Source organism: Salvelinus fontinalis, chromosome 5 (genome assembly GCF_029448725.1).
Source record: "Salvelinus fontinalis isolate EN_2023a chromosome 5, ASM2944872v1, whole genome shotgun sequence".
In the NCBI taxonomy this organism is placed as follows: domain Eukaryota; kingdom Metazoa; phylum Chordata; class Actinopteri; order Salmoniformes; family Salmonidae; genus Salvelinus; species Salvelinus fontinalis.
This window is the reverse complement of record NC_074669.1, coordinates 49,595,790-49,667,878: the sequence shown is the minus strand read 5'-3', so window position 1 is coordinate 49,667,878 and position 72,089 is coordinate 49,595,790. Positions and strand designations below refer to the sequence as shown.

The 72,089-nt window shown below is 41.3% G+C and overlaps 2 protein-coding genes and 1 long non-coding RNA gene across 8 annotated transcripts in view; 1 reads left to right on the top strand and 2 right to left on the bottom strand.

Moving 5' to 3' along the window:
- Window positions 1-23,313, bottom strand: part of LOC129855779 (FH2 domain-containing protein 1-like) — a 61,508-nt gene extending 38,195 nt beyond the window's left edge. Inside the window, exons 1-2 of the mRNA XM_055923793.1 lie at window positions 23,097-23,313; window positions 233-1,149 (exon numbers count right to left, since the gene is read on the bottom strand). Coding sequence (XP_055779768.1) covers window positions 233-766 — 534 coding nt within the window. The 5' untranslated portion in view covers window positions 767-1,149; window positions 23,097-23,313. The remainder of the gene's footprint in view (window positions 1-232; window positions 1,150-23,096) is intronic.
- Window positions 23,314-23,355: 42 nt separating this feature from the next.
- Window positions 23,356-24,211, top strand: LOC129855780 (uncharacterized). The gene is made up of 2 exons (XR_008759560.1): window positions 23,356-23,729; window positions 23,908-24,211. It is a non-coding gene; the product is annotated as an uncharacterized LOC129855780 (long non-coding RNA).
- A 6,587-nt stretch (window positions 24,212-30,798) lies between these two features.
- On the bottom strand, window positions 30,799-69,950 carry LOC129855778 (arfaptin-1-like). 6 transcript variants are annotated; one of them, XM_055923786.1, is made up of 10 exons: window positions 69,795-69,950; window positions 67,000-67,418; window positions 62,894-62,992; window positions 55,132-55,231; window positions 41,365-41,472; window positions 40,422-40,534; window positions 37,818-38,039; window positions 34,886-35,043; window positions 34,357-34,531; window positions 30,799-33,012 (listed from the first exon to the last, which is right to left on the bottom strand). In XM_055923786.1, the coding sequence occupies exons 2-10, from the start codon at window positions 67,414-67,416 to the stop codon at window positions 32,857-32,859; spliced, it is 1,548 nt and encodes a 515-aa protein (XP_055779761.1). In that variant the 5' UTR covers window positions 67,417-67,418; window positions 69,795-69,950; the 3' UTR covers window positions 30,799-32,856. The 6 variants fall into 6 exon arrangements, with proteins under 6 accessions (XP_055779761.1, XP_055779762.1, XP_055779763.1 ...); XM_055923787.1 differs by lacking the exon at window positions 69,795-69,950 and adding an exon at window positions 69,398-69,766; XM_055923788.1 differs by lacking the exon at window positions 41,365-41,472.
- Window positions 69,951-72,089: the final 2,139 nt, after the last annotated feature.

Below are 72,089 nucleotides of genomic sequence, written 5' to 3'. Positions count from 1 at the left end.
TATGTTTTGTTATATTGTTTTTACTATAGAGCAAACTGCCATACCAACCAGTCAATCTTAGTCATGTTAACGCAAACCCAAAACTCATTGTTAAGCACATTATACTGCTAACGTCTTTTTCTAGTGAAGTGGACCTACCAGCACTCTTATGTCCTGTAATTCCACCAGTAAAACATTAACAGGTCAGGGCGTATACCCATCCGCCATTCACAATCTACCCAGTCAGACTCACCTCGTCCTTGTTCTCCTTGAAGGACCTGGAACGGGTGATGCGGGCTGAGGAGCATCCACCGATGGCGGGCACACCCTCCTGGCCCTGCGCCTCCTCCTGCTGGCCGAACAGCTCCTCCACGGAGCGCACGTCGATCTGGTACTGCTGCTGGCAGCGCACGGCCATGGTCCAGATGTTGGGCTGGCCCCGCACCTTCTCCTCCGGGATGGGCTTCCAGAAAAAGCTCCGCACCCTCCGCTTCTTCCGCACACCATGGCTGGAGAGGGAGGTTGGTGGTGGGGGAGGGGGAGGAGGGGCGTTCGGGGGCAGGGGTGGTGGTGACGGTGGGGCGTAGTGGTGGGGTAGTGTGGTAGGGTGCAGGGGGGGTTCGTTGGGGAAGAGAGAGGGGAGATTAGAAGGTGAGGGGGTGTGGCCCGACATTGGGGAGAGGTCGGAGGTGGTGCTGGTGGTGCTGGCTGTGGTGGCGGCGCTGCTGCACTCACTGCTGCAGCTCTCGGTCTCATTAGCCAGCGACGGGCTGCTTATAACATGCATCACACTAGCGCACCATTAGGGTGGGGCCTAGTTCTGAGAGTCCACTGCGTCAGATTCTCTCTGCCCTCAATTTCGCTCTCAAGAGTTTGAAGTAGCCCAATCAACTAACAACCTTTCACGCAACTTAAACTCAAGTTATTCAGGTATGTCGAAGAAATTATAAACTGTCTGTGGTTTTAAAAACTAATAAAATCACGGGTCAAGGGTTAAATGTCAAAATAGCTCGAGCACAATAGACGTTCTGTCTAGTCACGGCGAGGTTAACATGCTCTCTGATTCCGTCTGTCTCCATCTTGCTGCCCGTATACCATCACTTCAAACTGGGCCTTGGTAGGGTTCTGGCGCGTTCTGTGGAGGTCGTCGTTGGGGGAACCACCATGGACCTATAGGGAGGTACAAAAACAACACAAGAAAGGATTATTTTGGGGGCAGCCATGCGTGTTGTCCCCAGGATAATCTAAATTAGGGGAAATTGAGGGGTGCGACACATCAAAAGAGAGAAGGGGGAACCACCCCGGTCGAGGGGAAACCACAATAGGGATATGACAGACTCCATTATTCTTTTGAAGCCCTTGAAGTCAACCTGCTGGGTGTAAAATGTCTGGTGACACTAGTCTACACATACTTACGCCCAGGGTTACTGGAAGGTATCCAAAGCACAACATGGATTTGCCAGGAGCGTATTTAGTTTTCCACAGGTTAGCGAACATGCCATTTCTTTACACTTTCCCTTTGTGGATTTTAATATAGTTTTAGAGTATTAAACCATTGAATTGGATTGATTTACATTTGTACTAAAATTCCCAGTCCACTTCTCTGTGGAAGTTTTCTCATGTAGGAGTTAAATATCATAAATTGTATGATAGGTTGTTCTACTGACCTACCTTTATGACTGGGAGTGGACTGACCAATCTACTACAAGAGTGACATCATCTTAGACCTTTGCATAAAATGAGTAATACTCCATCGACGTTCACACAATAACCCACATTTCAATATGCAAAGCACCTGATATCACAAAGACAGCTGTTGCCACAGGAGCGGCACAAAACATAAAGGTCAACTTTGAGAGAAAAGTACCTCAAACCATAACGAACCACCTTAAACGACCAAAACAACTGCTGCACTCCCGAGTGGCGCAGCGGCCTGAGGCACTGTGTCTCGGTGCAAGAGGCGTCACTCCAGTCTCTGGTTTGAATCCAGGCTGCATCACATACGGCCATGATTAGGAGTCTTATAGTGCGGTGCACAATTGGCTCAGCGTTGCTGGGGTAGGCCGTCATTGTAAATAAGAATTTGTTCTTAATTGACTTGCCTAGTTAAATAAATAAAGGACCTTAGTTTCTACTGAATATGATATATTATTCTTGTAAGGAAGCATTTGAACCAGTCCTGGCACAATGATCATATTGCCAACTGACATTTACTCCTGAGGTGCTGACCTGTTGCACCCTCGACAACCACTGTGATTATTATTATTTGACCCTGCTGGTCATCTATGAACATTTGAACATCTTGGCCATGTTCTGTTATAATCTCCACCCGGCACAGCCAGAAGAGGACTGGCCACCCCTCATAGCCTGGTTCCTCTCTAGGTTTCTTCCTAGCTTTTGGCCTTTCTAGGGAGTTTTTCCTAGCCACCGTGCTTCTACACCTGCATTGCTTGCTGTTTGGGGTTTTAGGCTGGGTTTCTGTACAGCACTTTGTGACATCGGCTGATGTAAAAAGGGCTTTATAAATACATTTGATTGATATTTCATGCAAAGCCTGATTGCTTAAATGTTGTTTTGTGTTACATGCCAAAATCATCTTAAAGTTACTATATTGAGCTACACAGTCAATTTCAATTCAGGATGATTTGTACATTGAATGCAAAGCATGTTAAACCTGTCTAGGATCAGCGTGCCGCTAGCGGCACACCCCCCCCCCCCCCCCCCCACTGAAAAACCAGTGCCGCGAAATTCAAAAAAAATATTTTTTTAAAATATTTAACTTTCACACATTAAAGTCCAATACAGCTAATGAAAGACACAGATCTTGTGAATCCAGTCAACATGTCCGATTTTTAAAATGTTTTACAGGGAAGACACAATATGTAAAGATGTACATCTATTACCTAAAAACACATTAGCATAATCCACCATCTTTTATTTGTCCACCAACACCAGTAGCCATCACCAATTCGGCTAAACTAAGATATTTATAGCCCCTAACCAAGAAAAAAACTCATTAGATGACAGTCTGATAACATATTTATGGTATGGGATAGGTTTTGTTAGAAAAAAGTGCATATTTCAGGTAGATGGCATAGGTTACAATTGCACCCACCGTCACATGGACTAGAAAAACTACATTGAGCAACGTGTTTACCTACTTACTAATCATCAAACATTTCGTAAAAATACACAGCATACACGAATCGAAAGACACAGATCCTGTGAATACAGACAATATTTCAGATTTTCTAAGTGTCTTACAGCGAAAACACAATAAATCGTTATATTAGCATAGCACATAGCACATAGCAGCCCAGCATTGATTCTAGCCAAAGTGGGCGATAACGTCAACATCGCCAAAAATGTATTAATTTTTTCACTAACCTTCTCAGAATTCTTCAGATGACACTCCTGTAACATCATATTACACAATCCATATAGAGTTTGATCGAAAATGTTTATATTTAGCCACCAAAATCATGGTTAGACAATGTGAAATGTAGCTCAGCTGGTCAGAAAATGTCCTTGCGCCACTTAGACAGTGATCTACTCTTATACATAAATACTCATAAACGTGACTAAAAAATATAGGGTGGACAGGGATTGATAGACAATTTAATTCTTAATACAATTGCGGAATTACATTTTTTTATTTATCCTTACTTTTCAATACAGTTTGCGCCAAGCGAAGCTACGTCAAAAAACATGGCGTCCTAAGCCACTAAAATGTTTCGACAGAAACACAATTTATCATAATAAAAATGTCCTACTTTGAGCTGTTCTTCCATCAGTATCTTGGGCAAAGGATCCTTTCTTGGGAGTAATCGTCTTTTGGTGGAAAGCTGTCCTCTTGCCATGTGGAAATGCCAACTGCGTTCGGGATGAACTGAAAGCGTGCCCAGCTATTCACAGCGTTAAAGAAATAAATGTCCCAAAATCGCACTAAACGGATATAAATTGCTATAAAACGCTTTAAATTAACTACCTTATGATGTTTTTAACTCCCATAACGAGTAGAAACATGACCCGAGTAATATTACCCCCTTCACTAATGCTTGGAACAGGTGCGGGCCGGTGTCCTCTAGGCGCATGACGCAGCTCCAAAAGAATGACTAGCCTCAGGGTTTTTTCATTTGTAGTGCCTGTGAACGCGCAATCGACCCCATTGAAATCGTCATCACGTAAAGGCATCCAGGGGAAGACGTAAGCAGTGTCTGTATAGTCATAGCAATAACAGTGCCCTTTTAACTGACTTCAGAACAGTGGCCAACATTTCTGAAATCTGACTCCATGTCAGGGAAATTGCTGTAGAATGGGCTCTGTTCCACTTAGAGACAAAATTTCAACTCCTATAGAAACTATAGACTGTTTTCTATCCAATAATAATAATAATATGCATATTGTACGATCAAGGATTTTGTGGGAAGCCGTTTCAAAAATTACCCAATTAGCATAAATAGTCTCAACAGCGCCCCCATCCTCAACAGGTTATTAATATCGGGGATATTGACTTGCATTGGTTTTTGGAGAAAAATTATAAAAAGTTTGGAGAAAGTGGCAAGGTAAAGTAAACCAAAGCATGGATTGCTATCTTTTCTGCTTACAGGGTAAGGAAACCAATGTATAATTTTGCCATTTGGGTGAGCCATCTCTTTAAGTTCCGCTTTAACAATACCTTCTGTTGTACAGTACTTTCAGGTTTTGTCTGATAATAAGAATGCAAGGAGTAGCCTCCGGAAAACGGATATAAAGACAGAAGACTCGATCACATTTCTCTCATCCTAATCCCTTTGTCTGTTTGATAAAAGACCACGACCATAAGGAAGGCAAATAGGGTCTTCCTCCCTTTTCAAATCAACCCCCATAGTTCTGTGATGGTGACTAACTCTCTTTCAGAACAACACATCACTCACAACCCAAGCTGACATGGCCTTGGTCATGTGATAGCCACTCATTTCCAAACAAGGAAAGGGATAGCTGACCTGACAAAACAAGGAACTGGATATGAGGCATAATAATGGTACAGTGGAAACATCAGTCAGGAAACATCAGTGCTCCAGTATGCCCCTAAGGACTGACTTAAGATCAGCCTATCATTAACCATTTGAGCCAAAACAAAATCAAACTGACCCTGGGTCAGGGATTTAAGACGTTTATGCTAACCCTTTAGTCTATTTTAACCAAAGAAAGGCCTGCTGTTTTCTGGATCTTTCCATGTCATGGCAACGGCACTACATCCGTTAGCGCCCTGTCCACCGGATCCCAGGGGTCTTTTACTAATTCATACGGCTGACGTCACGGCCGGCCTCGTGTTGCTGGCTCGTAGTGCAACTTCAGCTGTCCTGTCCTCGCCCGTCGCTCATGCTTTATTCATGGGGCCTGTGAGGAGCAGTTGACCCCATGGTGAATCATCTTCTAAAAGGATGCTGCTAGATATGTGGTGATTAGGTAGGCTAGGCTAGGCTAGGCTAGGCTAGGCTATGTTATGCTAGGAGATGCTATTGGGAAAACAGGCAGTTGGAGGGAGGGGGTTAAAGCTGCTATAGCCGCCTTCTCTGGCTCACTCGACTATCTGGTTGTTGTCATAATGTATTTGCTGCGAAGTCAGCTGCTCCGGAGTCGCATGGTGTACACACACGCACACGCACACGCACACACACACAAACACGCTGGAGGGGATAGGGCTAGAGGGAATAGAGGCAGTTTTACGGGTTCCTGACCAATTGTGCTATTTGTGTATTTTTTTTTTTTTTTTTTGTACATAATGTTTTCGCAATCGTTTCCTATGGCAGATAAGAGCTTCTGGGCATAAAAACAGCTATCACTAACCTCGACTTGGACGAGGACTTCTACTTCAACGAGTCGGAAGTGAAATATATATTGATTATGTCAGATCAGGCCCAGATCACGAACAATCGAAGAAGGAGGGGACAGTGCTGTAGAGGCCGGCGTGTGGGATACCGGACGAGACTACAACGGAGAGTGGACAAATCGCCTCTACCCTCCGTTCTATTGGCGAACATGCAATCACTGGAGAATAAACCGGATGAGCTCTAGAGTTTTGGACGACTATGTGATCACGCTCTCCGTAGCTGATGTGAGTAAGACCTTTGAACAGGTCAACATTCACAAGGCCGCAGGGCCAGACGGATTGCCAGGACGTGTACTCCGAGCATGCGCTGACCAACTGGCAAGTGTCTTCACTGACATTTTCAACCTGTCCCTGACTAAGTCTGTAATACCAACATGTTTCAAGCAGACCACCATATTCCCTGTGCTCAAGAACACTAAGGTAACCTAACTAAATGACTTTGAAAGGTTGGTCATGGCTCACATCAACACCATTATCCCAGAAACCCTAGACCCACCCCAATTTGCATACTGCCCCAACAGATCCACAGATGATGCAATCTCTATTGCACTCCACACTGCCCTTTCCCACCTGGACAAAAGGAGCACCAATGTGAGAATGCTATTCATTGACTACAGCTCAGCGTTCAACACCATAGTGCCCTCAAAGCTCATCACGAAGCTAAGGACCCTGGGACTAAACACCTCCCTCTGCAACTGGATCCTGGTCTTCCTTGACGGGCCGCCCCCAGGTGGTAAGGGCAGGTAACACGTCTGCCACGCTGATCGTCAACACAGGGGCCCCTCAGGAGTGCATGCTCAGTACCCTCCTGTGCTCCCTGTTCACTCATGACTGCATGGCCAGGGACGACTCCAACACCATCACCAACAAACTATCATGGTCCAAACACACCAAGACAGTTGTGAAGAGGGCACGACAAAGCCTATTCCCCTCAGGAGACTGAAAAGATATGGCATGGGTCCTCAGATCCTCAAAAGGTTCTACAGCCGCACCATCGAGAGCACCCTGACTGGTTGCACTACAGAGGGTAGTGCGTACGGCCCAATACATCACCGGGGCAAGCTAACTGCCATCCAGGACCTCCATACCAGGAGGTGTCAGAGGAAGGTCCTAAACATTTTCAAAGACTCCAGTCACCCAAGTCATAGACTGTTCTCTCTGCTACCGCATGGCAAGCGGTACCAGAACGCTAAGTCTAGGTCCAAAAGGCTTCTTAACAGCTTCTACCCCCAAGCAGTAAGACTCCTGAACAGTTAATCAAAGGGCTACCCAGACCACTCTTTTACACTGCTGCTACTCTCTGTTTATTATCTATGCATAGTCCCTTTAACTCCACCTACATGTACATATTACCTCAATTACCTCGACTAACCGGTGTCCCAGCACATTGATTCTGTATCGGTGCCCCCTGTATATAGCCTCGCTATTGTTATTTTACTGCTGCTGTTAAATTATTTGTTACTTTTATTTGTATTTTTTTACTTATTTTTCTTAACTGCATTGTTGGTTAAGGGCTTGTAAGTAAGCATTTCACTGTAAGTGGTGGTGGAAGATGCAGTTTTTGGAGTGGAGGATGAAGTGAAAGAAGATGAAGACGTTTTTGGTTGTATTCGGCGCCTTTGACAAATAAAATTTGATTTGAAAACATTAAGAACACCTGCTCTTTCCATGACATATACTGACCAGGTGAATACAGATGAAAGCTATGATCGCTCACTTGTTAAATCCACTTTAATCAATGTAGATGAAGGGGAAGAAACAGGTTAAAGAAGGATTTTTAAGCCTTAAGACAATTGAGACATGGATTGTGTATGTATGCCATTCAGAGGGGTGAATAGGAAAGCCAAAAGATTTAAGTGCCTTTGAACGGGGTATGGTAGTATGTTCCAGGTGCACCGGTTTGTGTCAAGAACTGCAACTCTGCTGGGTTTTTCACGCTCAACAGTTTCCCGTGTGTATCAAAAATGGTCAACCACCCAAAGGACATCCAGTCAACTTGACACAACTGCGATAAGCATTGGAGTCAACATGGGCCAGCATAACTGTGAAACGCTTTCGACACTTTGTAGAATCCTTTGAGGCTGTTTGAGGGCAAAAGGGAGGGGGGTGGGGGGTGCAACTCAACATTAAGAAGTTGTACTTAATGTTTTGTACACTCAGTGTATATAATTTTAAAGTCAGAGCATTCCCACAGATGTTCAAATAATGCTAACTGTCAACGACAGCTTAAAACAGCAGTGCTAGTTTGGGGCATCTTGAGACAAAAGAGAAGACAGGACTCCAAGAAGACAACAACAAGAGTGTCTGCTCCCTTTTAAAAAGACAGTAAACTATTTGTAACTCTGTAAAATGCCCTGAAGGCAACAGACAGAATTGGAATGAGTGTCTAGCTACAATACATCCACCTGCTGTACTGAGAGTGAGTGAGCCCAGACAGACTGTTGAGAATTTCATTGTGGTAGTCCACCTGTTCTCAGCCCTGCAGCGTTCCCACTCCCATCAGTCTTTATCAGTGACAGGGATACCCCACCCAGCCTCATTAACCACTGGGCACGATGTGCCCCCCACCACAGAGAGAAAGGGTTAAGATGGACGCACAAAGGCTCCTTTAAAGTTTATCTTTAAAGGAGAGGTAGTGTGGATTGTTGAAGCTGGCTTTTAAGCCCTGAGGACAGTGTGGCCAAATTCTACACAATAGGGGGAAAGGGGTGTGGCAGAGACATGATATTGGATGTGTGTGTGTGTGTGGTTCCCCAACTCTCGGGTGACATTCTTTATCTAGACCGTGTGGCATATTACTTTCCCCCTAGCCCACCACCATCTTCTCATTCACTACTCCAATATTGGTGGCTAAGGAGACAAATCCTCCTCCAGATCAGAGGGTGAGTTGTAATCTGGCGTCCCCAAGAGAGGTTACTTCCTGTGGCTGTTTGAGCTCTTGTTAACCCCAGCACAAACACACAGTCACACACACACACACGCACAAACAGTCTGAGTGCTCGTTAACACCCGCAGCGCCGGGGCCTTTCACTCGCACAGTCGGGGCAGAGAGGGTCCGCCTCTCTGGGATTAAGCCAATCCTGCATCCGCCATCATCGCAGCGGAAACGCTTATTAGAGGAGAGCAGCTTTGCGGAGAGCTCAGTGGGGAATGGCTCCCGTGCTTTAGAACTTCTCTGTTTTAGATCCCTCAAAAGGTTCTTGATCTGGACTTGTCTACGTGTGTAAGGTAGTCAAATTGCCTATGGCCTTCTTTCGTGTCTTCGTCATATCTCTTTGCCCTATTTTACTAGTGTTTACCTCAGTAGGACTGCTTGTTGACCTTGTAACAGTGAATCTTGTCCACATCTGTCTCTTTTCACTGTTCACCATCATGGAATGAATGTGTCATACCGGGATCAGTGTTTTCTGTTCAGGCTCCTTTTCGAGATACTATAGTAAAATCAGCACACTATGCCATTGAAACAGTCCTCTGCCTGGGCTGTCTAGTCGTATCTACACTGTATATTTATATTATCTTTCAAACCAAACTTGCTAGGAAAACAAGCCAGCTTAGGCTTTGTTCAGTTTAGTACAGCATACCGGCTTCCTCACTTCCCCCTTCTCTGACACATCAGATGGGGAGGTGAGTGACACACTCAAGCACGCACACGCACATAGAAACAGTAAGGGGGGGCGGAGTGTGAGTGAGTGAGGCAGAGCAAACGATGGGGCGAGCAGGTGGATATATCAACTGTGTGAGATTAAACACACGCAGGCATTTACACAGACATACATAAACACAGTTACCCAGATACCCAGACAAAAGAGCCTCTCAGCCAAACAATCTCCTTTAATAAAAAGGATATGAAATGACGCCTTATGGGTGCGTGTGGCAAACAGGGACAGATGCTTCCAGTACACGCTGTACAACAGTCACTGGCAACAGCAGCAGAGACACCCAGGGCGGCAGGTAGCCTAGTGGTTAGAGTGTTGGGCCAGTAACCTAAAGGTTGCAGGATTGAATCCCAGAGCTGACAAAAAGCTGTCGTTCTGCCCCTGAGCAAGGCAGTTAACCCACTGTTCCCCAGGCGCCGAAGATGTGGATGTCAATTATAGCAGCCCCCCACACCTCTCTGATTTAGTGGGTTAAATGTGGAACACACATTTCAGATGTACAACTGACTGTCATTCAGATAGGGCAGGAGATGACAGATTGCAGCAATAATGTACCCTAGGGTGATCACAATACTGCTTTCAGTCTTCTCTGCTCGTGGTCTTGTCTACTCTGGTCTATCCACTTTCATACGTCACTGAATCCACCGCAACTCCTGTCGTGCAATATGTGTTATTCAGAGCAAAATGTGTCACTGTACCGGACGAGTCGAGGATTGAAATGTTTTGAGTGTAGACCAAAACCTCATCCATCTACTGTTATGAATTTTGACAACAACTAGCACAAACAACAGATGAATAAATCTGCCATTCACTGTCTGGAGGGGATGTTAGGCAACGGTGTGAACAACGGGGGCTTTTATTAGACAAATCCTGATCGGATTCAGGAAAGAAAAGGGATTAATCAAATACTTTGAAAGATTGAGATTAAGACTGAGATTAGTGCTCGGATGGAGCCTGTATTTTCTGATTGAACATTATAGGCCAGTGTAAGTAGCTCTAGTAACTGAAAATGCACATGTCCCTTATGAAAATTAATCTATCTTCCAGAATGAACGACAAAAAAATCCAAGTTGCAGTCCTAAACAGGTACTGACCTCTAGGTTCCCTGGCACCCTCTTCCCTATAGTGCACTACTTTCGACCAGAGCTTTTGACCAGAGAACTATAGACCCTGGTCAAAAGTAGTGCACTATTCAGGGAATATGGTGCCATTTGGGATACAACCAGACAGACAGCTTACATAAGCTTCTAAGTCGATGCAATATTCAACACAGCGAAAGCAACATGTACTTGCTCCTATGCAAATATATTATGAATTCATGCTTCTCAAAAGAGCTCTTCCTTTTGAAAGTTTGAGCCATTTCTACCAAGATACTTCATAAGAAGTCACTGCGCATTTCATAGGGCATCTTCTATCATAAATCTTCTATTATGAATCAAATGAATTAAAACAAATAAATCATTATAGAAATCCAGTTGGATCATGCTACACACAGATACGCCTAGATGCACTGGGAATCAAACATGCAAACTTGACATGTTAATGGACCTTGAAGGAGGGGAAGTTGATTCCCTATTGTCTTTAGACTTTCTACTAATATTAAAACATGAAAGAACTGTACACATCTAACCAAATCCTTTCCCTGGGTTAAATGCTCCCAGCTTAGAACATCATCCCTAGAGACAAATAACTCACCATTTAGACTCTTGTCCCTACCATCTGTCAAATGAGAAACTGATAAAGTGAAAGCCCTCTCCCTAAACACACACATACTTTCCCTCCCGCTTTCCCTCCTTCCCCCTATCTCATCTCTTGACTGAGGTGTTCAAACACCACATTGTTTTATGGCACGATTATGTCCCTCGCTATTGGAATGGCTGTGATAACTTGGGGCCAATAAAATATATCCAATGGAGGATACTAGCGTCTAAATTTTAAGATAAGGGAGAACTACTGCTTGACCTCTATTTCATAGCATCCCAAATAATCAAATGCAACCAGTACATTATCAGACGATAATGCTGCTGGTTCTGCTGCTGGTTCAAGGTGGACTCAGGGGTAGACATAATATAGTAAATGTAAATCTGGGACATTCCAATTAGAATGATATGTTACGTTTCATATGGTATGTATCAATTTGTGGATGTCTATCATCCATTTCGTATGATATGTTACGAATTGAAATTCGTACATGTTACGAAATTTGCAAAACATATGATATGTTACAAATTACAATTTGTCTAGGAAGCTAACTCTAACGTTAGCTCGGTGGCTAACGTTAGCTAGGCTAGGGGCTATGGTTAGCGGTTAAGGTTAGGGTTAAGGTTAAGGTTAGGGCTAGGAGTTAGGTTAAAGGGTTAACGTTAGGGGAAGGATTAGCTAACATGCTAAGTAATTGCAAAGTAGCTAAAACATAGTAATAGTTGCTAAGTTGCTAATTAGCAAAAACGCTAAAGTTGTCCATGATGAGATTCGAACACGCAACATTTGGGTTGCTAGACGTTTGTGTCATACGCCCGACCAGTCACCCTACTTCTATTTTTGCCTAAAGTAACCTTCTAACCTTATGTAACAATACCAAAGGTAACATATGCTACTAATTTGAGTATCCCGGATTTACGGTTATTATGTTACGTATGAGACAAGGCTGGCTGGTTAAGCATATTCTGCAGGATCAAGGATACAAACAAACAACCAAAGTTGTGTATGGGACAGGTCATTATACTGGGTGTAAGGGTGTAACAGAACTCAATAGCTCATTACAAATCTCCCGGCTGTTAATGAGCTTTCAGCAAATTATCAGTTTGTTGTTGGTCTACTAGTAATTATGGACACTGAAATAATGGACACGGATGATAAGGCCACGGTGAACTTTGCAATGAGTGAAGTAGTTACACTAATCAAATACATTATTTGTGAATAATATAGAGGTTCACCTCACAATATTCAGACAAAACATTTATCCAGACTAAATATTATGTTGTAATCAATTAAGCTACATAACAATTTTAGATGTGCAATGGATACACTTTATGGTTTGGAGAGCAGTCATAACAAATGGCAATCAAAAGCATGAAAATATAGTTATTTTCAAATCTCCTTGGTTTTTAGAGTCTATCTGGGATCACCAAAATGATCATCATTCTTCCTCCAAACTGTCCCGATCTGCCTCCCTGCTCTGACTCAACAGTGGCCTACAGACTACATTTTTCTCTCAAAACGTTGCTATTAATACACTTCTATTCATTTTCTCCGCATCATAAACTCGTTCCCGGTGCGAGAGGGGCCGGGTGAAGGTGACAGTAATTACAGTGGCAAGAAAAAGTATGTGAACCCTTTGGAATTACCTGGAATTCTGCCTAAATTGATCATAAAATTTGATCTGATCTTCATCTAGGTCACAACAATAGACAAACACAGTCTGCTTAAACTAATAACACACAAACAATTATACGTTTTCATGTCTTTATTGAACACACCGTGTAAACATTCACAGTGCAGGGTGGGAAAAGTATGTGAACCCTTGGTTCTAATAACTGGTTAACCGTACTTTGGCAGTAATAACCTCAACCAAACGTGTTCTGTAGTTACGGATCAGAACTGCACAACGGCCAGGAGGAATTTTGGACCATTCCCCTTTACAAAACACTTTCAGTTCAGCAATATTCTTGGGATGTCTGGTGTGAACCGCTCTCTTGAGGTCATGCCACAGCATCTCAATCGGATTAAGGTCAGGACTCTGACTGGGCCACTCCAGAAGGCATATTTTCTTCTGTTGAAGCCATTGTGTTGTTGATTTACTTCTGTGTTTTGGGTCGTTGTCCTGTTGCATCATTCAACTTCTGTTGAGCTTCAATGTGCACTTTTGCAAACTTCAGACGTGCAGCAATGTTTTTTTTGGACAGCAGTGGCTTCTTCCGTCGTGTCCTCCCATAAACACCATTCTTGTTTAGTGTTTCACGTATCGTAGACTCGTCAACAGAGATGTTAGCATGTTCCAGAGATGTCTTTAAGTCTTTAGCTGACACTGTAAGATTCTTCTTAACCTCAATGAGCATTTATGCAAGTCAACAATTCTTAATCTTGGGTCTTCTGAGATCTCTTTTGTTCGAGGGCATGGTTCACATCAGGAAATGCTTCTTGTGAATAGCAAACTCAAATTTTGTGAGTGTTTTTTATAGGGCAGGGCAGCTCTAACCAACATCTCCAATCTCGTCTCAATGATTGTACTCCAGGTTAGCTGACTCCTGACTCCAATTAGCTTTTGGAGAAGTCATTAGAGGTTCACATACTTTTTCCAACCTACACTGTAAATGTTTAAATGTATTCAATATAGACAAGAAAAACACAATAGTGTGTGTGTTACTAGTTTAAGCAGACTGTGTTTGTCTGTTGTTGTGACTTAGATGAAGATCAGATCTAATTGTATGACCAATTTATGGAGAAATCCAGATAATTCCTAAAGGTTCACAATACTTTTTCTTGCCACTGTACACTTAATTCATATCTCTATTCAATTTTCTCTGCGGCTCCAATTATTTATTCCTCCTCCAGTTGTTTTGCAATTGAGTAAAGGACATTAGGGGTATGGATGACACGGATGGCCGCATATTTGTCACACTGTGGAAATATTCAAATGAGTTGTGGTGTGATGGAAGTCAAACATACAGACAGATTCATCAATAAAAAGTAAACCTACACAATCTTACTGTAAACATTAGTAAGACATATACAGTTGAAGTTGGAAGTTTACATACACCTTAGCCAAATACATTTAAACTCAGTTTTTCACAATACCTGACATTTAATCCTCGTAAAAATTCCCTGTCTTAGGTCAGTTAGGATCATCACTTTATTTTAAGAATGTGAAATGTCAGAATAATAGTTGAGAGAATTATTTATTTCAGCTTTTATTTCTTTCATCACATTCCCAGTGGGTTAGAAGTTGACATTTACTCAACTAGTATTTGGTAGCATTGCCTTTAAATGTTTTCACTTGTGTCAAACGCATTGGGGAGCCATCCACAAGCTTCCCACAATAAGTTGGGTGAATTTTGGCCCATTCCTCCTGACAGAGCTGGTGTAACTGAGTCAGGTTTGTAGGCCTCCTTGCTCGCACACACTTTTTCAGTTCTGCCCACAAATGTTCTATAGGATTGAGGTCAGGGCTTTGTGATGGACACTCCAATACCTTGACTTTGTTGTCCTTGAGCCCTTTTGCCACAACTTTGGAAGTATGCTTGGGGTCATTGTCTATTTGGAAAGCCCATTTGCGACCAAGCTTTTACTTCCTGACTGATGTCTTGAGATGTTGCTTCAATATATCCACATAATTTCCCTCGCTCATGATGCTATCTAGTTTGTGAAGTGCACCAGTCCCTCCTGCAGCAAAGCACCCCCACAACATGCTGCTGTCACCCCCGTGCTTCACGGTTGGGATGGTGTTCTTTGGCTTGCAAGCCTCCCCCTTTTTCCTCCAAACATAACGATGTTCATTATTTTCCCATGATGTCAAGCAAAGAGGCACTGAGTTTGAAGATAGGCCTTGAAATACATCCACACGTACACCTCCAATTGACTCAAACGAGGTCAATTAGCCTATCAGATGCTGCTAAAGCCATGACACAATTTTTGGAATTTTCCAAGCTGTTTAAAGGCGCAGTCAACTTAGTGTATGTAAACTTCTGACCCACTGGAATTGTGATACAGTGAATTATAAGTGAAATAATCTGTATGTAAACAATTGTTGGAAAAATTACTTGCGTCAAACACAAAGTAGATATCCTAACCGACTTCCCAAAACTTTTGTTTGTTCACAAGAAATTTGTGGAGTGGTTGAAAAACGAGTTTTAATGACTCCAACCTAAGTGTATGTAAACTTCCGACTTCAACTGTAAGGAGAGATAAGTAAGAGAAGGCCATTCAATTTCATGTTTCAACCATGCAAATGTCTCTCCAACTTTGACATGCCTTCAGAATTCATGACTGATAGCCCTCATTTATCTGTACAACATCCAGTCTTACAGTTTTTGTCAGTATAGGAGCATCATGGCAAAAACTAAGACTGGCCAATAGGTTCTACCCCTTGACCCCCTCCACAATGAACATTTTAATTATATTTTTTGGGGCATGCTTATTTCTTACAGAAATAAACAATTCCACAAATCTGCCCAAACCAGCTTCTATCCTTTCACTTTCTTGTTTAAACAGAGGCACACACACATACTCACACAGACACACACATAATGGCATCACTACAACAACAAACCCTCCAAAACATAAAGGGCCTCCATTTCTACTATAGCTTTTCTACATTTTGCTAACAATTTTGCTAACTTCTTCTCATCCATCTGTTGCTTATATGATGTAGTGCAAAAACACCTCTAATGCCAGACACAGACCATTGGACTTCAGTGGAAACCAGCCAGTGAGTGTGTGGGAGCTAATCACTACCCCATATTTTCTGTCTGGTTTTCACCATTGATCCTCTGAGTCATTAGAGAAGGTACATCTAGGGAAACAAAGTGTGTGTTTGAGATTTATTTGCAGCCCGACTGCGCATGCAGTGCCCAGAATCACGGGATCTACAAATCACATTGCATCCCAAGGAATTACTCATTATGTGATCAAGATCAAACTGATCTCTTCAAACACGTTAAAAGGGAGGCCTACAGTTGGCTATCCATTCCCAGGAGTGGCTGGACAGATGATTAAACCCATAAGGCACAGAAAGTGGGTTTCTGGGTTAGGTAGTCCACGTTGTAAAACCAATCCTCTGTCTATTTGGGGCGTTGTCTTAGACTACAATTCAGATGAAAAAGGATTACGTATGAAACTCTTCGAACTACAAAGTAGAAGTCTTTCTCTGTTGTCGGATATGTAACTTTAGGCAGCATCTTGTCACCTGTCTTGTCCAAAATCTTCAGCATCCACTTTGAACACGTTGCTATACTGTACTTTGTGTACTATAGTCACTATTGAAAATGTTGATATGAAAATGTAGCAATAAAGGCTGGTCTGGGGCTCAACAGTAATATCAAGTAATTTGTGTTTTTGCTCCGAGACCGAGTGAAGGCCGAGTACAACGTTATCCAAGTCCAAGAACGAAAATATAAAAAAGCAGTCTCAAGACCGGATTTGTGACTGAGTCCAGTCTCGAGTACTACTGCTATAGTGCATATAATACAATATCTAGTGAGGTACATGAAAGCATCTCTCTGATCTCACAATCAGTAAGAGTGTCACTTTCAAATCCACTTCATGAAAGTGTCATTAGTGTCTTCTCATCATGTTAAGTCTATCAAAACATATATAAAACCCAGAAAATCTATTAACTATGGAGCTCAAAGACATACTGTATCTTGCAAATGATCCTGAGGCAGACAGAATCTGAGTTCTCCTTTATGCAACTTGGTCATTCATGTACTTTCCTATAGAGTGGACAACCTGACAGTATGAATAAGTTATTAATAAAATAGGATAATTTATTGAGGGTCCCTAGAACATACTGTAATTGTACACGAGGAAGGATTGATTGCCTAACTCGTTCACAAATCATACACATGGACAGCATACATAAATGCTGTCATGGAAATGTAGATAGAAAGACACAAGGCATTGCCAATGAAATAGGACTTCAGATCTCAGTGCGAATAGTTGAATCACATATCTCTCTATGGAACCTGCAGTACTGTACCAATGTACTCTAGTCCATAGCCCCAATAGCAGCACAAACACCTGCAGTCTCATTTTTCTTCCAGGCTTTTCGTGCTATAGACTTCCAACACGGCAGCACATAACAAATCCCAGAGCTTAGGATCAATCCATTAATCACAGCCTGGGAGTCTGAGACAAAGGGTTTCAGAATGGAGAGATTCAAGTCTGGAAGTTTTGCTCTGTCATTTTGCGTTCAAAAGGCCTAATATACAGCAGACATTTATATAGAAGCTAAAACGTATAAACTGCATCCCAAATGGCATCCTATTCCTTACGTTTAATCAGGGCCAAAAGGGGCTATAGGGAATTTTATAGGGACCTATATAGGGAATAGGGTGCCATTTGGGACATTCAGTACATTCAGAAAGTATTCACACCCCTCTACATTTTTCCACTTTTTGTTGTGTTACAGCCTGAATTTCAAATGTATTCAATTTAGATTTTTTGTCACTGGCCTACACACAATAGCCCATAATGTCAAAGACACATCATAAATATCGATTTTTTTTAACAAACTAATTCAAATTGAAAAGCTGAAATGTCTTGAGTCAACAAGTATTTGTTAAGACAAGCCTAAATCATTTCAGGCGTAAATATTTGCTTAACAAGTCATATAATAAGTTGCATGGCCTTACTCTGTGTGCAATAATAGTGTTTAACATGTTTTTTTTAATAACTACCTCATCTCTGTACCCCACACATATAATTATCTTTAAGGTCCCTCAGTCAAGCAGGGAATTTCAAACATAGATTCAACCACAAAGACCAGGGAGGTTTTCCAATGCCTCTAAAGAAGGGGACCTATTGGTCAATGTGTAAAAAGAAAAGCAGATATTGAATATTTCTTTGTGTGTGGTAAAGTTCTTTATTACACTTTGGATGGTGTATCAATACACCTAGTCACTACAAAGATGCAGGCGTCCTTCCTAACTCAGTTGCCAGAGAGGAAGGAAATCACTCAGGGATTTCACCATGAGGCCAATGGTGACTTTTAAACAGTTATAGAGTTTAATGGCTGTGATAGGAGAAAACTGAGGATGGATCAATAACATTTTAGTTACTCTACAACACTAACCTAAATGACAGATTGAAAAGAAGAAAGCCTGTACAGAATAATTATTCCAAAACATGAATCCTGTTTCCAACAAGGCACTAAAGTAATACTGCAAAAAAAATTGCAAAGCAATTCACTTTTTGTCCTGACTACAAAGTGTTATGTTTGGGGAAAGTCTAATACAACACATCACTGAGTGCCACTGTCCATATTTTCAAGGATAGTGGTGGCTGCATCATGTTATGGGTATGCTTGTAATCGTTAAGGACTGGTGAGTTCTTCAGGATAAAAAATAATTGGAATGGAGCTAACCACAAGCAAAAACCTAGAGGAAAACTTGGTTTAGTCTGCTTTCCACCAGACACTGGGAGATGAATTCAACTTTCAGCAAGACAATAACCTAAAACACAAGACCAAATCTACATTGGAGTTGTTTACCAAGAAGACGGTGAATGTTCCTGAGTGGCCGAGTTACCGTTTTGACTAATATCTACTTGAAAATCTATGGAAAGACCTGAAAATGGTTGCCTAGCAATGATCAAAAACCAATTTGACAGAGGTTGAAGAATTTTGAAAAGAATAACGGGGGTTTCACAATCTAGGTGTGGAAAGCTCTTAGAGACTTACCAAGAAAGACTCACAGCTGTAATCGCTGCCAACGGTGGGTCTACAAATTATTGACCCAGGGGTGTGAATACTTTTGTAAATGAGATATTTCCGTATTTCATTTTCAATCAATTTGCAAAATATCTAAAACCATGTTTTCACTTTGTCATTATGTGGTATTGTGTGTAAATGGGTGAGAGAAAAACAAATATTTAATCAATGTTGAATTCAGGCTGTAATACAACAAAATGTGTAATAAGTCAAGGAGTATGAATACTTTCTGAAGGCACAGTAGTCATAAGACCTAGTCTAATGTAACTACTACACAGCTCGCAAGTCCCACATAGAATTCTATAGTAACTGTAGTATACTATACTATACGCTGTACTATCCCTTGATCATATGTAGTACTTACTATAGAATGCTGTAGTATACTATAGTAAATACTACAGTATTATCTGCAAAAATGACACTATCATAAATACTACAGTAATGTCCACAAAAACAAGACCCTTTTTTAACACTACAGCATTTAATTAGCATATACACCTTCACATCCTCCACATCCACAATTTGTGCCACCCATAACTGAAAACCTGTTACGGCTTTCTAATTCCTCCTCCTCGGACGAGGAGAGGCGAGAAGGATCGGACCAATACGCGGAGTGGTTAGTGTCCATAATTTATTAACATCCAACTGAACACTGTAATAAGCAAGATAACAAATAGAAAATAAAACCGACAAACAGTCCCGTGAGGCACAACGACTACGCAGAAGACACAAACACCCACAAAACACACGTGAAACCCAGGCTGCCTAAGTATGATTCTCAATCAGGGACAACGATTGACAGCTGTCTCTGATTGAGAATCATACCCGGCCGAACACAAACATCCCAACATAGAAAATCAAACATAGACAAACCCACCCAACTCACACCCTGACCAACTAAATAAATACAAGAAAAAGGAAAACAGGTCAGGAACGTGACAAAACCTACATGCCAAGTATAAACCCTACAGGTTATAGAAAAGAGCAGAAGCTCTGAACTATCCGTTCAGACCTCATTCCTGCCTACCTCTACAGTATACTACAATAAATCAAATACATTTTTAGTTGTAGTTAGTAGTTGAGGTACTCTACATGTAGGTAGGGGTAAAAGTGACTAGGCAATCAGGATAGACAATAAACAGAGTAGCATCAGCATGTTGGTAGAAATTAGGTATTCTGGGATCTTATATTTCAGCTTGTGAAACATGGGACCAACACTTTACATGTTGCGTTTATATTTTCGTTCAGTATAGAATGAGAGCCCCTAGAGAGAGGTGGAGGCTAATTACTGCGTGTTGAAAGCCATTCTGAGAGCACAATTGAAAAACATCATATCACAAAGAAACTGGCTCTAAATCACCAAGCCTATCGAGAGTTAAGAAAAGCGGGGATATTCATTGGGAAAGACAAATCAGATCCATTGACAGAGAGGAATGAGAGAAGGGAACACACAGAACAGGGAAACACAGTGAATTGAGATAGGCATCAAAACAAAGGTATGAATCCGTCCCCTTTGTTCCATTGTTAACAGGTGGTGAATGTCTAGCCCGGAGACGATGGAACACTGAGTTCTACTAACTGAGCCTCTAATATTGCTATTTAAAATTTTGGCTAGAATAACACCTTTTATGGTACCGTACAACCAGATTTTACTTTTAAATATACTTTAACGCTCATCTAGGGACAAGCACTGGAAATTAGTGTGGGTTAAAGTGTGTGACTGTTGTGTATTCAATGTGTCAACGGTGTCGTTGTATCTGTCTTTATTCAAAATAACATTTCAAATGAAATGACATTTCAAAATGGTTTCTTCAGTTTGATCAACATATTTAACCCTGACACAGAATGCGGTGATTGGCCTAGGCCTTGTGCAGATGAGGAAGGGATGCTGTTGATGTTACCATAGAGATAATAGGAGGGGGAAACAGGGAGGAACTGAAAACACCTGATGTTTACTTCGAGAGGGGAAAAACAAGGTGCCCTGGGCATTAGCTCAGAGCAAGACAAATACCCCAGACCCTTGTACCCTGAGAAAGACTGATTATAGGTGACCCATATGTGTGGTTTAAATTACAAAAGTGCTTAATGATACTACGCACCCCATTAATAATAAAGTTGTTTTCCAATCCTAAACAGTTAAAACATATTAACGTTCATCTAACTCTCAAACTAAATATGTAATATGAATCCTGAAGATGTACTTTATTAAAACCTCAAACCTGATAAGGTTTGTGTTGGAAGTATATTATCATAGCGAGTTATATAGACTTTTTAAAGTCTCGTTGTTCTCTTTCCGATGCATATTGTGGCTTCTAATCCGTCATTGTTGTAGCTGAAGACATCGCATTTTCCACTCCTGAACTTTACAGCGCTCTAACCTTTTCTATTTCCATGACAGTGCAGCACAGCAGCAGTTAAACGCAATTTCCACCGTTAAAATAAAGGGAGACGAAAAGCTAAGTGAAAATGTTTCAGTGACTTCCTTTCAGAATAACATCAGAATCAGACTCACATTCCAATTCAAATCCGATGAAGTTTTTTTTTGTGTGTGCAATAAGCAAGGGGAAACCCAACCTTTTACAACAATCTAAGCTGTAACACTTTTATAGACACGATTTAAGAAAACAGAATTGTAGAACTTAAAGTAGACCCCAGCTTCCCACCCTTTTTTATTATACCGCTCCCACACAAATCAATCAAGCCTCCTCCATGGCCCCATAAGATGGCCGATGGCGTCACAAAATGTAGTTTTCCCCGTTGGTCCCGGTATCCACGGTAACGGGGGGGGGGGGGGTGATACCAACCCACCCCCTTGACCAGACCCGGGGAGGGGAGCAACTTTTTTTTTCTTGGGCATTGTTCCCCTCACTTGAATGGATTGCCTCTAATTCATCTCAGCATGAGAAATGGCATACAAAGGCCAAGGAAGAGCGAGGGTTTTGGGATTAGACCAACGCAGGCAGAGTTGCAAAGCCTTACATGTAGCCTCGCAGGTTGAGGGGTCACAGAGCTACTAATTGACTTGAGAACATGCACAATAACATTTGAATTGCTTTTGAAGAAGTTGTCATTTTCACTCTTGTTTTGAGGCGATTGGTGAACTGCAACATTCAACACTGTTGCCAAATGCAAACATACTGTACATGTACACAGCAATGAATGAATGCGTTTTCAGAGAGATGGGGCAGGTGTTTTGGTGGAAGAAATAGTTTTTTTTTTATGGTAACACTATTTTCACACAAAACAATATCATCAAACTTAGATGGGCTAATGCCGTTTAGTAGACTTTACACAGTTTGCAATAAATTCAAAGCAAGCCAACAAAATCAATTGATGGCAATTGGCAAACTTACATTATCAATTGGTGGCAAAGCTGAATCAATTAGAATTGGGGCGGCAGGTAGCCTAGCGGTTAGAGCGTTGAGCCAGTAACCAAAAGGTTGCTAGATCGAATCCCTGAGCTGATGGTAAAAATCTGCCGTTCTGTCCCAGAACAAGGCAATTAACCCACTGTTCCTAGACTATCATTGTAAATAAGAGTTTGTTCTTAACTGACTTGCCTAGTTAAATAAAACATTTAATACTCACTGTTAATTGTATTCAATTAAGGACGTGTGAATGAATTCTGTCATGTTAAAATGTTAAAGCCAAATACAAGCATATTGATTATTTTAACAGATAGATATTTGCCAAAACTGTGACCACTTGTACATTTTCTGACTACAAATACATAACATATCTGTAAAGCCAGAATAGATTAACATACAATATGGTATGCTCACACATGACATGACATGTGTGTTGTTATCAAAGATACTAAGCTACAATATCTCTCTCCTGTGACATTGTCCTATCAATAGAATTAGGAATCATTGTTGGATGTAATGTCCTATAGTGTACCATTCCCATAGTAGGCTACAACATTTTGTAAAACAACCCTAAAAACGAAGGAATTGAGGCTGGCAAATACATGAAGGCTAAAACAACCTTATGCACAGACATCCATACAAAGAGCAAATCAACTTCATATAAGAATAACTGTTTAGAAGCACTGAATTGCATGATGTCATTTCACACATCTTCACAGTTGCAATGAGTTAGCTACTACACTTAATTGCAGCTTCTAAATAAGCAAATAATAGACTGATGAATCACTTACCGAGAGAGATAGGATGGTCAAATACATACTAGGTAATCCGCACGGATAACGTTTTAGTTAGTAGGTGTACTTTTCAGAGAAAGAAAAGGTGTATATTGTTATTATTTGGTTGTTAGAGCAGCGTCGGTGTCCTCTGTTCGTTGCGGCTGCTTTGAGGGACGAGAATCGATTGAAGGGCGGCAGAGGCGACAGCAGCAGCAGCTAGCCGCCAGGCAGCAAAGCGATCGCGTGCACAATCTCAAACGTGATTGGCTCAGGTGAACGCGGTGTGTCCACCCATATCTTGCGCTGAGGCGCGCGACACAGCCGGTGTCAAATGTTGTTACAATTTGGTGCAACGCGTCTTGTTGCGGTTATTGATGTCTTATTATGAATGTCAACATTTTAACACCATGTTTGTTAGCTATACGCTTTCGTTTTGCAAACTACGTATATGTAGTTCGCAAATAGGCCTCTGCAATAGTATTAGTCAGCATTTCTTGAAGAAGTAGAAAATCACCACCTGTAGGGCAAACATATTATAGGCTAGCTACTGATGTCTTTGAAGGTGACTATTTTGGTGGAGGCCACGAAAATGAAGGGAGTGCATCGGATATAGATAGAAAGAGAGAGGACCTGAAGAGAAAGATGATGGTGAGTAAAATGGTATTGAATAATAACGAAAGGTGATAGATGCTTGGTAGCATTTAAGGTTGGGAGTACAACATTTATATAACTATTAATAGTTAAATTCTGACCCTGACCCCTTGTAATGGGGAATATTTAACATTAATATTTATTTATATGTTTTCCCTTTCTATAATACACGTAGGTTGATGGACTCCATGCTGTATGTTATGGATTAAACTGTATCTGTTGATAGTGATTGACGCCAGACTGGAGTTCCAAGGACCAAGGATACCGATTGTTGTTGTATTCTGTGAAACACTGTGTGTTTCTGTAGCAGCTGTTTTGACTTCCTACAAGCCTCCCAGGCTGTTGTTTGCAGAACATTTGGTGCTGTGTAATTAGGATATAAGGGCTTTCTCTGCTAAGGTCAAGTTAGACATGTTCTCTGCTTCTGTGCTGGGGGTGTCTCCCTGTTGCAACTTGTAATTAAACCGAGATGATTCTGATTGATTTGACAGCTCTCCTTTTTGTTCACCTGGAAATTCCCATTAGATCCCTCACCTTTGACTCGAAGATTAACCCTATCTCCCCTAATGTATCTCCTGTTTTTTTTATTCTTCTCAATAACAATGGGCTGTCACTGGACCTCTGTTTGGTCCCTAAATGTAACCCACCTTGAAGGCTGGACCCCCAATTTTAAATTCACAGGCAAAAGGTAGGCTACACCATACATCTTACATCCAATTAGAGAGAGAGAGAGAGAGAGTGTGTGTGTGTGTGTGTGTGTGTGTGTGTGTGTGTGTGTGTGTGTGTGTGTGTGTGTGTGTGTGTGTGTGTGTGTGTGTGTGTGTGTGTGTGTGTGTGTGTGTGTGTGTGTGTGTGAAGAAAAGAGATCCCAACTGATAGGAAGGTAGGTAATAGGTTGTTATACTGTATGGACCGGTTTCCCAGACACAGATTAAGCCTAGTCCAGGACTTGAGAGAGTTTAATAGTCCAGGACTTAATCTGTGTCCGGGAAACCAGCCTTATATGTATTATTAAAGTGCCACAGCCTTTGCTGCAAAGGAGCTGCTATGCGATGGTGAACATTTACACTTATTTGCTACTTTAAGATGAATGCCATGCAACGCTACTGATCCCATATCTAACGGCACTGACCAGCCATCAGTTTGAAAGCCATTAATGCTGAATTATTGATGTGATAGTAAGATGTCTGCTTATACTGTAACCATCTTTGATCAAATTAACTGCTGCTACAGTATAAGGTGCTAAAATTTCAGACTTGATTTTCCCTAATGAAAAATGTATCAACACTTACAAAAATGTCCATGAATTATAATCCACATAATAATTACCATGTCCTGTTGCTCCAAGATTATTTTCCAGCTGTAGCAAACTGGCTCAAATCTTCATATCTGCCGTATTTGAAATCATATGGCTAATACATTTTTTCCGCAGTGACAGACAATTATCGAAATCTCATAGCCTAGACAGAGGTTGATGAATAAATGAAAACCTACAGTCAAGGGGATTAATTAATAAACACATGAATTAGTCCACAGTCCTTCCATACAAGGACCCAATGAAATACTTCCACTCTCTTCTCCCTCTTTTCTCGAGCTAAATGTCTCTTGCTGAGGTGGCGGCTCAACTAGTTTGAGGTTGAGCATATAATAATTTTACTCAACTAGAGATTTGGACCAATTATGCAAAGCGGAGCATAAACTTGAATTGTCCTGTGACAGAACTGGTTGACATTGATACAGGCCTTAGTTGATGAAAAGTCTACCTGTTGCGGATTTCTTAATTCCGTTACCCTTAGAAATTGGGCACACGTGTTGAAGCTGTGATTTGCAACAAGTATACACAGGGATCTACAGTATACTTGGTACAAAAGTAATCAAAAACCTCACTGATTTATGTTTTTTGTGTGGTTAAATTCTATTTGACATTGTCACTATGACAGGGACATGGTGTTATAAGACTTCTCATTGGTGGGCAGTGTGCTAAGTCACTACAGCTATCATAATGCAAACTGCTACTACAATACAGTCATCATAACACCAACTGCTATTACAATACAGTCATCATAACGCAAACTGTATCATGCCCTGACCTTAGAGAGCCTTTTTATTCTCTATTTTGGTTAGGTCAGGGTGTGACTAGGGCGGGTACTCTAGTTTGTATAGTTCTATGTTGGCCTGGTATGGTTCCCAATCAGAGGCAGCTGTTTTTCGTTGTCTCTGATTAGGGATCATATTTAGGCAGCCTTTTCCCACCTGTTTGTGGGATCTTGATTTTGTATTGTTGCTTGTTAGCCCTACAAAGCTGTACGTTTCGTTTTGTTGCTGGTTCACATTAATAAAAATGATGAACGCCTTCCACACTGCACCTTGGTCCAATCCTTCAAACAACGTTCGTTACAAACTGCTACTACAATACAGTCATCATAATTCCAACTGCTACTACAATACAGTCATCCTAATGAAAACTGCTACTACAATACAGTCATCATAATGCAAACTGCAACTACAATACAGTCATCATAATGCCAACTGCTACTACAATACAGTCATCATAATGCCAACTGCTACTACAATACAGTCATCATAATGCAAACTGCTACTACAATACAGTCATCATAATGCCAACTGCTACTACAATGCAGTCATCATAATGCCAACTGCTACTACAATGCAGTCATCATAATGCCAACTGCTACTACAATGCAGTCATCATAATGCCAACTGCTACTACAATACAGTCATCATAATGACAACTGCTACTACAATGCAGTCATCATAATGCCAACTGCTACTACAATACAGTCATCATAATGCCAACTGCTACTACAATACAGTCATCATAATGCCAACTGCTACTACAATACAGTCATCAATGCCAACTGCTACTACAATACAGTCATCACAATGCCAACTGCTACTACAATACAGTCATCATAATGCCAACTGCTACTACAATGCAGTCATCATAATGCCAACTGCTACTACAATACAGTCATCATAATGCCAACTGCTATTACAATACAGTCATCATAATGCCAACTGCTACTACATCTGTCATGATAATTTCAATTGTCTTGACAGATGTAGTAGCAGTTTGCATGATGATGACTGTACTGACATAGGGAGGTTGCTTTCCAGCCGTGCTATGTCAGGTGTGTCATAGCATGGCACTAAGGGACGGTTTCCCATACACTGATTAAGCCCAGTCTTGGACTAGAAACCGTGCTTAGTGGAGAATCCCCATTGAAAGTGCATTTAGTCCTGGAATAGGCTTTAAATGTATCTGGGAAACCGGCCATAAATGTAATATAATAACAATGAAACTAAACTGTTATGCAGTAGGCTTATACATGTCATAGTGACACCATTTCACCTTTACTCAGTGCTCATTTTTTTAAATCTAGACTTAGCAAACATAACAAATCAAAGGTGACCAAAAACACCAGATGCACATCAGCTGCTGGTTAGTCTTAATGACAAATATCAATCAATTTCTATGACACCCTCTGGGAGGCAGACGTATTGTGAGTGTGCTGTGTAATTGTTAAGTGAGCCCTTTGCTACATGGGCCTTGGACCCATGTGTTATAGCAGCACAAAATGTGAACACATACACACACACACGTAATGTCGATTTAACAAGTTTAAGATCACATACACACACACCTTTCCCTGAAGTCAATCAAATCAATCAAATGTATTTATAAAGCCTTCTTACATCAGCTGATGTAAAAGTGCTGTACAGAAACCCAGTCTAAAACCCCAAACAGCAAGCAATGCAGGTGTAGAAGCACCTGAAGTGTGTGTGTGTGTGTGTGTGTGTGTGTGTGTGTGTGTGTGTGTGTGTGTGTGTGTGTGTGTGTGTGTGTGTGTGTGTGTGTGTGTGTGTGTGTGTGTGTGTGTGTGTGTGTGTGTGTGTGTGTATGCTAAAACATATGCTCAGTCAACCGCCTGTACATAAGTGACATTGACAGCCACATCCTCTCAAGCACAAGCAGGCATCTCTCTCAGGGCCTACACCTTCAGGTTCCTCCCAATACTACCCACCTCAGACTCATGATTACATTCATGCAAAATCCTATTTTGAGCCTACCGTTCACGTAAGTCCCCCAATATAGACTTGGGGATACTTAGCCTAGCGATCATGCCAATGCGGTACTGGACTCTATGCTAATTCATTAATGTGCCTGGCTAGGCTAGCTGATGATCAAATAAAATGACATGATATTGGTTACATACACATGGTTAGCAGATGTTAATGCGAGTGTAGCGAAATGCTTGATCTTCTAGTTCCGACAGTGCAGTAATATCTAACAAGTAATCTAACAGTTCCACAACAACTACCTAATACACACAAATGTAAAGGGATGGAATAGGAATATGTACATGTAAACATATGGATGAGCGATGGCCGAGCAGCATAGGCAAGATGCAATAGATGGTATAAAATACAGTATATACTGTACACATGAGATGAGTAATGCAAGATATGTAAACATTATTAAAGTGGCATTGTTTAAAGTGACTAGTGATCCATTTATTAAAGCGGCCAACGATTTGAGTCTGTATATAGGCAGCAGCCTCACTGAGTTAGTGATGGCTGTATAACAGTCTGATGGCCTTGAGATAGAAGCTGTTTTTCAGTTTCTTGGTCCCAGCTTTGATGCACCTGTACTGACATTGCCTTCTGGATGGTAGCTGGGTGAAAAGGCAGTGGCTCGGGTGGTTGTTGTTCTTGATGATCTTTTTGGCCTTCCTGTGACATCGGGTGCTGTAGTTGTCCTGGAGGGTAGGTAGTTTGCCCCTGGTGATGCGTTGTGTAGACCGCACCACGCTCTGGAGAGCCTTGCGGTTGATGGCGGTGCAGTTGCCGTACCAGGCTGTGATACAGCCCGACAAGATGCTCTCAACTGTGCATCTGTAAAAGTTTTTGAGTGTTTTAGGTCACAACCAAATTTCTTCAGCCTCCTGAGGTTGAAGAGGCGTTGTTGCACCTTCTTCACCACACTGTCTGTGTGGGTGGACCATTTCAGTTTGACTGTGATGTGGATGCCAAGGAACAAGGAACTTTCCACCTTCTCCACTACTCTTCCGTCGATGTGGATAGGGGGGTGCTCCCTCTGCTGTTACCTGAAGTGCACGATCATCTCCTTTGTTTTGTTGACGTTGAGTGAGAGGTTGTTTTCCTGACACCACACTCCGAGGGCCCTCACCTCCTCCCTGTAGGCTGTCTCGTCGTTGTTGGTAATCAAGCCCACTACTGTTGTGTCTTCTGCAAACTTGATGATTGAGGTGGAGGCGTGCATGGCCACGTAGTCATGGGTGAACAGGGAGTACAGGAGGGGGCTGAGCATTCACCCTTGTAGGCCCCAGTGTTGAGGATCAGCGAAGTGGAGATGTTGTTTCCTACCTTCACGACCTGGGGGCGGACCGTCCAGGACTCAATTGCACAGGGCGGGGTTGAAAGCTTAATGAGCTTGGAGGGTACTATGGTGTTGAATTCTGAGCTGAAGTCAATGAACAGCATTCTTACATAGGTATTCCTCTTGTCCAGATAGGATAGGGCAAATTAGCCATTCATGATGGCGATGACATTGTCTGTGGGCCTGTATGCAAACTGAAGTGGGTCTAGAGTGGAAGGTAAGCTGGTGATATGATCCTTGACTAGTCTCTCACTTCACTTCACGACTACATGACAGAAATGAGTGCTACAGGGGCGATAGTCATTTAGTTCAGTTATCTTTGCCTTCTGGGTACAGGAACAATGCTGGCCATCTTGAAGCATGTGTTGACAGCAGACTGGGATAGGGAGCAATTGAACATGTCTGTAAACACACCAGCCAGCTGGTCTGCGCATGCTCTGAGGTCGGTGGCTGTTGTGTAAATGGCTAATCCAATCGGTTTCTTCTTTTACTTCCCAAGGGTGGTGGGAGGAGTGGGGCACATAAACAACTTAGAGCCCTTCCAGATTTCAACACTCGCTCAAGAGAGGGCCGTGAGTGTGGTCTGGGGTGACAGAGAGGGAAAGGGTGGGGGGGCCACTTTGTCACCCTCACTATGGTGACAGATTTGTTGGTGTCAAGGTTTGTTTTATGATGCATAGATTTTATGGTTACTGTTGTTATTAGTGTGTTTAGGCCTGGGATGAGCTAGGATACAGTAACATGTTTTATGTGTCACACCTCGAAGCACACATGACTTTATGCAGGTGTTTTCCATGCCAAACATGTACACAAAACATTCTATATTACAGTAACAGCGATCCAGGCAAACATAAATAACATAATCCATACAGAGTCTATGCTTATGAATAATATATCCCGTGAGTGAGCACTTACACTGTTAATGTCTGATGACCACAAATGGACTGTTAAAACTGATAGGCTTTGACGTTCTGAAATTGTACAATCAGAAAAATGACAAACAAAAGAATCTGAGGACTTAAATAGTTGAAAAGTGACCAGGAGTGAGCAAAGTTGAATTGTTGACCAATTTCAGAGCGACAACAATTTTTTAAGCACCGACAAATCAGTTCCACAAACACTTGCTTTTATGTTGTTATGGCTTTGAGAAGACCGACGTTAAACTTCACATCCATTCTGGTTTTTAACTAATCAGCTAGATCCTGTGAAGCTTAAGACTTTTGGATGTTGCAGGTAGGTGACTATAAAATACTTGGAAAAGCCTCAAATCAAAGGAGATGGATGATGCACTAGAATTGTTAAAAAAAAAATATATATATATATTCCACTCAGTTTAAGGATGTGCTTTAGTCATATAAAATAGGATTCCATAAGGAATTAACGTCTTTATAAATAGAAAACAGGCTGCGACATCAATGTGCATTTTAGGTTTTCTAAAAAAAAAAGGGGACACCAGAAAATATCTTTATTTATATACTATAGCTAAGCCTTCGCATACCAGGCCCTGGTGGCAGCACAAAATTAGGCTAAATCATCCAAATGTACACACACAAATCATACAACAAAAGCAGCAAATGCAAAGAAATTGTGAAAATATAAAAACGCCTTCACTCAATTATTGGAAACATACCCAAACACCAAATGAACCATTCATGAAGAAAACACTTTATTTTCCCCCAAAAGACATTACACATCATTCAGAAACCTGTTTTTGAACTCAACATCTGTTAATCAGCATGAGAAAAATGCCCCATCGCTTCATTCATATACCCTATAAAATATCTAAGGTAAAATAGAGGAAAATACAAATATATATTTATCTATGCTTACATCATTTCATTGAACAACAGATTGATGTACAATACACACACGCTGTTGTACAGCAGGAATGGTACTGTAGGTACAAATAGAAGACAGAGGAGCCCGTGGGCAAAAGTTGCAATGACATCATTATTCTGTGAACATTATGGTCAGGTTCTAGAGGGAAGGTGTTTAGATGTCATTTTACCAGATATCCAAAATATGGCGTCATGAAAAAGATTTCTTCACCTTGTTGTCATCTGGATAACATTTCAACAACCGGAATATAACATCATTATGACATCCCATGCCATATTTTGCCCGTGGGATGAGACAGCTGGCTAGAATACCTGTGGTCCTATCGAAGGAAATAACCATAGTATTCAGAAAATAAGCTCAGGCAGAGGATGCTGGTCTTTCCTATGTACTAAAGCTTTTCAAGTCCACTTTCATTTAAGTTTCATCTCATATACACAGTTCTTACAAGTGGTTTTTTTTGTCTCATAGTACATAAATGTGCAGTATTATATATATTTGAGAGGAAGATAACATTTTAAAAATTGACTGCAATTGGAAAGTCAAGGGAATCAACATGCTTTTTGTGCCATTAACTAGCATAGAGATTGTCTTTATCCAATGCTAAGACTGAACTTTTGTTGCTCTGATTCTAAAATGCAAACATTTACGTTCACGTTTAGCATATAGGTTAGTTTTAAAGCAGATAAATCTCTATTAACTCGTATTTACCCCTCAAATGCAGCAAAACGGATTATATTCACACGGCGAGGTAATCGTGAAATAGGATAATTGAGTGGTTTATGATGGTATGGAGTGTATGTGATGTAGGTATGTTTGGTCCATTCTTTATCTATCCATCTACCGCTATGTGGTCCTGAAGCTGGCAGTGTGAAGGGTCTGTGTTCAGTTGAAACATCAGACAGAGCGAGAGATTTGTACAGACATAAAACAAGGCACATTAAGTTCACGTGGTAAGGCTGGTCCTTCAATTTCTCTGGAATTACAAAATGTTCAATTCAATAATTAATATTGTCCATCATATGCCCATGATTAAAGTCAAAGACAAACACAAATGGTTAACACCAATGAACATCATTATTGCAACATAATAGCACCTTAAACATGACATTGACACTTGTTATAAAATGGTTATTCATTACAGTACAATGCAATGACCCAAACAGTGAAAACCAACCATCTAATCTACTGTATTCAATTCCAAGAAGATGGTAATCCATTTCCTACAGTCATACACTGGGTATAACAGGTGTCACATCAAGCTTATGATGCATCATGTAAATTTAATGATGCCTATCATTAGTTTTACTTCATCAATAAGTGGCCAGACTTTTACAAAAAAGTGGAGATAAGTTAACCAAGTGGATGCAGAGCCAAGAAGACGACGGCCATTTTGTCCCAAAACGTCTCTGCAGTGTCGAGATACAACATTCATAAACTGGAGTAAAAAGTCCGTTTACACTTTCCAAAATGTATTTAGCATCTCTGTGCTTCTCACTAGATTTGTCAAATCAACCCCAAAAAGTGAATTTCCCATGATTCGAAAAGAACTGCATCAGTTCCATGTAAAAAAAAATAAGAGAACGAGAGAAAAAGAGAGATGGCCACTTCACGATTAGAACGATCAATGGATTTCCTTGTACAGGAAGAACAAGAGCATAGTAGAAAACAGAACGTACAGTTCTTCAACCAAGAGATTGATAAATATTTGTTTTTTTATTATTTGTCTTAGTGTTGCTTTGCCTAACAACTTTTACAATCCTGAAGAAAAGTGGGAGGAACAGAGGCAGACAGGGAGGGGAGAGCGTTTCCTGGTGCCTCTCCAGACCAAACCACTGGATTTTTTGGGAGGGGTGGATCGGTTGATTAGTGCTCCTCCAGCCAAGATGGCGTATCCCCGCCGGGCATTTTCAACTTGATGTGGAACTGCTTGAGCGTCTGATCCAGCTGCTGCTGGTTTCCTGCATAGTATGCAGCGATGGCATTGTGGAAGAGGATCAGCTGGTTGTGCAACACTTTCACCTGGGAGAGGAAGGAGGAAAAAGAACAGAAAGACATAAGCACTCACACCAGAGTCAACAAACACATACTTGCATTTAATGCCTTTTGAAGAACTGTGTAAAAGACCATTTTTTATTTTTTTTCAAATATCCCAGCAGACTTTCCAAACAGCAACACTGGTCAGTCTTAGATTTGACCAATCTGGTCTCAGAGCATTTTAGTATACAGAAGATAGCCCTATTTGGGTAAAAGACCAAGTCCATATACAAGCACACCAAGACAGTCGTGAAGAGGGCACGTCAAAACCTATTCTCCCTCAGGAGACTGAAAAGATTTGGCATGGGTACTCAGATCCTCAAAAAGTTCTACAGCTGCACCATCGAGAGCATCCTGACTGGTTGCATCACTGCCTGGTATGGCAACTGCTCGGGCTCCGACCGCAAGGCACTACAGATGGTAGTGCGTACGGCCCAGTACATCACGGGGACCAAGTTGCCTGCCATCCAGGAAATCCATACCAGGCGGTGTCAGAGGAAGGCACAAATAATTGTCAAAGACTCCAGCTACACTAGTAATAGACTGTTCTCTCTGCTACCATGGCAAGCGGTACCGGAGCGCCAAGTGTAGGTCCAAAAGGCTTCTCAACAGCTTCTATCCCCAAGCCATAAGACTCCTGAACAGTGAATTGGGTATAGGCCTATACAATTTGTGACTGTCTGAAGAGTCACAATAACAGCTCAAAGAAGCACACATTTTATAGGCTATAGTGTACGGCAGGGGTGGGCAACTCCAGTCCTCTGGGGCCTGATTGGTGTCACACTTTTTCTCCATCCCTAGCAAACACAGCTGATTAATCAAATTGCATTCTAAACTGAAGATCATGATTAGGTGATTATTGGAGTCAGGTGTGTTAGCTGGGGCAAAACTGTGACACCAATCAGGCCCTCGAGGACTGGAATTGCCCACCCCTGGTGTAGTGTTTAACTGCATTCGGGTCGCATGTGCAGTCCGGCAGTGTCAATTAGGCGTGTGCTTTGAATTTATGGCTACTTTGTGTGAAGTAAATACGCTAGGCTAAAGAAGGCTTCCATGTGACAACCTGTTTGGATAATGTGCTATTTTATTTTTGGCTAATCTGCTGCTGCGCATGTTGTGTATATTTGGAATTGCATTAGTGCAACATTGGGGAAAAATGTTGTAATTTCCCAGGTTATTATTTCAGGAAATGTGAAGTGTTCCCGGGACAGTCCCGGGATGCTGGTTAAACGCAAAATCTGGTCACATGTATTCTGTACTAGCCCTTGATGCTGAAAAAAAGACTTAGCTGCCATATCAGGAGTAGCCTAAAACTAGCTTCTGAAGTACCTTGTTCTCTTCCAGGAATTTGAGCTTGATGGAGACGTCGTTGCGCATCTTCTCGTACTTCTCGCGGTGGATCTGGAACTCCTGCTGGGAGTATTCTATCTTGGGCAGAGTGGTGGTATCCCGCGGCCCCAGGTTCAATTCCTCCAGGTCTGTGCGGTACGCGTCGAACTCAACCCTACAGGGGGTGTCAAAAAGCAGACGGAGGTCAAATACATACTATTTTTTTCACTTACATTTTTCGGGTACTATAGCCGTCTTGACAACTCCAACGGTCATCGTCTTGCCAGTCAACGACCAGAGGAGTTGGTTAAACAGCACAAACAGATCTGGGACCAAGCTAGGGGTATTAACACGACCAAGAATCAAACAAAATCCTACAAAACACTTAATTGGTCATGGCAATTTCCTAAACTTAGTCTATTTCAGAAAATGACTAGGAATAACGTATGCCCTCAAAATGTTAAATAAGAGGATGCAAGTCAGTCAACAAGTAACAGTGAACCAATTTAAACTGATATTCTCATATTACCTGGCAGTTTCATACTGTTTGATGTTAATCATAGTGTCCTCAATTGTTTTGTCCACCAGTGTGTTCACACTGGCAATGAAGAAGTTGATTGCTCCCAGCAGGGTCTCCCCATTTTTGGACAAAAGTTTTTGAGTGTCAGCATTGTAGCCAAACTCCTCCTGAAAGACAAGATTGCATCACAATTTTTTGGTACAATTCAATAAGATAAACGACTACCATAGAACAATTGTATTATCTGAGCAAGCATAGTATCGTTGAATATGATCAAAATACTACTTCCCTAAAATATGAGGCAAAAGGTCTTTATTTCCTAAAGAGATTAATGGATATTGAATGACCCATCAATGTCATGGGAAAATTGCTTTTAGAGTGAGGACTTAATTACATATATTGAATCATTATAGAATTCCCTTAAAGGGTTTCCAATTGAGAGCTCATAGATCATTTTGACATAACCACTTGAATCCATGGTAATCCAATGACAATTCAGACAGTCACATTTAACTTCCAACCATGAGTTGTGCTTTCTTAAATCTAGATACATGTTTATTCAAACCTTTTATACAAAATGGAAGTCTTAACCATGAACGTCTAGGCCTAAATGTCACAGAAAACAATTTTGTACGGGCTTATTCATCATACAACAGAAGGCTGTAAAAAAAAAAAAAGAATCTAACATGAAACATGGCAGTGCTACCATCTTATAAACAGAACATTGAAACACAAACATGTACACACACAACCCTTTCATTAGGCAGCAGGTGGGGATGTGCATAAATCCCATTACAATAAAGAAAGAACATGAAGTACGGGTCCCACCCAGTTTACTGTTGTTCATAATTGCCTTTAGATCTGACATGGGTTTTAGGTGGCTATAAATACTAGCTATCATTTACGCATAAGCAAATACTTAAAAACATGTATTTCAAATAAATGTGCAGAATAAAAACAGGTGTAGACTTCACTGTGAAATGCTTACTAATGAGCCCTTTCCCAACCATACAGTTAAAAAGAAAAATGTGCCCCCAAAAAATAAGGAAATAGTAACACAAAATAACGAGGCTATATACAAAGAGTACAGGTACCGAGTCAATTTGCAGGGGTGCAAGGTAGGTAATATGTACATGTAGGTAGGGATAAAAAGGGACTAGGCAATCAGGATCAGGGGTTGGGACCGGTTCAGCGAAAATAACAAAACCGGAAAATAACATTTTTGAGAGGAACAGAGCCGCAACAGAGCCGTTATTTTAAAAGCATAGGAACCGGTTAATAACATTATTTGTTCCAGTCCCACAAAAAAACTCAAAAGCGCCTATGCAAAGCCCTCACTGTCACTCAAACTTCCAGTGTCTGGCTGCCCACCAACTGAAAATCTTTGCCAGTGTGAGGCTACCTTCCCCTCCCTCCAAAGCATGCAGACTACTGTAACTACTGATGTTACAAGCGTGATTTAAAATTAGCAAGAGGGATTTTTTAAATTAGAGAACAATGGATGAACTTGTTCAATTCTCGTTAAGGAAACTATCGATATCACGTTTCACATTGGATTTATTAACTACAAAAGTCTTTATTTTAATTCTGGTGCCGCTCTACACATACTAGCTAGCTCTGGTCTAGCTCTTAAAACTATAGGCCTCATTATGTGTAATGTAATGGAACAGAGTCATGATCAAGGGCTATCCCTGGTCCAATGTTAGTTAAGCAAACTCCGAAGTTCAAAGACATTCAAAAGTGTCTTCATCAAAGCCGCTCCTTCATAGATATAATTATGTGTGCCTAATTCAGATCATGCATGTCATAACAACATGCCCATGCCTTCATTCCCAGCGCTCTCCTCACCCGGAAAATTTCTGCCGCACCCTACACTTGTCTGTCCAATGCATGCACATATCTTGCCCACTCCATAGCAAGCTGCTCTATCCATTGGTGAAGTCATTTAAATGTAGAGCTAAATGTAAAAAAATAATTATAAAATGATTTGAGGTTTAAAAAGTAACAGAAAGAAACTATATAAACCATTACTTTTTGGGGGTTCGAACCGGTTCAGAACTTCATTTTGATGGTTGGAACAGTGGGGGAAAAAATTACGGTTCTGTTCAAAACGAAACGATTGGGAAATCACTTGTTCCAACCCCTTGTCAGGAAACAGAGTGGCAGCAGCGTATGTGAAGATCGTGAAAGTGTGTCTGTGTGTGTGTGTGTGTGTTTAGCGTCAATATGCATGTAGGCGTGTTTTGTGTGTGTGAGCGTATGCAGTGTGTGTGTTGGAGAGCCAGTATAGTAGTATGTGTGAGTGTGCATAGAGCCAGTGCAAGAGAGTCAGTGCGTGGGACACTTGTTTATTATTTCAGGGTACATCAATAATGCATTTACTACAAATAATAAATGATGCAACATGTATGAAACAGCTAAGACACATAAAATAGGTCCGGCTTAGTATTAAGCGGTATGTCTTTTAAATCCATTTTATATAGAGAAAAATGAAACCAATTTATCAAAGGCTTTTAGTGCGTTTGAGAATTCAACACACGTGAACCCACTCAGCATCATCCGCACTGAGGCAACCTGAAGCAGCTCAAGTAAAAAAAGGGAGAAAATCACTGACTGATCTGACAGGTGAAAGCAGAATAGTGTTAACTTACCCAGTCATTTCACCTAGCTATCAGTGGTTAAGAAAAACTATATGTAATGAGTAAGAAGTAATTTCAGAGTACTGATAACAAACCAGAGCCAGAAATGGCCATTATTAAAAGGTATGTCCCAAACCACAGATCTAGGAGGAGGTTACTTTACACCCAATCCTAACATTAACATTACAGGCACGAAGAAAAAAACTGATCCTGTATCAGTGGTTCGTTTTCAACTTCTTCAACCTACTCCAGCTTCAGGTTGCTCGTTTAGGTCAAAGTTAAAAAAAGAGTGACTGACTCACATGGAGCTCTGGCGACTTGAGGCCGAGGTCAGCGAAGGCGTCGCCAAGCTGCCGCTGAGTCTGCATCATCTGGGTGAGCTGGTTGGCCAGAGTCTGGGTCAGCTTGACCACGTGCTCGTACTTGCGCTTGTTATCGCGCAGCACTTCGATCTGCCCCTCCAGCTCCAGGTCCACCGTCCGTGAGCCGCGGCCCAGCTTCTCCGACAAGATCTGCCTGGTGCACTGCGGGGAGAGAAGAGTTAGCATTCCTAGTGTAACTGACCAAAGAAATGGAACGATTTACCATTAGCATTGTTAGCATTCGAGAATAACAGACCTTGCGTGTAACTGACCTGGGGTTTCAAACAACTTAGTGTTAGCATAGTTAGCATCCGAGTGTAGCTGACCATGGTTTCAAATGAGATAGCGCCAACATCATTAGCATTCTAGTGAATCTGATGTTGGATTCTTAACAGATCCTAACTATATCAGATACATAGTTAGGATCCTAGTGTAACCAACCCCAGGTATCAAACCCAGGTCATCGACATGTCTCAATACCATGTTAGCCCTCCAAGCTAAAGGCTGTACGTTGGCTCTGGGAACAGACAGATTTTATTTGAAGTTTATCTAAAGCTGTGATCACATTCAAAGCAATATCTTTAATGGATATTAAAAGTATGTAGTGTCGTGTATTATCACTGACAAGTTTGGCTAAAATCAGATGTTCTACAGCAACCCTTTTGTCTCGTTCTTTTGTGAGTGTACAGTCGTGGCCAAAAGTTTTGAGAATGACACAAATATAAATTTTCAAAGTCTGCTGCCTCAGTTTGTATGATGGCAATTTGCATATACTCCAGAATGTTATGAAGAGTGATCAGATGAATTGCAGTTAATTGAAAAGTCCCTCTTTGCCATGCAAATGAACTGAAACCTCAAAAAAACATTTCCACTGCATTTCAGCCCTGCCACAAAAGGACCAGCTGACATGTCAGTGATTCTCTCGTTAACACAGGTGTGAGTGTTGACGAGGACAAGGCTGGAGATCACGCTGATTGAGTTCAAATAACAGACTGGAAGATTCAAAAGGAGGGTGGTGCTTGGAATCATTGTTCTTCCTCTGTCAGCCATGGTTACCTGCAAGGAAACACGTGCCGTCATCATTGCTTTGCATAAAAATGGCTTCACAGGCAAGGATATTGCTGCCAGTAAGATTGCACCTAAATCAACCATTTATCGGATCATCAAGAACTTCAAGGAGAGTGGTTCAATTGTTGTGAAGAAGGCTTCAGAGCACCCAAGAAAGTTCAGCAGGCACCAGAACCGTCTCCTAAAGTTGATTCAGCTGCGGGATCGGGGCACCACCAGTACAGAGCTTGCTCAGGTATGGCAGCAGGCAGGTGTGAGTGCATCTGCACGCACAGTGAGGTGAAGACTTTGAGGATGGCCTGGTGTCAAGAAGGGCAGCAAAGAAGCCACTGCTCTCCAGGAAAAACATCAGGGACAGACTGATATTCTGCAAAAGGTACAGGGATTGGACTGCTGAGGACTGGGGTAAAGTCATTTTCTCTGATGAATCCCCTTTCCGATTGTTTGGGGCATCTGGAAAAAAGCTTGTCCGGAGAAGACAAGGTGAGCGCTACCATCAGTCTTGTGTCATGCCAACTGTAAAGCATCCTGGTACCATTCATGTGTGTGGTTGCTTCTCAGCCAAGGGAGTGGGCTCACTCACAATTTTGCCTAAGAACACAACCATGAATAAAGAATGGTACCAACACATCCTCTGATAGCAACTTCTCCCAACCATCCAGGAACAGTTTGGTGACAAACAATGCTTTTTCCAGCATGATGGAGCACCTTGCCATTAGGCAAAAGTGATAACTAAGTGGCTCAGGGAACAAAAAATCAATATTTTGGGTCCATGGCCAGGAACATCCCCAGACCTTAATCCCATTGAGAACTTGTGGTCAATCCTCAAAAAGAGGCAGGTGGACAAACAAAAACTCACAATTTCTGACAAACGCCAAGCATTGATTATGCAAGAATGGGCTGCCATCAGTCAGGATGTGGCCCAGAAGTTAATTGACAGCATGCCAGGGCGGATTGCAGAGGTCTTGAAAAAGAAGGGTCAATGCTGCAAATATTGACTCTTTGCATCAACTTCATGTAATTGTCAATAAAAGCCTTTGACACTTATGAAATGCTTGTAATTATACTTCAGTATTCCATAGTAACATCTGGCAAAAATATCTGAAGACACAAAAGCAGCAAACTTTGCGAAAATATATATTTGTATCATTCTCAACTTTTGGCCACGACTGTACAATAAAGCAGGCGGCCCATAAGTAAACCTTCACAGCACACCGGGGAATTATGGACAGATGAGATCATAGGTAGCTCACCAATCCAACTCTGGCTATGAAAAGCTGTGTGTGTGTGTGTGTGTGTGTGTGTGTGTGTTACGATGCCAGGAAAAAAGGGGTAGTCTACCTGCTAAGTGGGAACCGGATTTTGAGAGGAGAGAGGTACTAAGGAGATAGAGGTGTGAAAAAGCAAGGTTGAGAATGTTTGAGTGGGAGTTAGAGAAAAAAAAGAGGGGCAGTAAGTGCTGGTGGCAAATATTACTTTGTACGTGTTGATGCTCCACTTCCTCACTAGGTCCAGTTTTTCCATGGCCGGGTTCTTCAGGTCGTCTGCCAGAACCACCGGCCCACTCTGTGGCTGCCCTTGCATAGTGCCTGAAGAGAAAGGCGACTGTCATGAATGGTCGAGAGAGGCTGTATCTGTTAGCTTGGGGCTCTGGTGAGATAAAGTGTTAGAGAATATAAAATGTAGATGTGAGACTATGGTGAATCAATCATAGGATTGATATATAATTTCCAGTCGTGTCAGGCTGGAACATGGAAACACTGAGTAAAAGTTAGATGCTGACTATGATACTTTGACGATTATCATCTACAGGTGAAATACTACAAAGTATATACATTTACCTGCAGGGAAAATAAATTAGTAACAAGCAACAGCAAGGAGTTTCATTTAGAGTAGAAGGGAGGTTTTTCTGTTTGAGGGAGAGACAACCTGCAAGGAACTATGGGAGCCCAGTGATGCAAGAGGGATACAGGAGTTAAGCAGGGATGCTAATTAAAACTCAGGTGAAGCTGTGTAAGGCTTGGTTGGTCGTAGCAAGTGTGTGTTTGTGAAATGTTGAAACAAGATGAGAACCCCTATTACCAGCTATGGGAGAAATGCAGACAACCGACAGAATTAGTTTCCAGTAGCCTAACCTCAGCTGTTACAAACCAGAGACCATCGTCAAGCTTTCAGGTAATTGCATCCTTCGCAGCTAAAAGCCAAAGGTGAAATTGAACGAAGAGAGAGAGGGGAAGGACGCGAAGACAGAAGAGAAACGGCAGTAGTAGTCGATGTAGGACGTGGACGATGGATTTTGAAGGAATGACACAGAGCCTTGATACAAAAGGAGGGTGCAAGGGAGAGAAGCCCAACCAGAAATAAGAGAGGGAGCAGAAAGCAAGTCCGTATATAATATCGTCTCTGTTGCTGCAGGTACCTTTCTGTATCTCAGTCTGACTATCGCTGATGGGTCGCGCCAGACGGCTAGCCGCGGCTGAGCTGGGAGCTACAGGTGCCACGGGAGACGTGGGCTGGCTTGCTGACACTGGAAACAGCAGGCAACAGTGGCGATTGATTAGTGAGTCAATTCAACAACACCCCCCTATCTAGCGCTGTCAAATGGAATATCCCACAGGTCCTCCTTGGGTGTTCCTTTGGGTCTAAATGGCACTATAGATGGGGCGGCCCACCACTAAGACCGAATAAGAGGTGTAATCTTGAGATGACAGGCACAGAATAGTACCACTGGACTAAAATGGGATCAGTGGCACAACTAGGTTCATATTGTACCAAGTAAAAACTCCTAGAGCAATTGGACTATCTGACACCACATTAGACACAATGTACTGTGCCTGCACCTTGCTTTTGGTTTGATGTTACTTCTCAGTGAAACCTCCATGGGATAACCTTTTTGTACTTGCCATTTAAGCCTATGCTCGACCTTTAATGAAAAGCACAGATGTCGCTGTAAAATGACAGGGTTCTATCATTACGGCCTTACCGTCTTTGTAGACTTGCCTTTGGATGCTTTTATGGGTTAGCCAGTTGAGAAGTGACATATCAGGTCTGAGTCTGTGTTCATAAAGTGTCTCAGAGTAGGAGTGCTGATCTAAGATAAGTTGACTTTTATGAAATATCATATGAACAGATCCTAGATCAGCACTCCTAGATCAGACGCTTTATGAATACTGGCCCAGGTCAGGTCAGGAACCTTCTCATTGTGTTGATGTGTTCTTATAAACACCACATACCCACAAACAGGAAGATACACAACAAACAGAGTTCAAAGTTGTTGCCTGGGACACGGTTCGACCCACCGCCGCCTTGCTGGTGATGACTGGGCATTTCAGCACATTACGCAAAGCCTCTGATGCTACTTGGCTACTATCAACCAATACTACTGTATGCTAGCTATGTCGTAAAGGACTACAACTTTCAAAGTGTACCCACTTCATTATCATTAATGCCCATGTATATTTTGTTCAAAAGTTTGTGGTCACTTAGAAATGTCCTTGTTTTTGAAAAAGCACATTTTCTGTCCATTAAAATAACATCAAACTGATCAGAAAGATAGTGTAGACATTGTTAATGACGATTGTAGCTGAAAACGGCAGATTTTGAATAGAATATCTACATAGGCGTACAGGGGACCATTATCAGCAACCATCACTCCTGTGTTCCAATGGCAGAGTTACAAAGAAAAAGCCATATATCAGACTGGCCAATAAAAAGAAAAGATTAAGATGAGCAAAAGAACATAGACACTGGACAAATTAACTCTGCATAGAAGGCCAGCATCCCAGTCGCCTTTTCACTGTTGACGTTGAGACTGGTGTTTTGCTGGTACTATTTAATGAAGCTGCCAGTTGAGGACTTGAGGTTTCTGTTTCCCAAACTAAATCAATTAGCCTTTTAAAATGATCAACTTGGATTAGCTAACACAATGTGCCATTGGAACACAGGAGTGATGGTTGCTGATAATGGGCCTCTATACACCTACAGTGGGGCAAAAAAGTATTTAGTCAGCCACCAATTGTGCAAGTTCTCCCACTTAAAAAGATGAGGCCTGTAATCATCATTGGTACACTTCAACTATGACAGACAAAATGAGAAGAAAAAAAATCCAGAAAATCACATTGTAGGATTTTTAATGAATTTATTTGCAAATTATGGTGGAAAATAAGTATTTGGTCACCTACAAACAAGCAAGATTTCTGGCTCTCACAGACCTGTAACTTCTTTAAGAGGCTCCTCTGTCCTCCACTCGTTACCTGTATTAATGGCACCTGTTTGAACTTGTTATCAGTATAAAAGACACCTGTCCACAACCTCAAACAGTCACACTCCAAACTCCACTATGGCCAAGACCAAAGAGCTGTCAAAGGACACCAGAAACAAAATTGTAGACCTGCACCAGGCTGGGAAGACTGAATCTGCAATAGGTAAGCAGCTTGGTTTGAAGAAATCAACTGTGGGAGCAATTATTAGGAAATGTTAGACATACAAGACCACTGATAATCTCCCTCGATCTGGGGCTCCACGCAAGATCTCACCCCGTGGGGTCAAAATGATCACAAGAACGGTGAGCAAAAATCCCAGAACCACACGGGGGGACCTAGTGAATGACCTGCAGAGAGCTGGGACCAAAGTAACAAAGCCTACCATCAGTAACACACTACGCCGCCAGGGACTCAAATCCTGCAGTGCCAGGCCCGTCTGAAGTTTGCTCGAGAGCATTTGGATGATCCAGAAGAAGATTGTGAGAAAGTCATATGGTCAGATGAAACCAAAATAGAACTTTTTGGTAAAAACTCAACTCGTCGTGTTTGGAGGACAAATAATGCTGAGTTGCATCCAAAGAACACCATACCTAATGTGAAGCATGGGGGTGGAAACATCATGCTTTGGGGCTGATTTTCTGCAAAGGGACCAGGACGACTGATCCGTGTAAAGGAAAGAATGAATGGGGCCATGTATCGTGAGATTTTGAGTGAAAACCTCCTTCCATCAGCAAGGGCATTGAAGATGAAACGTGGCTGGGTCTTTCAGCATGACCATGATCCCAAACACACCGCCCGGGCAACGAAGGAGTGGCTTCGTAAGAAGCATTTTAAGGTCCTGGAGTGGCCTAGCCAGTCTCCAGATCTCAACCCCATAGAAAATCTTTGGAGGGAGTTGAAAGTCCGTGTTGCCCAGCAACAGCCCCAAAACATCACTGCTCTAGAGGAGATCTGCATGGAGGAATGGGCCAAAATACCAGCAACAGTGTGTGAAAACCTTGTGAAGACTTAGAGAAAACGTTTGACCTCTGTCATTGCCAACAAAGGGTATATAACAAAGTATTGAGATAAACTTTTGTTATTGACCAAATACTTATTTTCCACCATAATTTGTAAATAAATTCATTAAAAATCCTACAATGTGATTCTCTGGATTTTTTTCCTAATTTTGTCTGTCATAGTTGAAGTGTACCTATGATGAAAATGACAGGCCTCTCTCATCTTTTTAAGTGGGAGAACTTGCACAATTGGTGGCTGAATAAATACTTTTTTTGCCCCACTGTATGTAGATATTCTATTGAAAATCATCCGTTTCCAGCTACAATAGTCATTTACAACGTAAACCATGTCTACACTATTTCTGATTTGATGTTATTTTAAAATGGACAAAAAAAGTGTTGCTTTTCTTTTAAAAACAAGGACATTTCTAAGTGACCCCAAACTTTTGAATGGTAGTGTATATTTTCCTTCTTTATTATTTCCCCCCGAACCCAATCATCCCTCCTCTAATTGGAGTAACCTAATGGACAACAATACTTAGGCTTCTACTTCCTGCTTATACATACAAGATACACATTACAGAAACAGTATATTAGTCACCTTGTTTTTTGTGTAATTTTTGTGTTACACCCTTCAGCTCCCCCCAACCAGATTTGGTTTCAATTAACCATATTTTTCAACCGTACTGTGATGTTTCACAAAAGTCCTGAACCTTTCTCATAGTTTCTACAGATTGTAATTAAAGAAAATGTTTTGTTAAAATTATTATTGATCGATTTACTATGACTTTTCAAATCCTCCAGCAGTGCTATTTGCAGAGTTAGCTCCAAGGAAATGTTGTGATTCTTCTGCCATTCCTGAACCTGCGACCAAAAACATGCTACAAATGGGCAGTACCAAAACAAGTGATCAAATGATTGACTCTGCACAGCAAAATCTGCAGAGCTGGGATGGTTGTATCCCATACACACACACACACACACACACACATACATACATACATACATACGTAAGACAACAGGTTGTAAGAATGTTACATAATAATTTACACTGAAAAGAAAAGAGAAAAATGTATTACTTATATAAATACATTATGTGGACCTAGACAACTTCTGAAAAAAGGGCAGTCGTGTTGAATACTGTTGCATAAATACGGTATCATTGAAGTGAAACTTTGGTTCCGTTAATTACAGTCACAAGAGTCAATTGATACAAACGTCAAGTCTGTGTTCAGTGACTTCACCTCCCTCCCTTGAATGGGCATGCAAAAGGTATGAATTTTTCAGTTCCCACCACAGCCTGAAATCTATACAGCTTGTGTTAATAACTTTCCAATAGTTCTTGATAAATTCCAAATGATAAACGATATCTACATGACTTGAGAGGGGACGGCGGACACTCAGAGTCCGCAGCAACCTCCGGACGCCAGCGCCTCCAATCCGTTGCCAAGGGGGAGTTAATTTATTTGCATGTGTAACGAGGATGCGATAATGAAAGAAAGGGGAGCCAGGAGGAAAACAAACGGAGATCAGAGGCAATTCATTAACACTCAATTGGACTCCTCCTTTATAAATTCAAATTTCGTCCTCATCTATCCATATCTCTGGCGCTGGACAGAGGGGCAGCTTGTTAGGGCGACAAACAAAGTACCTTGCATTTTGCAACCTGAACACCGGGGTTGAATGAGGAGGGCGAGTGTGGCGGGTCGAAACATGGGAATAACACAAACTAGGCTTGGGCAGTATCCCATACTGGGATATTTTGAAATACCGACAATATGATTTTCAATACAGTCCAAAAAATATACATTTTTATTTGATTTAATCAATACTCACAAACACACACAGTACCAGTCAAAAGTTTGGACACCTACGCATTCCAGGGTTTTTTTTATTTTTTATTACCATAGCATTTTTGTATGTTCTCTATACTTGGAAAGTATAAATGGACCAATTCGGCACATTTGGGCAAACTCCTGGCAGACTTAATACAAAATATAGTGTTGTGATGTAATTCTTCACTGAATCAGTAGGAAACCTTGCACACACTGCTGCCATCTGGACAAGATCTAAATTACACCTAGAATTCTACATCACTGTCTTGCATTTCAAAGATGCAACAACAATTAAAACATGTTTTTTTGTTTGTATTATCTTTTTCTAGATCTAATGTGTTTTATTCTACATTTCCACAAACTTCAAAGTGTTTCCTTTCAAATGGTATCAAAAATATGCATATCCTTGCTTAATGTCCTGAGCTACAGGAAGTTAGATATGAGTTTGTCATTTTAGGCGGAAATTGAAAAAAAGGGTCCAATCCATAAGAGGTTTTAAGACAAGGTCAGTCAATACGTAACTTTTCAAGAACTTAGAAAGTTTCTTCAAGCGCAGTCGCAAAAACCATCAGGGGCCATGATGAAACTGCCTCTCATGAGGCCCACCACAGGAAAGGAAGACCCAGAGTTACCTCTGCTGCAGTAGATAAATTCATTGGAGTACCAGCCTCAGAAATTGCAGCCCAAATAAATGCTTCAGCGTTCAAGTAACAGACACATCTCAAAATCAACTGTTCAGAGGAGACTGCTTGAAAATCAGGCCTTCTTGGTCATATTGCTGCAAAGAAACCACTACTAAAGGACACCAATAATAAGAAGAGACTTGATTGGGCCAAGAAACATGAGCAATGGACATTAGACCGGGGGAAATCTGTCCTTTGGTCTGATGAGTCCAAATTTGAGATTTTTGGTTCCAACTGCCGTGTCTTTGTGATACACAGAGTAGGTGAACGGATGTTCTCCACATGTGTGGTTCCCACAGTGAAGCATGGAGGAGGTGTGATTGTGTGGGGGTGCTTTGCTGTTGACACCGTCTGTGATTTATTAAGAATTCAAGGCACACTTAACCAGCATGGCTACCACAGCATTTTGCAGCGATACACCATCAGGTTTGCTCTTAGTGGGACTAACATTTGTTTTTCTACAGGACAATGACCCAACACACCTCCAGGCTGTGTAAGGGCTATTTGACCAAGAAGGAGAGTGATGGAGTGCTGCATCAGATGACCTGGCCTCCACAATCACCCAACCTCAACCCAATTCAGATGGTTTGGGATGAGTTGGACCACAAAGTAAAGGAAAAGCAGCCAACAAGTGCTCAGCATGTGTGGGATCTCCTTCAAGACTGTTGGAGAAGCATTCCAGGTGAAACTGGTTGAGAGCATGCCAAGCATGTGCAAAGTTGTCATCAAGGCAAAGGGTGGATACTTTGAAGAATCTCAAATATAAAATAAATATATGTGTTTAACACTTTTTTGGTACATGATACAATGTGTGTTATTTCATAGTTTTGATGTCTTCACTTTTATTCTACAATGTAGAAAATCGTTAAAATAAAGAAAAAACCCTTGAATGAGTAGGTGTCCAAACTTTTGACTGGTACTGTATATTACAAAATCTGGATACCACCCATTTTTAACGCAAACTACCAAAAAATCCACAATATACAGGATACATTTGAATTAAAAAGTCTAATAAATAAAAAACTAGACTCTCCAATTCAGTCACAAAGACAACAATACCAGGGATAAAAAAAGTTGAATTTGTGACAGTCTGACTTGGCAGTGCGACATATTGCCAGTGAAAAATGTTGCCTGTTAGTTTCAAGTTCACAAGCAGTTTTTATGTTTTATCATCATGATTTATTCAAAACAGTAATGTGCAAATGTCTGGGGGTGCAGATCCTGGTGCCTTGTGATAATTTGTCGGCGAGTGGGTAACCCGCTTCGACCATCCGTTCTATTGGCCAACGTGCAATCACTGGAGAATAAACTGTCTGAGCTCCGATCGAGACTATCATACCAACAGGACATTAAAAACTGTAACATATTGTGTTTGGGTTGCCGTGCATCGGCAGGACAGAACAGCTACGTCCGGTAAGACAAGGGGTGGTGGTGGTGTGGGTCTATTTGTCTATAACAGCTGGTGTGTGATGTCTAATATTAGTCTCGAGGTATTGCACGCCTGAAGTAGAGTACCATATGATAAGCTGCAGACCACACTATCTATCAAGAGATTTTCAATCTATATTTTTCGTATCCGTCTATTTACCCCCACAACCCGATGCTGGCACTAAGACCGCACTCAATGAACTGTGTAAGGACATAAGCAAACAAGAAATTGCTAATCTACAAGCGGCACTCCTAGTGGCCGGGGGCTTTAACGCAGGCAAACTTAAATTGGTTATACCTCATTTCTACCAGCATGAAAGGCCGCTCAGCAAGGAAGAAGCCACTGCTCCAAAAAAGCCATAAAAAAGCCAGGCTACGGTTTGCAACTGCACATGTGGACAAAGAGCGTTTGGAGAAATGTCCTCTGGTCTGATGAAATAAAATACAAAATAGAACTGTTTGGCCATAATGACCATCATTATGTTTGGAGGAAAAAGGGGGAAGCTTTCAAGCTGATTCAAACCGTGAAGAACAGGGGTGGCAGCATCATGTTGTGGGGGTGATTTGCTGCAGGAGGGACTGGTGCACTTCACAAAATAGATGGCATTGTGAGGAAAATGTTGTGGATATATTGAAGCAACATCTCAAGACATCAGTCAGGAAATTAATGCTTGGTCGCAAATCGGTCTTCCAAATGGACAATGACCCCAAGCATACTTCCAAAGTTGTGAAAAAATGGCTTAAGGACAACAAAGTCAAGGTATTGGAGTGGCCATCACAAAGCCCTGACCTCAATCCTATAGAAAATGTGTAGGCAGAACTGAAAAAGCGTGTGCGAGCAAGGAGGCCTACAAACCTGACTCAATTACAGCTCTGTCAGGAGGAATGGGACAAAATTCCCCCAACTTATTGTGGAAGGCAACCCAAACCTCTTGACCCAAGTTAAACAATTTAAAAAGGCAATGCTACCAAATACTAATTGAGTTAATGTAAACTTCTGACCCACTGGGAATGTGTGAAAGAAATAAAAGCTGAAATAATTCTCTACTATTATTCTGACATTTCACATTGTTAAAATAAAGTGGTGATCCTAACAGACCTAAGACAGGGAAGTTACTACTAGGATTAAATGTCAGGAATTGTGAAAAACTGAGTTTAAATGTATTTGGCTAAGGTGTATGTAAACTTCCGACTTCAACTGTACATATCCAAATCAGAAGCCATGGATTACATGCAACATTCGCACTGAGCTAAAGACTAGAGCTACCGCTTTCAATGAGCGGGATACTAATCCGGACGTTTATAGGAAATCCCGCTACGCCCTCAGACGAACGATCAAACAGGCAAAGCGTCAATACAGGACTAAGATTGAATTCTACTACACCAGCTCTTACGCTCTTCAGGTGTGCAAGAGCTTACTACTATTACAGACTAAAGGGAAGTCCAGCAGCGAACTGCCCAGTGACGCGAGCCTACCAGACGGGCTAAATGCCTTTTATGCTCACTTCCGAGGCCAGCAACTCCGAAGCATGCGTGAGAGCACCAGCTGTTCCGGACGACTGTGTGATCACGCTCTCCGTAGCCGATGTGAGCTAGGCCTTTAAAACAGGTCAAGGGGCCAGACTGATTACCAGGACGTGTACTCAGAGCATGCGCGGCCCAACTGGCAAGTGTCTTCACTGACATTTCAACCTCTCCCTGACTAAGTCCGTAATACCTACAATGTTTCAAGCAGACCACCATAGTCCCTGTGCCCAAGAAAGCGAAGGTAACCTGCCTAAATGACTACCGCCCCGTAGCACTCATGTCGGTAGCCATGAAGTGCTTTGAAAGGCTGGTCATGGCTCACAACAGCATCCTCCAGGATACCCTAGACCCACTCCAATTTGAATAGCGCCCCAACAGATCCACAAGCAATCTCATTCGCACTCCACACTTCCCACCTGGACAAAAGGAACACTTTTGTGAGAACGCTGTTCATTGACTACAGCTCAGCGTTCAACACCATAATACCCACAAAGCTCGACACTAAGCTTAGGACCCTGGGACTAAACACCTCCCTCTGCAACTGGATCCTGGACTTCCTGACGGGCCACCCCCAGGAGGTAAGGGTAGGCAACACCACATCTGCCACGCTGATCCTCAATACGGGGACCCCTCAGGGGTGCGTGCTTAGTCGCCTCCTGTACTCCCCGTTTACCCACGACTGTGTGGCCAAGCACGACTCCAATACCATCATTAAGTTTGCTGACGATGGGCCTCCCGAGAGGCGCACTACAGATCCGGGTTCGATTCCGAGCTGTGTCGTATCCGGCCACAACCGGGAGACCCATGAGGCGACGTACAACTGGCCCAGCATCGTCCGGGTTACTGGAGGGTTTGGCCGGATGTGCTTGTCCCATCAAGTTCTAGTGACTCCTTTGGCAGGTCGGGCACATGCGCGCTGACACTGTCACCAGTTGTTGCAGGTGCAGCTGGCTTCTGGGTTAAGCGAGCAGTGTATCAAGAAGCAGGGTTGTGTTTTGGAGGACATCTGACTTTCGACCTTTGCCTCTGACATTTTGAATACTGTATAAATCTCTCTAGCACAAGGTTACAATATATTCGCCGATATATATTGTCCGAGAGGGATTTACATGGTTATCAAAATTTTACGCCAGGGTAAGCCTACACAAAACACAGCCCTTAGTGTAAGTGTTTCTAAAATTCCCTATGGGAAAAATGAATGGTGGAAAAACGATTGGAACCATTTCCCTGTTTGACTGCTAGGTTTTATGGGGATTAGGACACCATTGTGGGGCTTGATTGTAGGCTATTAGTGTGTCTCCCCTTCTCGTAGGCCAATTATATGGATCAGACGCTGTTTATTGATGTGTTTTTCAGTGTCAGCAGATTAGGCTACCAAGTAATTGTCATACTAAAAAAGATTCTGCTAACGTCTCCAGTCATATAAATTGTAGTAGAATTGCATGAAATGGGTTTATAAAAAAGGCCAAGAAACGTATCTGATATAGCCTAGGCTACTCTACGCCACTACGCACTCAACCATGCATTGAAGTACTTTTTGCTAACACTGAGGTATATTAGCCTACATAATGACTATCCAATCTACTCATCACATTAACCTATTATTCCTGCAAATGTGATGATGCATGGAATGCTTTATTATAAAGCATTATTATAAAGCGCCGCCTATGGCTACAGAAACACAGCTAGCCAAATAACAGTCTGGGTGGTGCCCATCTAAACTAAAGTGTAATTACACAATAATAATATTGTCCCCTAATGTGGTTTAAGCATTGATGTGGACTTAGAAGAAGAACATAGAACATCCTATTTAAAAAGTTGGATTTTGAAAGCGAAAACCTGGGGGGGGGGGGGGAAATGGGAAATCAAAGTCCTTCCCCTGTTTTTTTTGTTGACGTTGTGTTATCAAGCATCGTTTCTTCAAATTCTGCCCTCTAGAGGATTTAGCAAGAAAGAACACATGGTACTTAAATACATTTTGCACTTTATTTTAAGTCTCTTTTCTATGCTGTTACTGTAAATCTATCCAAATCAATGTAAGAACACAACGGCATGCTAATTTAAAAGATGGCAAATCATTATAAGCCTGGTTCTGTATGGACTGCAGGCACATTATGGGACACAGGACAGGTACAACAGAGCTTTAACACCCCCATAACATGATGCTGTCACCCCCGTGCTTCAAGGTAGGGATGGTGTTCTTCGGCTTGCAAGCCTTCCCCTTTTTCCTCCAAACATAACGATGGTAATTTTGGACAAACAGTTCTATTTTTGTTTCATCAGACAAGAGGACATTTCTCCAAAAAGTATGATCTTTGTCCCCATGTACAAACCATAGTTTTGCTTTTTTATTGCGGTTTTTGATTAGTGGCTTCTTCCTTGCTGAGCAGCCTTTCAGGTTATGTCAATATAGGACTCGTTTTACTGTGGATATAGATACTTTTGTACCCGTTTCCTCTGGCATCTTCACAAGGTCCTTTGCTATTGTTCTGGGATTGATTTGCACTTTTCGCTCCAAAGTACGTTCATCTCTAAGAGATAGAACGTGTCTCATTCCTGGGCGGTATGATGGCTGCGTGGTCCCATGGTGTTTATACTTGCGTACTATTGTTTGTATAGATTAACGTGGTACCTTCAGGCTTTTGGAAATTGCTCCCAAGGATGAACCAGACTTGTGGAGGGCTACAATTTATTTGCTGAGGTCTACTAATTTCTTTTGATTTTCCCATGATGTCAAGCAAATAGGCATTGAGTTTGAAGGTAGGCCTTGAAATACATCCACAGGTACACCTCCAATTGACTCAGATGATGTCAATTAGCCTATCAGATGCTGCTAAATCCATGACACAATTTTCTGGAATTTTCCAAGCTGTTTAAAGGCACAGTCAACTTACTGTATGTAAACTTCTGACCCACTGGAATTGTGATAAAGTGAATTACAAGTGAAATAATCTGTCTGTAAACAATTGTTGGAAAAATGACTTGTGTCATGCACAAAGTAGATGTCCTAACCGACTTTCCAAAACTATAGTTTGTTCACAAGAAATTTGTGGAGTGGTTGAAAAACAAGTTTTAATGACTCCAACCTAAGTGTATGTAAACTTCCGACTTCAACTGTATGTAGGTTAAAGAAACCCGGATCCGGGAGCACCCCCACCTCCCCCACCAGTAAAAAAGCTGAATAGCATAGCTAGCATAGCGTCACAATTAAATAGTAGCATCTAAATATCATTCAATCACAAGTCCAAGACACCAAATGAAAGATACAGATCTTGTGATTCAAGCCATCATCTCTGATTTATAAAATGTTTTACAGGGAAGACACAATATGTAAATCTATTAGCTAACCACGTTAGCAAAAATCACCATTTTTCTTTGTCCACCATTTTTTCTCAACACCAGTAGCTATCACCAATTCGGCCAAATAAAGATATTGATAGCCACTAACCAAGAAAAAACCTCATCAGATGACAGTCTGATAACATATTTATGGTATAAGATAGGTTTTGTTAGAAAAATTTGCATATTTCAGGTATAAATCATAGTTTACAATTGCACCCACCATCACAACTCGACTAGAAAAAAATACAGAGAGCAACGTGTATTACCTAATTACTAATCATAAAACATTTCTTAAAAATACACAGCGTACACTAATTGAAAGACACAGATCCTGTGAATCCAGACAATATTTCAGATTTTCTAAGTGTCTTACAGAGAAAACACAATAAATCGTTATATTACCATAGCACATGTGCAAACATTATCTCAGCATTGATTCACGGCAAAAAGAGCGATAGCATTATCACCACCAAAATGTATTAATTTTTTCACTAACCTTCTCAGAATTCTTCAGATGACACTCCATATTACAACATACATATAGAGTTTGTTCGAAAATGTGCATATTTAGCCACCAAAATCGTGGTTAGACAATGAGAAAAGTAGCCAAGCTGGTCAGAAAATGTCGGGCGCCATATTAGACAGTGATCTAGTCTTATACATAAATACTCATAAACTTGACTAAAAAATACAGGGTGGACAGCGATTGATAGACAATTTAATTCTTAATGCAATCGCTGAATTACATTTTTTTAATTATCCTTACTTTTCAATACAGGTTGCGCCAAGCGAAGCTACACCAAACAAAATGGCGGCATAAGCGTTTAACATTTTTCGACAGAAACACGATTTATCATCATAAATAGTTCTTACTATGAGCTGTTCTTCCATCAGAATCTTGGGCAATGAATCCTTTCTCCGGTCTAATCGTCTTTTGGTCGAAAGATGTCCTCTTGTCCCGTCGAAATGGCCACTAACGTTCACCATGCACTCGAAAAGTGCCCAGCTCCTCGAAGTGCGTCACACAGAAATGCCATAAAATCGCCCTAAACGGATATAAATTGCTATAAAACGGTTCAAATTAACTACCGTATGATGTTTTTAACACCTATAACGAGTAAAAACATGACCGGAGAAATATTACTGGCTAAACAACAGCTTGGAAGAAGGCAAGTCCTATGTCCATCGTGCGTCAGGCGCAGAGACGAAAAGAAATGTACTTCCGGTCTTTGGTGTTTTATACAGGCCCTGATTGCGCAATCGACTCCATTCAAAGCGTCACCACGTACTGACATCCAGAGGAAGACGTAGGCAGTGTTTGTTTCTCCATAGCATTTACAGGGACCTTACAACTGACCTGGGAACAGGGGCCAAGATTTCTGAAATCTCACTCCCTGTCATGAAAAGTGCTGTAGAAGGAGTTCTGTTTCACTCAGAGACAAAATTCCAACGGCTATAGAAACTAGAGAGTGTTTTCTATCCAATAATAATAATAATATGCATATTGTACGAGCAAGAATTGAGTAGGAAGCCGTTTAATCTGGAGACCGATTTATGCTAAGTCGAAACAGCACCCCCTATATTCGCAAGAATTAAGAACTTTTGTGAAACAGCACAGTTGAAAAATATATGGCAAATAGAAATCAAATCTAGATGGTCTTCAGGGATAGATAGAAGGGGTTGAGGGTAGCTGAAAGATGGAATTAAAACCAAAAGTTAACTATTGTAAGACATACTGTGTCAGTAAAATGTATATAGTATGTATAAGCTGGAAGTAGAAGCCTAAATATTGTTGTCCATACATTTACTCCAATTAGGGGAGGGATGATAGGGTTAGGGGAAAATAATAATAAATAAATATATATACAAAAAAATACATCTGGGGGATTGGAAATGATGCAGACAATTACACTGATGGAAGCCACAATCTGCAATATTAAAGCTGACCTACACCCCCCCCCCCCCCCCCCCCCCCCCTAAAAAAAACATTTAAAGAAAATGTACTTGGTACTCTGTTCACAGTAGAAAAGAAAAAACCTGCACTCACTGGAAACAGTCTTCACATTCAATTTGCTGCTGCACGCAATTTCTTGATAGTCTGGTTACTGTACCTCTGTATGGTCCTGATGCAATGATGCCCTCTGTCATCGAGGCAAAGCTGCCAGAGCTGATGTGGCTTTCTGACAGGTTCAGGTCACCGTAAGAAGGGTCCTAAAGTCAGGGAGGAAATATTGCAACGGTCAGAGGATAGAGGTTCACACTGAATAATACAAGACTGGTGTAAAGTACTTAAGTAAAAATACTTTAAAGTACTAAAGTCCTTTTTTGGGTGTATCTGTACTTAACCTTGCTATTTAGATATAACTTTTACTTCAATACATTAAAGAAAATTCTTTACTTTTTACTCCATTTTCCCTGACACTCAAAAGTATTCGTTACATTTTGAATGCTTTGCAGGACAGAAAATTGTCCAATTCGCACACTTATCAAGAGAACATTCCTGGTCATCCCTACTGCCTCTGATCTGGCGGACTCACAAATGTTTCGTTTTTTAACTTCTTGACGCTAGGGGTCAGATTTATTTTTATTTTTTAAATAATGTTCCCAAGGTAAACGGACTATTTCTCAGGTCCAGATCGTAGAATACGCATATAATTTACAGATTAGGAAAACACACCAAAGTTTCCAAAACTGTCAAAATATTGTCTGTGAGTATAACAAAACTGATTCTGCAGGCGAAAACCTGAGAAAATCTAACCCGGAAGTGATATAAAAATTTAAAAAATAAAGAAAATCTGTGTTTCCTGGCCAGTCTTTCTTCCATTTAAAGGGGTATCAACCAGATTCCTTTTCCAATGGCTTCCTCAGGCTGTGACCAGGCTTTAGACATAGTTTCAGGCTTTTATTTTGAAAAATGAACGAGATTCTTCAAAAGTAGTCAGGTGTCCTCTGAATAGTTCCTGGGCGCGAGGGGAGCTCTCCATTTTCCTTTTCTCTCTTGTATTGAATAGGTTACGGTCCGGTTGAAATATTATCGATTATGTTTGTTAAAAACAACCTGAGGATTGATTATAAAAAACATTTGACATGTTTCTATGACCATTACGGATACTTTTTGGAATTTTCGTCGAACGGTACGAGGCTGTAGTTCTGAACATAACAAGAAAACGCGCAACCCAAATGGAGTTATGAAAGTAATATTTATCTAACAAAAAGAACATTTGTTGTGTAACTGGGAGTCTCGTGAGTGCAAACATCTGAAGATTATCAAAGGTAAGCGATTCATTATTGCTTTTCGTGACCAAGCTAACCAAGCTAATATAAGGCTAACTGTTCTAGCATTGATTGATACACTCACAAAAGCTTAGATTGCTTTCGTTGCAAGCTAAGCTGTGTTTTGGTATATTTCACTTGTGATTGCATGATTATAAATATTTTTAGTAATATTTTTTGAATTTGGCGCCCTGCAATTTAGCGGTTGTTTAGAGAAATGATCCCGCTAAAGGGATCTGTGCGCAGAGAGGTTAAATGATGTCTGAGTGTTGGTGTGACCCTGTCTATCCGTAATTTAAAAAAAACAAGACAATTGTGCCGTCTGGTTTGCTTAATAAGGAATTTTTAATTATTCATACTTTTACTTTTGAAACGTAATTATATTTTAGCAACTACATTTACTTTTGATACTTAAGTATATTTAACTAATACTTTTACTCAAGTAGTATTTTACTGGGTAACTTTCACTTGTACTCGAGTCATTTTCTATTAGGTATCTTTACTTTTACTCAAGTATGAACATTGAGTACTTTTTCCACCACCACCACCAATGAGTTTGACCTAAGTTGATGCATTCTCACGGTTTACAGAAACTGACCAATCGCAGAATTTAAATTCTCAAAAATGTGCCCATACACAGACATCGAAAGCGTCAGACTGTCACGAAATGGAACTACAATCTTCACCAAGATAAAAAATAATAATACTTCTGACAACTGAAGGACTTCAAGAAACAAGTGTCCTGCACAGGTTTGATGAGAATAGATTTTCTCTTTAAGTACATTCTGCTTGCTTCCTCTCAAATCACCATGAATCACACCAGCGGCCTCAAAGCTATTGGCTGACGTCCAGTGTAAGAGATCAAGTTGCCACCATCGGGCAACACATTGGAATTTACTTTAAAAGGGAGATGACACATCATGACAATGTTCTGTAAATAACATGATTCGTATGACATTAAAAAGGACATGTTCATTTAGATTTAGCTCTAGTTTATCACTTACGGGATTGATTCGGATGCGTTTCAAAAGCCACTGCTAACTTACCTATAGCCAATGCTAACAGAAAAAAAAAACAGTGATAGGGGTAAGATCCACATGTTCAGAATGTGTGGGCCAAACACCTAAGTAACCTCAAACCAAGGAGGAGGTACAGTATAAGGAAGGGCACAAACAGTTAGGTGAGCAGAGACACATTGCCTTGGGGGCATACGGTCCCAAGTCGGGAGCGTTACTGCTGCGCCAGACTCCGGCACTATGTATTACAATTTATTCCATCATAAAATAGGTATATATGTCAGAGATTTGTAACTGTTCTTAAGGGAAATATAGCATTATTGCTTTCCCCTTATTACACCATATAGCCTAACAAAGCACAGCACGATCCCAAACATAAATTAGACAGCAAGACCCCAATGGGGCGATGTTCTGTGTGCTTACAATGGTCACAAAAGCCTTACCGTCAGTGACATAAACAGAGGATCGACAGGATTTGAACTGCATGCGACCAATTTTCACAATGTCTGTCTTGACATTCATGTTAATACCATGTACCATCGGTCTGCATTTTCTAACATGGATAAGTATGATATATTCGTCAATCAATAAATGATAAAAATGGGCATAGATCGAGAGCAGCAACAAAACCACATGGACAACGGACAAGAATAGGCCTATGGTTTGATCCATTACATACGTAGGATTACATGTATACTGGTTAGGCTTAGGTGGTATAACGTATGTACTGGGGTATTAGGAACTAGCCACGGGATGCTTATTCAATGGCGTTGAAATTTTGTTTTACAATACATTTTAATATTTGTAGCTACTTTAAGAAAATACCTGCAGTCAACGTGTGCAATACATTAGGAGATGAAGCATCTCGCGTTCTTCCTTTCACCTATGAACATTATTTTACATAGATGACCATATTTCCCCAGAACATGTTTGTTTGTAATGAACCTGATGACCAGAACTAGAGTTCCTCTGCTGAGATCAGAAAACATGCCAGAAGGACAACAGTCTCCACAGCACTTCACCAATCTGGGCTTTATGGGAGAGTGGCTAGACGGAAGCCACTCCTGAGAAAAAGGCACACGACAGCACGCCTGGAGTTTGCAAAAAGGCATGTGAAAGTCTCAGATCATAATGCAAAAGATTTTGTGGTTTAATGAGACCTGAATGCAAAGTGCTATGTCGGGAGAAAACCAGGCACAGCTCATCACTCGTCTAACACCATCCCTACCGTGAAGCATGGTGGTGGCAGCATCATGCTATGGGGATGCTTTTTAGCAGCAGTGACTGGGAGACTAGTAAGGATAGAGGGAACAATGAATGGAGTCAAATGCAGGCAAATCCTTGATGAGAACCTGCTTCAGAGTGCAAACAACCTTAGACTGGGGCAAAGATTTACATTCCAACAGGACAATGACCCCAAGCATACAGCCAAAGCCACGCTGGAATGGCTTCAGAACAAGAATATGAAAGTCCTTCAGCAGTCAAGCCAAAGTCCAGACTTGAATCCCATTGAAAATCTGTGGAAAGACGTGAAGATTGCTGTTCACCATAGCTCCCAAACTAACTTAACAGAGCATGAGAAAAATTGCAATGAAAAATGGGAGAAAATCCCCAAATCCTGATGTGCAAAGCTGATACTGACATAGCCAAGATGACTCAAAGCTGTAATTTCCACCAAAGGTGTTTCTACCAAGTATTGACTCATGGGTGTGAATACTTATGCAACAGACATTTCTGTATTTCATTTTCAATCAAATTAGCAAAAATGTCTAAAAACATGTTTTCATTTTGTCATTATGGGGAGTTAGTGTAGATGCATAGCCTATGTAAAGTATAGGCCTATCCATCTTATCAAAACATAATTAAATCCCATGATGTGAGGCCACAAAAAGAGCTGCTGCTACTGTTTCAAATGCACAGCTGGGGCATCAAACTACTTTAAATGAGGAAGACCAAGTATATTGAAAGCAGGTGTGGTTCCTGAGCAATTCCTAAACAATTCATGCTTAGGGTCATAAAAATGCTTGGCAGGCCCAGTTGCTTATTGTTTTGGCTACCATGGCTATACCCCATAGGATGACAATGCCCACATCCCCAGGGCACGAGTGGCCACCGAATGGTTTAACGAGCATGAAAACTATGTAATCCATATGCATGACAGTCACCAGATCTTGACCCAATTGAACACTTATGGGAGATTCTGGAATGGCGACTGACAAAGCATTTTCCACCACCATCAACAAAACACAAAATGATTGCATTTCTTGTGGAAAAATTGTGTCACATCTATCCAATAAAGTTACAGACACTTGTAGAATCTATGCCAAGGCGCATTAATGCTGTTCTGGCGGCGTGCGGTGGCCCAACACCCTATTAACCCCTAGAGTAATGTCTTTGAACCTGCTGCTATAACAGACTCCACTGTTCTGGGAAGGCTTTCCACTAGATGTTGGAACATTGCGGCGGGGACTTGCTTCCATTCAGCCACAAGATCATTAGTGAGGTCGGACACTGATGTTGAGCGATTAGGCCTGGCTCGCAGACGGCATTCCAATTCATCCCAAAGGGATTCGATGGGGCTCTGTGGAGGCCAGTCAAGTTCTTCCACACCGATCTCGACAAACCATTTCTGCATGGACCTCGCTTTGTGCAAGGGTGCATTGTCATGCTGAAACAGGAAAGGGGCTTCCCCAAACTGTCCACAAATTTGGAAGAACAGAATTTTCAAGAACGTCATTGTACGCTGTAGCATTAAGATTTTCCTTCACTGGAACCAAGGGGCATTTTCCGTCACTGGAACCAAGGGGCTTAGCCCGAACCATGAAAACAGCCCCAGACCATTATTCCTCCTCCACCAAACTGTACAGTTGGCACCATGCATTGCGGCAGGTAGCGTTCTCCTAGCTTCCGAGATACCCAGATTTGTCCTTCGAACTGCCGGATGGTGAAGCGTGATTCATCAAAAGCATTTCCACTGCTCCAGAGTCAAATGGTGGCAAGCTTTAAATCACTCCAGCTGACGCTTGGCATTGCGCATGGTGATCTTGGGCTTGTGTGTAGCTGTTCGGCCATGGAAACCCATTTCATGAAGCTTCTGACAAAACAGCTTGTGCTGACGTTGCTTTCAGAGGCAGTTTGGAACTCAGTACTGAGCGTAGCAACTAAGGACAGACGACTTCTTACACACTACGTGCTTCACCACTGAGCTGTCCCTTTCTGTGAGCTTGTGTGCTCTGCAATTTCGCGGCTGAGCCGTTGTCACTAGACGTTTCCACTTCACAAACACAGCAATTACAATTGACCGGGGCAGTTCAAGCAGGGCAGAAATTTGACAAACTGACTTTTTGAAAAGGTGGCATCCTATGACGGTGCCAAGTTGAAAGTCACTGAGCTCTTCAGTAAGGCCATTCTACTGCCAATGTTTGTCTGTGGAGATTGCATGGGTGTGTGCTTGATATTATACACCTATCATCAACGGGTGTGCCTCAAATAGTCAAATCCACTCATTTGAAGAGATGTCCACATAATTTTGTGTATTTGTGGAGACTATTTAGTGCCAAAAATAAGGAGTTAAATACATGTAAAACATATATCTCTCAGATATAGGAGAGACACTATAGAACTAACTTAATTTTGATATTTGTTCCATGTCGTGAATCTGTTATTCAATTTATTCGTATGGGCTAATACGTAGCAAGGCCAAATACACATTTTCATCTAACAATTGTTACATATATATATATATTTTTTAATTATATACTTCAAGGGGTCTCAAAATCAAATAGCAAAATTATCCTTGGTATGACCTTCTTAAAACAATTCCATATAGCTTAGTAGAACCCCCCTCCCTTCCTCGGCTTAGACAGGACTTAGACTGTAATGAGTTAAGACACTATGTTGGCTTTTCCTTTATTTTGTCAGTTACCAGTATGTAGTGGAGCCTAGGTCCATCCATAGTATGTCTTGCAGCGATGTAATCCTTACAAAGACATATCTTTCCAAACGTCATTGTATGTCTAGTAAATTGATGCGACGATAAACAAAGCCGGACACTGCTTGCCTGTTAAAAGCCATGCCAAGGATCGCAGTCTAGATGTCTTATCGCACTGCGACAAACTAAGGTTGAAACGGAATTTCACTGACAACCAATTATCCTCCTCAGAGAGTGGAGGAGAATACCTGCTGCCTGATCCTACTGATTACAACTGCAACCATGTAGCTACAGTGGCAAGCTATATGAAATGTAATCCTTTATTGAATAATTGTATAGCACTAGGAATAGGGTTAGACTATCATTGCTGGGGAGATAATTTGGTAACGCTTTACTTGACACCCAGTGTCAACAAGTTATGACATGGTCATAACCATGTCATAACAGCTGACATAACATGGCCATGACCCATATATTTACAAGTGTTTTGACATATATTGCGTTATTGTACAGCTGGTTATGACACCTACATAAATGTGTCAAACCCCACATTCATTTTTAAAATTACAATTTTCAGCCAAGAAGTTTCCTTTCGCTTGAATGTTTGTTTCTTAAATCCTTTGTTGTTGTAATGAACTATTTACAGTTATGTTTTTTCATCATATTTTAAAGAACTTGTAGAAAATACACTTTATGACACCGTCATGAAGCATTATGACCATCCTGTGTCACTTTACTTGGACTAAGAACATACACCTTGACAATGTCAAAAAGCATTATGACCATCAATCATAAACACCAGATAGGCCTATCATGTAAATGTCCTTAAATAAGTCATCAGTCACAAAGAGGGTGTCTTGTCCTGCTCCTGAAATCTGCTCCTGTATTTATCCCAGTCATCAGCAACTGAACATTTGGGTAGGAGCATGTCTGACATCAATGTGTGCACAATAACAATGATAATTTTATATGGTCAATTTCCCAAAAAATAATATAACATAAACATACTGTTGACAGTACACTATGGTGCAATGTAATAATTTTGCCTTGTATGGTAGCTTTTGACACTCATGTAGGTGTCATAACCAGCCATAAAATAAAGCAACATACTGTATGTCACAACAGGTCTAAATATATGCACTTTGACCATATTATAAACAGGTTGACAATGATGCTGGGTGTCAAGGTATTTCTTGGCCAATTTATCCATCATCACATTTGTGATTTAAAAAAATATTTTTAACAACAGCAATGGAAGCCAAGCCATCTGTGCCTTACGAATGACCATAGAAATTCCAGTCCAGTGCAGGGCTATTCATTATATGGAGGCTGGTGTGGATCTGACTTGGGCAAACTGCTGATTTCGACATGTTCCCGGAAATAAAAGAAACTCCTTTTGTAAAGCTTGGCTGTAAGCTCAAGCAGCGTTGTGTATCCATTTGCCCAATCGATCAGTGTATTATTCCACTGGCTCCGATTGCAAAGTTGCTTAAACCTACCAATTCATTCTGTCTTCATTATTGTCGCAATAATGTGGTTCCCTTTCAAGTAAAAAATTCAAGTGCAAACTCAGTTTTGCGAAGCAATGCGTGCATGTAATTATATGTAGTGAGTGAATGCAGTGCCAAAGAGGGGGCCCTGTCCAGCCCTTACCCTGAATAGATCCTCGTGGCTCTCCTCCTGGTCTCCATTGCTGGTGACCGATATCTCTGCCGCCGGGCTCCTGTGGACCTCCTCATCCATTGTGCTGTCCTGCAATCACAAACAGCTACGGTAAGAGATTAACACAGTGTTTCATACATTGCATGAGACTTACCTCAATTTCCTCTTCCAAGTTTGCTCTGTGCATGAGTGAAGCTGTAGGCCTATGCTTTGAACCTAACGTTTGTCTGGAAGAATAAGCAGAGGCGACTCTATCAACAGAATTTGATGACTATGGGCTGCCATCTTGTGGTCACTGCCACCAGAAGTGATGAACAATTAATTGAGATAACATCCTGCAGTGTTAGGGTGGTTTTTAAACAGTGTATTAAGCTCAAGCTGAGTTTTTGCATAAAAGAAGATCAGTCAACCTTCAGAGAATTACACAAGATACCTCACATGCAAGCTCACTGGACCTCTTCACACAGCAAGAATAATTGGAAATCTTCAAATGGTTTTTAGAGCCTTGGAGCTAGCCATCACTGCTCTGATTGAGCAGTATCAAATATTTCTTGCAACCAAATTAACAATTTCTACTCTACATAAATAGAACTGGAATCAACGCATGGTCCTTCGGTTGTTCCAAAGATCCACCCGGTCTCCATGGCAATGCTTTTATGAGGGCCTCTCCCAGGCCATTCCAGGTCTGCCACAGTTATCAGGGCAAAAAAATCCAACCATCTCTTTAGTACTTTAGGATTGAGATGCTGTGACGGAGTAACATAGATTTTCAAATTTCCTCGCATTACCTCAGACAAAGCAGAACTATCTGGGTCAAGCAGAGTTCTTGTACTGTTTCATATTTATAAACTAGGACTCCTCCAAGGAATCTGGGCAAGGAAAATACAACAAACACGAGGGTGAAGCCGCTGTCAGTCAACATACAAAAAAATTGTCCACACCAAAACAAAACAAAAGTTCCAGTTGTCAAAACTGATAGGGCTAAATGTCTGGTATGATATTGTTAAGAAGAGAGTCAAAGGGCAACCCTTCAAGCCATTTACACACTTCAGACACGTCGTCACCTATAGGGAGAATATGTAGGACTGTGAGAAGTGTGACGAGCACATTCACACCTTCTCCCACAGAACCACACTGACTGTCTGAGTCACTGTCAGAAGAGGCTAAAAATACAAATGGGCGTACTTGCTAAAGCAGCAACACCAACCCTGTTCATGCAGAATGAATTGTGTCGGGCAATTAAGCATGAATCTGTTTTTGTCTAAAGGCTTCGCTTAAACCATGGGTCAAGAAGAGCTACAATTTTAATTTAAAAAGTCTTCAGTGAAACAATTCCAAATTCTCTATAGGAAATGAAAAGTTATTATTAGGCTATAGTCTGTCGGTAGAAAACCTCACAACATTATCATTGACAAGACCCATGTGGAATTACTGTAACAGTGGTTAATAATTTGCCTTTTGATGCCTGCTATAAAATGTGATGGACATAGGAAGCTGTCATTAAGTCAGGCTTCGACACATTGGCTTACAACACCACCATAACTTCCTCTTGGAAGTTGGACACAGTAGAATGCTGTTCACACATCACACTTAAACAAAAGCCTGAATGACAAAAGCTTTGCATTTTCTGGGCCAGGATACCCAACTTGGCGTAGCTACGGTGAAAGGCTAGCACTTTTATAGCACTCAGTCCGTATGAAGCTATATTATCGGTGTTTCTAAAACCACTGTGGTCCCCTGCAATTGTCAAGGGTTCATTACTATTTGGAAATACCAAAGTCGAGCATGAACTCCATTCCTCAGTGGCCTTGGACTGATGTCTAAATAATGCAGATAGGCTAGCGCTAGCATAAATGCATGTATGAGGTGCAGGTAAGCTTCAACTGCTCCATTCACAGACCATGCTAACGAGATCAAGCAGTGCTAATGCTAACATCAAAATGAGAGGATGAGCCACGCCCTTAAGATTTAAAAATGGCATCACAGAGTGAGCCAAAAATCAACCAGAGAATGGGACAGGTCTGCTTCATGGGAACCAGGTGGGATCAAGTTCATGAACCAAGAGTAGGCTATCTGCTTGTTCAAACCTGGAGGCTACACATTAATTTGTGGCTGCCTAAATATTACTATTATTTCACACTTCACGCAATTGGGAAAATACACTATAAACAAGTGCAAACACACAGCCCCGCTTTGTTTATGTGTGTGTGTCATTTGGTATGAGCATGAGTACATGAACCGCTCCAGACAACAAAACCTAATAAAAGACTGCTGTGTTGGAGTTTTGGCCTCAATATATTTTGGAGGCTCATCCAGGGAAGAAGTAGGCCCGTATACTTTCTCCTTATTCCGTTGCATTAGGACAAAGCATAGGTCCTAATGCATTTGCAATAGTTCAATAGGATTCAGTGTATGAAGATATTCTCTGTATTTTCAACTTGTTTTAAACATTGCCCAGAAACCAGCTCCATAAGCAACAACAAGCTTCATAAAATTATTTGGACTGCTTTGGCAGCGGAGTGTGTCAACGGTGCAGAGAGCACCAGGTATCAGATAACACACAACATGAATATTTAAAAAGGCCACAAGACACCCACGTGCAGGCAGGCAACAGAGACATCCACAGGTAGGCTTGTCTAACTGTTGAGGTAGATAAGACAGACTTCCGTCTATCTGTCCTCCCAGAGTATGAGTTGTAACAAGTCATCGGGGAGTTGTTGGGTATACCAGTGTTCACACAACTGTATTGATAGACACCTGACAACCTCAACAACTACCGGTATATCTAGACCTAGATTAAATACATTTGTTGGCAAAAGCCAATAGCACTACCAATTCCTGAAGATCAAACAGACTGGTTACAAGACACATAAATGGTTCTACGGTACTGAAAGGGTGAACATGGGGGCAATGTTTGGCATAACAGAGAGACAGAGCTCAGGCCCCTGGAGTTCAGTAGCCTCGAAACTAGCTAACAAGTGGGGGGAGGGAAGGATAACAACAGCAGCCTCCTGATCAGCTGAGCTGAGGGAGGAAACCAAGTCTCGCTTCTTAAAGAGCAGGGCAGAATGTAAAGCAAACGGGGCTTACTAGCAAGACGGGTACAGTGATTGCATAGTATGTGACTACTTCATGCAGCCTTTCTATAAAATAAAAAGAGTCAGTTGGAATGAAGCAACAACACTCCAACATAGCATCACCACCTGAAGCACAATTACTCATTCGACGTTGGGAACGACCTAAGGGAATCTGCATCGAACTAACAGTTTGGAGTGGTCGAACACAACAGCAGTGGATCTGACATTGACTGGAAACGTTGAGGAAGTAGTTCAAATCCTTGCGCCTACAGCGATGACCCAGCCATGTGACAGGCCTATTCAATTCAGGGTGCTGTATCCACACACACAGGAAACACTGGGTTGGATTCTTATAATTGCAGGGAACAGTCACACATACAGGCCACACCATGGCTAGGATGAGGACAATAGTGTCACTACTGCACAAAGGTGGCTACAGGCTGGTATGCTGAGACTCAAAGGCAAACATAACATAATGGCATGTACCTGTAAACACAACTCAATTAAAGTTAATCAATAAAAATACAAATTAAATTAAACAATTGTATTGGCATTAGGCGGAGAATGCATGCAGGGGAATTCACAGGAAGCATAGGCCATCACCAGCATTTTCACTGCGCTACCAGACATCACAGTACAACTAATCAGGAAGTACACCCCGTAAAAGACAGTTATGCAAAAGTTACACCAACAACACAAATGCACTAGCCCGTACTCCTACTAGAGTTGCACCAAGCAGACAAATTTGAAACGTAAGGGGAAGGCACCAACAACCAAAAGGGATCAACGATTAAAGTAAATCAAAAATTGATAATTATTGATTCAGAGCTTTAACTCAAGTTCATGTTGTATTAAGATATGGTTCATAAACTGCATCAGCATTGGATATCATAATAATAACGATATCCTGAACTATGGTGTAACGCTATCCATGTTTTTGTGACATATAGCAACATGAACCAGAGAGCTGGAATGAATGATTCCCAGAGCTGTTGTCTGCATTGAAGATAAATATGTCACCTTTGTATGAGAATCTTCGTTTTTCTTTGGTGTATCATTATCAGTAGTCACTGTATGGCAATTTTCCCTTTTATCACCGGCATTGTCGGAATGTGCATTGCCACTAGTGCTTGGAACATCATCATCGTGCTCAGCATTCGCACTGTTTTGCGTATTCTCATTATCGCTCTGAACATCATCAATTTGGGCGTCATCGCTGTTCTCAGCATTATCGTTGTCATTTTGAACATCACTGTTGTTTTCAGCTCTGTCACCATGAGGCACTTCATCATTGTTCAGTACATATTCAGTACTATCAAAGCTGTGAGCATCCTCCTCGCTCTCTCTTTGAAAGTCCTCAGTATTCTGAGCCTTCTTAGATGAATCCATTTGCAGGTCCTGGGCTGGGGACTCAGCCTCAACACTAACTTCGGACATTCCTGAAAACAAACAGATAGGAGGGCATGAATAGGTCCCTACCAGCCACCACATTTAATAACGTAGAGGGCATCGATCCAGGCAGCTACATTGGTGGTCAACACCTCAAGACACAAGATAGCAGTCCTTTCAAGTTATTGATTTGCTGGGGGGACAGAATGTAGCCTAAACTCATGGCACGCGTGTTTGTCTGGTGATTCTGTTTTACTAAGAATTAACAAGGAGTAAAAAAGTGTAATGATATTACACATGCTGAATATTGTTAAGAAGAAATACTAGGCCTATTTTAAATGCAACTCCATAGGGTGGGGTGGCATAAAGTACCTAGGCCACTATTCCAGAGACAAATGTCAATGCACATTCTTGCATACAATGGGAACTGACAAATTAGGTTGGACAGCTATGCTGCTGAATAGGCTAGTTCATCACCACACAATCATTGTTTGTGCAGGGGTCTTGACACATGTCTGCAAACGCGATTCCAGGCATAAGCGACATAAGTGGTCGCTTAGGGCCCCCAGCCACCAGGAGGCCCCGATTGATTTTGTTAGTCATTCTCACTCAGATATCAAAACCTGGCATAAGTCAATACAAAATTATTAGGTCACGGTGATGGTATGAGGGCCAGTTTGGGAATTTAGCCAGGACGCCGGGGTTAACTCCACTATTCTTACAATAAGTGCCATGGGATCTTTAGTGACCACAGAGAGTCAGGACACCCGTTTAACGTCCCATCCAAAAGACAGCACCCTACACAGGGCAATGTCCCCAATCACTGCCCTGGGGAATTGGGATATTTTTTTAAGACCAGAGGAAAGGGTGCCTCCAACACCACTTCCAGCAGCATCTGGTCTCCCATCCAGGAACCAACCCTGCTTAGCTTCAGAAGCAAGCCAGCAGTGGGATGCAGGGTGGTATGCATGTTTATCTCCTGGTAATACCACAAGACTGTGGCTCCAACTGCAAAACAGTCCTTCCTGTAGATTACCAGATATTAGACTGTATACATCATGGAAAAGGGAATTTAAAAAAACAGATGTAAGGAGGCAAAAATTATGACCATTTAGACCTCTGAAAAGAGAACATTATACTCTTCCTCAACATTTTACTCATTACAACATTAAAGTCATGTTTTACTTTAAAATGAGGGTGCTGATGCATCCTGTTCAGTTAAGGACACAATTGGCATGATGTCTTGAACCAAATATAAAACATCTATCCAAATGAGGACTAATGAAACTGTTGTAAACAGAAGGAAAGCTGATAATGTTGACTATGGTTGTTATTATCAACCAATTCAAGCGTGACAGAATTTAAGCATGCAAATTAGATTTAAAAGTTTAACGCTTGATTCTATAACAGAGGGCGTTGGTGACCTAAATGTCTGACTTATATAGTAGAGAATAATGAAAGAAACTAGGGAAGACGTTTTGCTTGGCACGGTGCCCCGGGCGGGTGGATATTATTTGGAATCGCCAATGGAGTGTATAAATAAATAAATAAATACATCCAAACGCAAAACGAACTCACCAACCGGACTAAATGTCATAATGGACACGTAAACGGTACTGAGTTCACTAGTTTGCAATCTTAAAAAAGAGGACATGCTAATTTGTAGCCATTTATAAAGTTCCCATTCATATGTGGTTCTCCTCTCATTTATTGAATGAAAATAAAACTATTGGCTAACTTTTAATTGTTTGTAACTAAACCCTAAAAAGTTGCATGGCTTCGCTGCTAGCATTCCAATCTAACAAAGCAACACTAACTTTTGATTTAAATAGTACCTAACCGCTACCTAGCTAACGTTAAAATATGTCTTAGTTAACCAGCTAGTTAGAAACATTAACTTAGACAACATTGAAACGTAGCTGGCTAACTAGCAGGTACAGTAACAGTTGCCTGGTAGCTGCAACGTGACTTAACTATGAATGACAATGTCGACAGTCAGTCAGAAGAACGTCGTAACATGTTACTTAACCTTGGCTGTGCCACTTTCTGCATTTGTCCAGCTGAGTACAATCACCAAACGCGGAAACCAGCGATGACACGAGCGCTAACTTTTTCTACATACAAATGAGATCGCGAGTCCCATAGGGCGGCCCAGCGTCGTCCAGGTTAGGGGAGGGTTTGGCCGGGTAGGCCGTCAATGTAAATAATAATGTGCTCTTAAATGACTTGCCTAATTAAATAAAGGTTACATAAGAACAAAAAACAGCTAGCTAAGTCACAAGGCACCACAGATTCACGAGACACTGTCATAGACCGTCACTGGCTAGCTAACTAAACTTGGCTATTTAGCTAAAGTTAGCTATTAGCTTGACTGCTTGTTGTTGTGCTGAAACACTTATGCAACTGATAATGGTCAGAAAATGTACCTGCAGCTTCTGTCCGGACCTTTATCGCTCTGTGTTTCTTGGTGCAAAAGGTTCCACTCCCGGGATTTGGGAAGAAAATACAGCCAGCTTGCTACTCACAGTATAAAATGTAATTCAGCGCCCATTGGGTCTCGGTGTCCCTGGCCTGTGTGAAGCTACCCACAATAAGGACAACAGTGGAATTTGCGGTTCGCATTCAAAATAAAAGTTCCCCATTGAAACTGATCCAAACGGATACAAATAGTGGAATATTACTAGATAATGCTAAACAAGGTTGGAATGTTGTTATATAACTTAAAAAGAAATACAATACATAATTAATTTGACAATAAACAGTAAAACAAACTATTAAAATAGCACTGTGTATGTATTAGACTGCATATTTACATTAGGGGCATACATACACTGAGTAAACAAAACATTCGGAACACCTTCCTAATATTGAGTTGCATCTCCTTTTGCTCTTAGAACAGCTTCAATTCGTCGAGGCATGGACTCTACAATGTGTCAAAAGTGTTCCATTGGGATGCTGGCCCATGTTGATTCCAATGCTTCCCACAGTTGTGTCAAGTTGTCTGGGTGTCCTTTTGGTGGTAGGCAATTCTTGAAACACACGGGAAACTGTTGAGCCAGAAAAACCTAGCAGAACTTGGCACCTACTACCATACACCGTTCAAAGGCCCTTAAAAATGTTGTATTTTCCATTCCCCCCTCTGAATGGTACACATACACAATCCATGTCTCAATTGTTATCCAAAACACACAATAGAATGACTGGCGAGGTGATGTCCCACAGTCAAAGTCCTGCAATAAGAGCTATGATGCTAATATTTGTGTAAATTCTTTGGAAATGTAATCTGTGGGTGTAACTGAGTAGGCTTATACCCCATACAGTGCATTCGGACAGTATTCAAACCCCTTGACTTTTTCCACAAAACAAATTACCCTAAAGCCTTATTCTAAAATGTATTAAATATTTTTTTTCCTAATCAACCGAGAAACAATACCCCATAATGACAAAGCTAAATCAGGTTTTTAGACATTTTTGCAAATGTATTAGAAGTAGAAAACATACCATCCTTATTTACAGTACATACAGTTGAAGTCGGAAGTTTACATACACTTAGGTTGGAGTCATTAAAACTCGTTTTTCAACCACTCCACAAATTTCTTGTTAATAACAAACTACAGTTTTTGCAAGTCGGTTAGGACATCTACATTTGTGCATGACACAAGACATTTTTCCAACAATTGTTTACAGACAGATTATTTCACTTATAATTCACTGTATTACAATTCCAGTGGGTCAAAAGTTTACATACACTAAGGTGCCTTTAAACAGCATGGAAAATTCCAGAAAATTATGTCATGGTTTTAGAAGCTTCTGACAGGTTAATTGACATAATTTGAGTCAATTGGAGGTGTACCTGTGAATGTATTTCAAGGTCTACCATCAAACTCAGTGCCTCTTTGCTTGACATCAAGGGAAAATCAAAAGAGATCAGCTAAGACCTCAGAAAAAACATTGTAGACCTCCACAAGTCTGGGAGCAATTTCCAAACGCCTGAAGGTACCATGTTTATCTGTACAAACAATAGTACGCAAGTATAAACACCATGGGACCATGCAGCCATCATACCGCTCAGGAAGGAGACGCGTTCTGTCTCCTAGAGATGAATGTACTTTGGTGTGAAAAGTGCAAATCAATCCCAGAAAAACAGCAAAGGACCATGTGAAGATGCTGGAGGAAACAGGTACAAAAGTATCTATATCCACAGTAAAACGAGTCCTATATCAACATAACCCGAAAGGCCGCTCAGCAAGCAAGAAGCCACTGCTCCAAAATCGCCTTAAAAAAGCCACACTACGGTTTGCAACTGCACATGGGGACAAAGATCGTACTTTTTGGAGAAATGTCCTCTGGTCTGATGAAACAAAAAGAGAACTGTTTGGCCATAATGACCATCGTTATGTTTGGAGGAAAAAGGGGGAGGCTTGCAAGCCAAAGAACACCATCCCAACCGTGAAGCACGGGGGTGGCAGCATCATGTTGTGCGGGTGCTTTGCTGCAGGAGGAACTGGTGCACTTCACAAAATAGATAGCATCATGAGAAGGAAAATTAGATGGATATATTGAAGCAACATCTCAAGACATCAGTCAGGAAGTTAAAGCATGGTCGCAAATGGGTCTTCTAAATGAACAATGACCCCAAGCATACTTCCAAAGTTGTGGCAAAAGGGCTTAAGGACAACAAACTCAAGTTATTGGAGTGGCCATCACAAAGCCCTGACCTC

Coding starts and splice junctions, on each gene's coding strand:
- LOC129855778 (XM_055923786.1), bottom strand. CDS start 67,416: ATGTCCGAAGTTAGTGTTGAGGCTGAGTCCCCAGCCCAGGACCTGCAA. Junction 35,044..37,817: donor TCAAGTCGCCAGAGCTCCAT/GTGAGTCAGTCA, acceptor CTTGTCTTTCAG/GAGGAGTTTGGCTACAATGC. Junction 33,013..34,356: donor AATTCCTGGAAGAGAACAAG/GTACTTCAGAAG, acceptor TTCCTCTCCCAG/GTGAAAGTGTTGCACAACCA.